General features: G+C 43.4%; 1 protein-coding gene across 1 annotated transcript; it reads right to left on the bottom strand.

The window, feature by feature from the left end:
* Positions 1 to 12,074: 12,074 nt before the first annotated feature.
* Positions 12,075 to 42,242, bottom strand: LOC3291935 (zwei Ig domain protein zig-8). The gene is made up of 8 exons (XM_061657551.1): positions 41,521 to 42,242; positions 33,418 to 33,498; positions 29,947 to 30,182; positions 29,720 to 29,836; positions 23,321 to 23,414; positions 19,365 to 19,492; positions 15,102 to 15,270; positions 12,075 to 14,117 (listed from the first exon to the last, which is right to left on the bottom strand). Exons 2-8 carry the CDS (start codon positions 33,461 to 33,463, stop codon positions 13,987 to 13,989), a joined length of 921 nt encoding a protein of 306 aa, XP_061513535.1. The 5' UTR covers positions 33,464 to 33,498; positions 41,521 to 42,242; the 3' UTR covers positions 12,075 to 13,986.
* Positions 42,243 to 72,089: the final 29,847 nt, after the last annotated feature.

Below are 72,089 nucleotides of genomic sequence, written 5' to 3'. Positions count from 1 at the left end.
CAACTCAATCGAACATCGTATCTGCATCCGTTTTGGATCATCCGGCTCCTACACTTCGATATCATTTACATTTTTATGGATTTTATTCAAATCTTTCGCTGGTTCTCACGAAACCAAATCGAACCAAAATGAAACTTGAAACAGTCGAACGAAAAAAGAAGGAAATGGTTCTGTGGCAATGAAAATGCTGATTGTGATATTTTGCTTCCAGCGCGTCGATTGATGTTCCCGTGTCTCGGTCGTATGTGTTTTTGTGGAGGGGCAAGGGGAGGGTGTAATCTTTTGCCCCCCACCCATTGCCGATCGGCTGCCTCCCGGCACCCGTCCGTAACAAATCCGAAAAAAGCGCACCTTCATGCTGAATACTTAGAATACGAAATGCTTTTTGGATTGAATTTTCCGATCTGTGTGTTCGCTCTTGGGGTTTTTGCACCTTTCTAGAATACTCACACAGACACACAGATGTATACGCCCGATACGCTTAAAGGTGCATACCTTGAGCTGTTACAAAAATACATTTAAATAAATCGTTTAAAGTGCTTTATCCTTCTTCTCGAAGCAGCAAGCATCGTTTACGTGCAACTAAAGCTTTCCCCAAAAAAAACTTATCATTGTTTAAATTGAAGCAATTATTATTTATCTTTCAAATTGCATCACCGAACATCACCAAACCGCTACAGTGGTGGAAAATTCTTTATCACTCTTGCCCTAATTGACTTTCGTCCTTAGCATAGTTTGTGCTCGTCCACTTTTCTCGACTAACACAAAAAAGGATGGACATCCACACACACACATACACTCACATCTACCATTTCACTCACGATAGTTTTCCAGCTCGCTCGTACGGCTCGCTCCTGTTCCCAAACTATCCCGACCATTCCAACCGAGTTGCTGTAACTTAATTAAAACTAAAATGATAAGTTGAGATTTATTGACATTATGCGCAGTCACAGCCACAGCACCCAGGCACCCTCTTGACGCCAGCACGGTCCAGTTTATGGTAATTAAGAGCACCGCAGCACAGCGTGACACTGTTTCGTCCCTTCGTTTTAACTCCCTTTTTGTTCCGTTTTTAGCGTAAGTAGTCACTCACACAAACGATTAAATGCGAGTGAAAGCGAACGCTCGGTCGAGGCTATCTACTCAATTAACACAATCTTAAAATCACTTTCACCGTGCGGACGAAGGTGTGGATGCTTAATCCTCTTACGATTGCCTCTCAGAAAAAAAGGAAAACAAGAAGGACATGAAGAACAAAAATGTGCTAAGACAACTTCACTATCCGTGTTCGGTCACTGGCGATAAATCCAAACAGTGGAGGGAAAAGTTGCCAAGCTTGTCCTGCTCACTCCTCTATTCCGAATGAAAGATTATCGAGCAACGGCTGTTGGGTGAGGATAGCAAAAGTACAACGTACAACACTCTCATTCACACTGACATCTACGATACGATTTTATGTCCACAAAGAGAGAGAAAAAGAGAGACAGAGAGAGAGAGAGGGAGCAAAGGAACTTACAAGTGGGTAAAAGTAACAGGACAACTCTCAAATGTCGTGCCAGCAATGGGAAGGAAAGTTTGAAGCAAACCCAACATTTACCGGAAAACTTTTAACTCAATTATATCTTGCGTAGGAAGCGCCAAGCTCTCCTTCTCTTTCTGATGCCTCCAGTGAGCTTACAATTTCACCCAAGAAAAGCCGGGAAGATGATTCGGCAACTGTAGTTTCTCCAAATCCTGGTAGCGATACTTTCCAAAGGCTGCTTCTTATCCAGCGCTTTCCTGTTCGAACCATTGCTACACAGCCACAAATCTACTAGAGCACGACATCGTTTCCTCTATCTTATTGCTGGCTTTCTCTCTCTCTCTCTCTCTCTCTCTCTCTCTCTTTCTCTTTATCCCTGGATTTCCATACTTCAGAGCGTAGCATTAGCCTTGCCAACCGTTGCCAACGTGCGTGCGTCCCTATCCAGCAACCGGTTTACGCGCTGATGAGCGCACAATGGAGTTCTGCTTCGGATTTTTCCGCCAAATGGTAAAACGCTGCACGCGCTTGCCCCATGCCAGCAAAGGCGGGACCGGATGTGGACGGTGAGGTTTATGAATTTCCGCTGTTATTGTTATTTTTATGGTGGGTAATTTTATTAATGCATATAAATGTTAAGGAACGACAATTTACGACACGTTTTTATGGTTAAATATCATTTTGGACACATCTTCTCGGGGCGGAAATAAGGCACTGCACTGGTATTTTGAAGGGGGAAGGGGGTGGGGGAAAACAGCAACAACAGCAACGATCGCTGTCTGTTTGTTGACGTTCTGGACACAGTGTAGCTGCTTGGCTGTTGTGTTTGGAGGCAAAAGATTTGAGCGAGCCGCCTCTTCTTCGCCAAAAAGAGCCGAAGAAACGGTAAATGGCAGCAAAACAAAGCCGGACTAGAAAGAGTTTTCCCCCATCCCCTCTCCCCTTGCGCACCGGTAATGGTGCCATTCAAAGTAAATAAAGAATGGTCAGTGAATGTAAAACATGCGCAGCGGGAACCGAACTGGGCTGGAGGTAAATATTAAAAAGAGAAAGCTCAGTTAGGCGGCCGTCGGTGAGGCATAAAAATGGTGCATCAATGTTACAGAGACCACTCCCGGGCGGCTCGAACGTTAAGATTGATGTCGATAAAACATTCGCTTCGGCCTGGGTACGGTTGTTTTACCCACCAAGAGATAAGCCGAGCGCCATGTCGGAGACCACGAATGGAAGCAAATAACCTTGAGCGAAGGGGCAGAGGAAACTGCGATACGCAGGGAAATAAAACACAAAACCAAGATTACATGTTAATAAATGTTCATTTGATATTACAATAAAAGCTGGACCACTCGCCCTTTGCGCTCGTACGCGCTTCAATGGTGTCCGTGCTCGCTTTGCTAAGGAAAAACGGCTTCCTCCTCCACTGCCGGCGTATGTTTGATGGATTAAAGCTGTTATTTTTTGCTCCACCCTAATTAATTTCAAACTTTGCTCCTGCTTGCGCGGGCAGAGGCCAAACATGCTCAAGCACCCCCGGTAAAGTGACCTCCAAATGTCGTTTGAAAGCACTCAAAACGAAAGCCAATTATCAACATGGATTGCACTCGGGGCTGGAGAAAAGTTCACCCGATTGTGGCCTGCCCTGTCCTGGCGGACAATGTAAGCGCCCGCCTCGATCAACTGAACTCCCCTCTCTCTCTCTCTCTGTCTCTCTCTCTCTATCTCTCTCTCTCTCTCTCTCTCGTGTTCTCACTCACACTCCTCCGTGTTTAAATCCCGGTCCACTCCGGTTAGTTTCGCTGCGATTAAGCCCGCTCGAGTCTGATGGTAATCTGGTGCCGCGCCGCTCATGTTTATTCTAAAGCGATAATAACACATAAACGATGGCACCAACGGCTCCAGATCGTAGGCCCCAAGGACACTCCACGAGGCAGGCCGGAAGTGAGCGCCTGACCGTCATCCTCACCATCGCTCGCCTCGTTACAAATAATGCCTTTCATCTGTGCTTTTGCTTTTTCAGCACAATTTCAATTGAAGTTTTACTTCACTTGCCGGCTCGCAAGCTCGCGCAGTTGCCGAAAGCACTCGAAAAGTGCTTCAGACTGTGTGCGCTGTGAACTTTTTTTTTTTTTGTTCTCTCACTTTTACATGTTTTCTTTTTTGTTCACTTTCGCGCCTATTTCCCATTAACCGAAAGCCTTCTGTATGTTTAGTATCTTTCAACAAAAAAAGTAAAGAAGTATCTTTGGACAAAAAAGCCTTTGTTCATCATGCTCGATGAGGCCAGTTTGTAGACTGAGTATGGAAAAAAGGAACAAACACACACACGCACAGTTTGCGTTGCCTTATCCTGTGTTGCTACAAGGGAGCGCCAGCTGCTGCCACCGCTGCTGCTGCTGCTACTGATGGCCATACTTCAAAGTCAATGGGCTAGGCTTTTCCATTTTTGGGCGCCACCGCTTTAATATCATTTAGCTGGAAGGCTGTCAACAAACAGCCTGCTCGAGGGGCAGCGCCGGACAGAGGAATGGGACCTGGCCCGTAGGGGCACTCCAGGGGCCCGTTGTTTGTTTGCCAAGCGTCGTGCGTGTTGCAACTCTATTAGCTTTTGCTTCCTGGAAGGGTTTTGGCCCACGTGTGTAGCTTTCAGGGGACCGATTTGTTCGTGCTGCCCTTCGTCTTAGTCTGTTGGGATGAAAAATCTTGTCATCAATCCGCAACTGATACGTTCGTTTGATATTTGGATTTTTAGACCAAGCTAGAGGTAAAAGAAAGCAATTGAAATAAGAATATTGTCAACCTAGCTAAGGGCAAACATTAAAAAGCAGGAGGAGTTTTTGGAAGTCAAAGCTGCCTTTTTAGAGTTTTTTTTAGATTTTATTACTAAGCAGCTGCAAGTGTTTATCCAAAAATATATCCTTACCTATGGAATCACAAACAAAACACCCTAAAACCTTGAGCCACCAATAAAACCCCTTTCTTTCCACTCGAAAGACACACTCGACTTGTTTATGACTCGCAATCAAGTCAAACGAACTGATAAGCAAAGCAAAACGCTAAATCCTCCTTATACAGCAAACAAATGTAAACGATCTTCCACCTCCATCTCAACTGTGGGGGAAGTTGTACTACCCCCTTTTTTATACTTTAGCAGGCCAACTCTTGCCTTTAATTGACGCGCGGTAAAATTTACTTCTCAGGTAAATCTTGTTGCTAATTAGCGCCCGCGATGCTTTTGCTTCCCCTGGTCGACAAGGCAGGAATCGGCGAGAATAAAACACGGGCACCATCATTTCAATCCCCGTGCAGCACGTGGCCAAACGCACACACACACACACACATACACAAACACAGAACAGGCGAAAGGGTGTAACTTTTATGCCCCGGGGCATTTGCATCGGTTTACCATATTTAACTTTTAACTAATACCAACCGGAGGGGCTTTAAGGATTCGAAGTGTACCGGCTTACCATGGCTGCGAGTGCCGTTTCGTTTTGGCGTAAGGAGCGTGTGCGTGCGGGAAGGCTTTGTGCTCGTTCGAAGCTTAAGAGGCAGCTCCAAGCGAGCGTGGGCGGGATGAAGGTGAGCATTCAGCGTAAGGTGCAAATGGTTTCCTGTCTTAAGCACTTTACAGCACGTTTACGAGCTGGACAAGGGGCGTTGGAACGGGGGAAGTGAGAGGGCGAGGCGTGGTGTTAAATCATGCCCGTTGCTGTTGGTTTGCATAAACGACGATACTCAGCGCATACCAGGACTTCCACGTTGGTGTTTCATGTAAGTACGGAAGCGGTGGAAGCTACTAAGAGGATCTAAAATGTATTTTTAGACTTGGTAGTGATGGTAGAATTCAAACATTGGTCCAGTTTGTTAAACTTTGTTACAAACAGTTCTTGAATATAGAAAATAGAAAATTTGAAAATTTGAAAATTTGAAATTAGAAAATACAACACACTAATAAATAATTGAATAAACGATGGATAAAAATAGAAATTGAAAATAAAATACAAACAATATTCTTAGTTACTATCTATTGGAATTTGGGCTTACCATTAATTTTTCAAATATGAATTCAAAAAAGAATACACACATGAGTTAGAAGGAATTAAACTACAGCATATAGATTTAACTACTTGACTAATTTGGACTGCATGAAATGAACTTCTCGAACTACACGAATGAACTTTGTAATGAATTATGTAATGAACTATGGAACAAACGAATAAACAGTAGCAAACAGAATGGCGGTTAAGGTACACGATTTTCATCAAATTTATACTAAACTAATATCACAATCCAGCACTTTAGTCAATATATTTCACGCTATTATTTAGAATCAAAGTATTATACACATGATTAAATTTTTAACAAAACAAAGAGACAAGTGCAATGACAAACTGCTATCTATGAAACATTAAACGCACAAAGAAATATAAAAATGATAAATCAGATACATTATGCATCAAAGGATAAGAAAACGCTAGAAGAGATACATACATTTTGGTAAGAAAAGAACATAAATAATAAATACCTAATCAATTTAAAGCTCTTGTTAGAATTGCCATTTATCATATTATTTCTTACTGATACATTAAGTAATTTACGTATTTTTAATAAAGTTTTCTATGAGTTTTCCTTTCGTTTGGGTTGATCACTCTTTACTGAATAATTTTTACCTTACATTTGCATTTTGAAGACACGATAGCTTAAATTTACCTGTTGTCTTTAAGGTAAACTGTTAATAAACCATCCGATTAAATTTTCTCAATAATCGATTTAAAACAAAACTTGCCCAACTGTCTGAAGCAATTCGATGGAAATTTAATCAAACTTTTGCATCCATAAACCTGCAACTCGAGCCGCACGAACCATTGTTGTTGACACGTGACCCGTCTACTGTTGATGTATTAAATTTTGCGGTCTGCCAAACATCGCTTACCTTGCTACACAAAACCCAACCCAAAAAAACCATCCTCCAAAATGTCATCACCGGCCCCTACTCCCTGTCATTCCGTACAGACGGAACAGCTGGAACTGGATAAGATTAAACTTGCTGCCCAACGATCAGCCACCGCGGGAGGGCGCTCATCTGCCCATTTTCTTTTGCGTTGTTTAGCTGGCATTTTTCATCTTTTTATGCGTTTTTATTTGCCGCTCTACCGTTTTGTTACTTTTTCTCACGAGCCGCCAGCAAGCAGGCAGCCCTAGCATATATCTCCATGACCTTCCCACGTCCTTCCCCGGCGTCACTTCGGAAGCAATCAGCGAGTCTAAGCCGTGGGAAAAGTTTAATCCCGAGTGACAAACGTGCAATGGCCACGTGCAGTAGCAGCAGCAATTAGTCTCAAAAGCAACGGGAAGGAAGACAAAATTGACAAAAAATGACGTGTCAAAATGGTGCCACTCGAAAGCAAACTGGTATGTCTTTGCTGGCGCGGTTGATGCGGGAAGCTTAAGCATGAGGTGAAAATGTTGTGCGGCGTATTTTTGTTTTCTCTCTCCCCTCCCCCTAAAGCACACAGAGCGTTTTGTGCGGGCAGAAGGTAACCAATGGAGGATAATGAAGCTAGAGACAAACCTAAACAACAAAATAAAAACGAGAGAAAAATAAACAGCGCAAGCTTCTTATGTATAAATCAGAACATCAAACGCCCTTTTGTTGCTTTTCGTTCGCACGTCGTGAAAGATACTTTTCTTTTTGGAAAGTAACGTTGCAGATATGTTTATAAATAATAACAAAGAGAGAAAAGATGATCCACATAATAGTACGTCGTATTAGTCCAAAGTCTGTACGTCTTTTTACAAACCAAAATTTAAGACATACATCATTTGCGAAAAAAAACATCAAAAAGGACAAAAAATGTAAATGGTAAAATGTCGAAAAATCTCTTCTCATTGAAAGGAGCCATACGAAAGTATGTTTATTTTTTATTCCCCCTCCACGGATCCACTCATGAAGTCAGCGTCACGGACAGATTGGCGATTGAAGTCAATTGTGCCGCGCTATTTTGCATTTTATGGAAATCCCCTTCGATGAGCAATCAATTTGCAATCATGCTCTCCCCCATCCCGTTATTTAACAATTTTAATTTTGTGCATACATTTATTCATTTCTTCGACAGTAGGACCCCACCACGAGGGTTCCCTGTGTGTGTGGCGTACCGTGTGTGACAGGCCGGTTTGGAAGAGTTGTGCGTATCCATATGGTCGTTATGCGCTTGTTATTCTCCGTGCCATTTCGTGCCTTTTCCCTTCCTTTGCGTACGACGGCTGAATGGAGAGCTGTCGTCGTATGTCGAGGAAATGCCCTCGATTTCGATGACATTTAACATGTTGTGCCGTGGGGAAATCAATCGCTGCCCAAAAATGCCCGGTACGTGCGTGGAGTGCTTTTCATCATTTGCCTGACAGATTAATCCATCAGCGATCAATCAAGCGCATTTGTGTGTTGGCAAATAAAATTTATCCTTAAACCGTCATCTTGACGATTGTATGGGGGTGGGATATATATTTCTGGTGCGTCCTTACCGTGATGAGTGTCACGTAGCTGGCTGTAAGTTAATATATGTATGATCTGTGTTTCGGTTTGTGCTGTCAGTGTCATGACACATTCCATTTCGAATGCGCAGGGAACACAGATCGTTTCAACTTTAAACGGACTGAAACTTTGACGGATGAAATGAGAAATCGGCTGCTCGTCACGGAGTGGATGCAATTCCCTCTGGAGCGAATCAATATCCAACGTCGGATTGGGATGCATCCCACCATTGCTCGGAACTTCTTTAAAGCTCATCCACGGGCATGGAGCACGTTCCGTTCAGGTTCATTTTCCTAAACATGTGCCCTGATTGATTGATAGCTTAATCATGCATTCAACGTACACAGGTGGATCGGTCTGTTCTTTCCCCATCTCCCAGGTTAATAATCATTCGGTTCGATAAAGTTCTGAGCTTGAAGTTGGCTTCTTCCGAGCTGTTCCGATGTCTGTGAAGCTGGAACGGAATAACTGGAATTTTGTTAAGAGGAAATCGCAAGGATCAGACAAGCGTTAGACATCTCACAAGAATATTCATTACAGTTATGATGTGCTTCACCGAAAATTAACTCGTTGTTTCTACAAAATTCTGAACAAACTCTCTTTTAGAGATGCAAAATGTTTGAGAAAACATTGGTAAAGTGTGTTGGTGCTGTTTTGGTGCTAAGAAACAGTAGAGTGTCATCCAAATGGTTTGGCTTTTCTTTGACTAATTCGATAACAATCTGAGCGTCGAGGGCATCGGATCGGCATTTTCGCAGCATTGACAGCTCCAGTATAATTTAGTCATAAACTCTTTTACATTTCAACCCATCAAAGCATTGCTTATGGCTAGTGTTTTGATTATTTTAATTCAGTTTTGCTGTGGAAAATTTACAAGAATTTCATCGGCTAATTTGCTACGGAAAAAACTCCATTCGGAAATACCTTCACCTTTCGTTGGCGCAGGGTGCAAAAAGAAAGCAGCGCCATTCTTTTAAACAGACAAGCTCGTTAAAGAACGTACCAGCGGGTACAAAACCGACAGCGGTTGCTGTTCAACCAGTACAATTACATGGTCCCAATCCTATGACCGGGGCCCCGACTACTGACAGCTGAAATAAATGAGTTGAAGCGCACGGGCACATGTTTCGCATATTTTTTACTCCAACCGAGTCATTAGCACAGGTACGAGTCGTGGCCTCTATTAGAAGCGCAGCACGGTGAACCTTTTGCAGTACATCAGAAAGGGGATCGAAGGGAAACAAAAGGGGAAAATTCCAAGAGTAATCCAAAAAAAAGGTAAAGAAGATTACGAAAATGCGAGCTCATTTAGCGCGTAGAGCGTAGAGAGCGTATTCTTCCACTGGTAGGTGCAAGGAACAAGGCCAAAGATGAAGCAATCGCCCCTTGCACCAATCTTTAGCAATTGGATTGACGTGCTGCTTGGTGGGGGAAAGTGTCTGAGCTAAGCGGAAAGTGGTGGAATTTAATTAAAGTCTAGCTGCTCGATTAATGAGAAATTCTGCCGGTTTGCAAATTTTCGGTCCTCAGCGTCAAGCCATTGGCGAGGAAAAAGAAATGGCAGCAATGCACCTGTACTACAACAAAACGGACTAAATTGTCAACGTGTGGTTTAATTGAACAATTCAATATGTGGGCACTGTACAAGCGGGTAGGGGGGCTTGCAAGAACCACCACAGTGCACAATATGCTAAGCAGGTTTTACTAAATATTGAGTGCCCCAGTGCCCTTTTTCTTTCCTGGGAATGAATTTGTTTGCACGAAGTAACAGCACAATCTACAGAAGAGCTTAAATTTATGCTTTCGAATTTAATGCCATTATCCTTTTCTGCCTTTCCAGAAAAACTCCTTCTCCTGCAGCGGTAAATCCAAACCAAACTGCTGCTAATGAGAATTCTCCGTATTCTTAATTCCCATCGTGGCAAACAAACTTTAACCTAAAAAGAACGGATTCGGATTATTGGCGAACGGTTTGACGGAAGGACGAGCAGCTTCAACTGGGCGTCAAGTGTTGGTCTGGGATGTTTGGGTAGAAGCTCAATCACCTCACCGACTGAACCGAAAAGCGGGTCTGTCATACAAAAAAAAGCGTTGTCCACTGGCTTTAAACCGAAAGCTCGTTGGCCTTGCCTAGTCCACGCCGTGTTTAGTTTGCAATTCTTTATAGTCGTGTACCATCACCACGGCTTCCTTCCTGTTCCCCGTGCGGGGTCGCATTGGTCGGATAGGATAAGCGGATTAGGAATGGAAATGTAAATTTATTAGCTATTCAGGGGTAAGTTTGACGCATTAGGAACTTTTCGAAGGACGAAATTCGGTTGAGTTCATTTAACATTAAAATTAACTCCTTCTCGATAGGCAACGTGAAAGAATATTAGTAAATTTATCCTCTTAAGATTATGGGAAATTGAATTTTGGATTTATTACCGTTTCCCTATTTAAGGTGTGTTGTGATGTTCCATGAAAAAAGACACCCTTTTATGTCAATCATTTAATTTAGTATGTCCAATAAATTTACCAAACAAGGTTGTTTCTTTAACAAAAATCACATCCAAAAACCATAAAATATAATCTTCATTTGGCCTAGAATTCAACTAACACTGTTTAATGCTATTCCCTGGAATGCACGTATTTGTTAGCAACTGCAGCAGCCATCTTCTGCCATCTTCCGCTACTACTATTAATTAATCCTCGTTGCAGTTTATTAACAACGCCACGGACGGCGAACAGCCCAGAGCAAATGAAAAACAACCCCCCAAAAGCTTCCTCCCTCCATCGTGCGAAGGTAGCAGCTTTACCGCCAAAGGCTTCGGTGGCTGCTGTGGCTTCGTACCATCCCAACGGGGCGGCCTGTAGCGGTGGTTCCGTTGGCCAGATGACAAACTGAATTAAATTACCGGCCCCAGCTGAACCGGTCCTCTTTCACTCGCTAACAGGATTCTGCGTGTTTTTCTTATTGCAACTCAACGCACTCTCACATACATACACGTTAAAACCGATGAAGCTTTTCCCACCTCGCTTGTTTTAACCTTGTCATGGTTTGAAACACCCATACACACACACTCATTTAAACACAACGGCTCTTCGGTTCGGTAGGTGAGTAAAGTGGAGTGGAAAAATAATGGCAGAGGAAAAAAACCCACCCCGTACCTTCCTTTTGCTTCCCATCCGCTCCAACCGGACACTGCACGTGGATGTGACTGACTTTAATTATGCATTCAACAAGACAACTTGCCAACACACACACACACATACTCACTCGTAGAACTCGCGTACTCTCCCAGAACATTCCTGCCCACAATGCTGCACAGTAAATTGCTTCACAAAGAGCCTTTCAGGTTGTGCGAGTGGAGTTGCGAGCTGAGAAGCAACAAAAGGACGCATAATGGAAATAAAAAAAACAAGAAAAGGAAAACTTTTTCGTCTCGTAGTGGTGGTTTTTTGTTTTGTTGTTTGAAAACAAAAAGGCTGCAACACAACACTGATGAGAAAGGTTGGTCCGCTTTTGGTTGGGAAAGTTTGGCGGGAATTGGGGCATTTTTCCCGGCGCATCGTTGGCACCTTCGTTAAAGTTCGCTGCCGTCGGTATCGGGCGGTGCTTACACCAAGGGCCCCCGTTGACTGGTTGGTTCATCCTTTCTTTTCGGTGTTTGTATGTGTGTGTGTTTGTGTGATGAACCGAAGACCGAGCACGGACGGGTTGATGATTTATAGCGCCGAAGAAAACTGGCTGGCGTGTGTCCATATCGATAAGCGGATGGAAGTGAAATGAGCTGCTGTTGTTTTACGCGGAGTGAAAAAAAGGGAAAACTCCAGGAAAACGTTTTTCTTTTTTTTTGTGTGAAAAGTTAGGTTCAATGTATAAGATATAAAAAAAAATGTTTTAAAAAATTAGTGAAAAAACGCCTCAATTCATTCACATTGGGACAATTTATCTAAAGTAATGGGTTTAGTACTTACTTTTTTGAACTTAGTTTTCATTCGGATAGAAATACTCACAAATAGAGCAGTCAGCAAAGATTATTTTCAAGATGACTTTTAATAAGTAAATCATACAAATGCATTAATATGTTTGTTGTTGAACTTTGTACAAGTTTCCTTTCGTGTTTGACTTCGAGATGTTAAAACATGTAATTTCTTCTGTATTCAAACGCTTTACAATCCTTAGTTTTGTTTCCATCTTTCGCGACTTATTTTATACTTTATTAAAAAAAAAGAAAAAGAAAATTATATCAAAAATTTGCCTTTGTACTAAATGTATCACATATTCAACTGAACAACATAAAAAAGCAATTAAATTAAAAATAGTAGTGAGTAAATTTAACAAAAGCACGAAAAAAAACAAAGATGAAAACGAAAGAAAAGTTTTAAAATGTAATTACGGAAACAATAGCACTTGTTAAAATACACAATCTCCTTAAAAAAGCCTTCACACAACCTACTTGAAAACAAAACAAAACACAAAGTGCAGCCACATAATAGCAACTAACAAAAACGTGAGTGTTTATTGGTGGTGGTGGTCCTTTACTTAAAATGGTTGGAACTTTTGTTTTCCTTCTGCCTTCTTTTTCTTCTCTTTTCTTCATTTCTTTCACTTTTTCTCCCCTTTCGCTTTCCATCTTGCGCTCTGGGCCGACCAAACTTTTTGTGCACTTTGCCAAACCCAACACTCTGCGCACACGTCAATCACGAGCCCCCGAGGCTTTACCCCATTCGCCGCGTGACGCTTGCACAAAAATATGAAAAATGAAAACCCCCGGTTAAAAAATTAAACACTCATTCGCGAATAATTTATCATCGAGCCGGGGGATTTCTGGAGCGGGAGGTGATGAGTTTCGTTCCCCCTTTTTTTTTGGTTTGTGTTCGTTCACTCTTTCAGCTTTACCATTCTTTGCGGTTTTGTTTATTTTCTTCTATATTTTGCATGCCCTCAAGTGCCCAAACGACTTCACTCAAACGGGATAGAGTGAAGTAGGGGGGAAAGAGTCTTTAAAAAAACACCCCAGGAAACTTTCTTCAAGTGAGCAACGCCGTTCTGGGCCGCCACCGTTACCGTGCGTTTAGTTTCCTTGTTTGTATTATACTCAATGTGTGTGTGAGATTGAAAATTCCGTTTCACTGCCGCACGCTATTTACCATTTTCCGTTTGCAAGTGGTTTGGTTGTTCGCTTCTGCGTTCGCTCCCTCCACCAACAGGCTGAAACAATCGCAAAATCAAACAGGCGTTATTTCTCTTGCAAGATTTATTTACTCTTCGCTTCACCTGCTCGTCTACGGCTTTCGTTTCGCTGGTTTTTTTTTTTGTTTTTTGTACAATAATAGATCGTTTCTTTTCACGTTCGCTCTTCATCTATATTTGCTTCTACTATTCACACAACGAGCAGGGGCGACAGCAGCGCCGGCTTTTGTTCACAAAACCGTGTTTATTCTTCGGCTTTGTTTTAGCGGCGCGAGTTTGTCAAATGAGCCGATTGTTCCACTTTTTGTTGCAAACGGGAAGAAAGTTTTGCCTTCTGGGTGCTTGTTTTGCGTTGCATTTTTTTCTCTCGCTTCTACTACACGTTTTCTCCATTTTGTTTCTCACACTTACGCGCTAGTGATTTAATGTTTCCTTAAAGGTTGAAGAATGGTTCTCGCTTGGTTGCGGTGCTGGCCAAAACCAACCCAAAACAAACAAAGTTTTACATTTTGTACAAGAGTGTTTCTATGTTAAATCTAAGCACCAGAAAAAAACACATTTTCTATCTCTTTAAACACTAATCTTTTGGCCATTTTTCCGCTCCAATATTGTTTAACTAATGCTGCTAATGCTTCACGGAACTGCTTTCACTGCTCGAACCCTCCGCTATGCGCTATGTACATGTTTCCTTACGCTTTCGATCAATCGCGACTGACTCGCGACTACGGGATGCTTGTAGCCTAGCTGCACCACTTATCGATTGCCGGTCCCGTACCACCCCGGATGGCCGGGTGATATCGCCATCAGCAGCAAGAAGAGTAGCGTCAGCAGCAGACAGTTGCTGCGGATCTGCCGTCCGTGCTGTATCGCTGCCGGATGTTCGCCTGCGGACGAGGCGCGCGACGAGGACGACAGCGACGAGTGGAGCGTGATGCAGGAGGTGCAACCGTTGCCAGCGGTGGGGGAGGGAGGGAACGAATTGAAAGAGGAAAAGTGTAAATAAAGTAAACATTATTTTCGATGTTTTTTGTTGCTATTATTTTGTTGGAAAATCGAAAAAAAAATGTAAAAGAACATTGCATTGATGCGCTGTTTGCTTGATTTTCCGGCTACACGTCCGTCTGGTAGTTACACACTTATTGTACCGCTATAAGTGAAATTAATAATATTTTCCCACCACCGCAGAAAGAGCACAAAAGAAGAAAATTAAAACCTGTTACAAGAAGTATAAAAAGGAAATTAAAACACGCTTCCTGGGATGGTGCGCAGCCAACGCGAAAAGGCAAAACGCACAGCTTTGCGCTGTGTCATGTCTTTTAGGCGTTTGTCGCGTTCTACTTCACGCGCAAACAACCGGCCTACTGTGCAAAATTGTGCTAGTTCATCCTGCGAGGCGGCGGGACAAAACAGGCAAAAGTGTTGCCGTGTGTTTGCATTCTCCCTCCCCCCCCGCCCCCTCACCACTCGCATCCTTCAGCCGGAAGCGAAATCAAACTCCAAACTCCACTCGGGGAAAAAGTCACTCGGGCAGCCGTACCGGCATTGCCACCGTTTTCGCTTCATCGTTATTCAAACATGGTAAAAATAATCAACCCAACAAGTCGAAAACACGACGATGGCTTTCGTGTTTGTGTTGTGGCACAGTTTGGGCTTCAGTGTTTGAAGTGTGGAGGAAAACGAATAACAACAAAAAAACAGTCCCACCGTGAATCAGCAACTCGCTTTTCATTTTCGTGCGCGCGGCTTGAATAATCAGGGCAAGAATCGGACGAGCGAGATGAAATAACCGCGCGATATGCTGCAATTATGAGTGGGTGGGCTCGCCTTCCGCCCATTTTGCTCGCGCTAGAGCTCGCTTAGACACTTACCATTCAGCACGTGCACGTGCACGGTGGTAGGATTGGCCATCGATGGCAGGCACGTGTACTTGCCCGAGTCGGTGCTGCGCGCCCGCTGGATCAGCAGATAGGAGGTCGTTATGTCGCCCTTCTCCGTTATCACCGACACGCCGCCCCGTGGCGAATCGTAATTAATTTCCTGCAAGCAAAGCGAAAAACACACACACACATACACCGAAGCCGAATGCGACAACGGTTTGCTATTAGTGATGGTAGAACGGACAGAACAGCGAATGCAGAACGGTGTGAAGTGTTTAATTAAATTATCGATACCATCTAACGGGTGCAGCAATTGGAAATGTCAGCCCGGGCTGACATTTTTGCTGCCCGCTCTTTTTATTCGTTAATGGGTTTTTTTTATTCTTTATTTGGTATCAAAAGGAAAGGAGTAGGAATGGGATGACACGCGCGCTGTGTGTAGTGCGCTGAAAAAGGCACATACTAAATGGTAATCAGTTTTGCAATTGCAAAGATGTTGTCAAGGAAACCACATAACCTAGTGCGGTTCCAGGCGGGCGGGTTTTATCGCTGACATTGATTGGTTTAAAGCAGCGACACGCTTAATCGGATGGGTGAGAAAGTGGCAGAGATCTGCGGAAGATTATTTCGTTTAAACATTCTTCAAATGTTAGGTCATAAATTACGGTAAATGTGCTCCTTTTTTATAGAGACTTTGAACCGATTGGTCTCGTACGCCTCCTACAATTTTTAAATGATTTATATGTTAGCTTTGTTGTTTGAAGTTATACTATGCGCCTGAAGTTATACTAATTCGTTCCGTACTAAATAAGGTTTTACGTTGCAGATCAGTGCTGCTAGATATCACTGTCAAAAAAAATTGACTGGTACTCAATTGTGATAATTAGAGGTGATACTCAAAACGATTGGTGTGACCAATGAATGCTTCGTGACATTCTTGCGACCAACGTTTGGTCAGTCACTATGTCAAGACTGTTTTTTTCTGTGATCAGTTCTGAAAAATGTCACTGACTTAGTCATGACAAATTCCATCTGAAACAAAATAATGTCAGCGTCACGAGCTCTACTGTGATGATCACAGGTGTGACTCAAACAGTTGGTGCGACCATCACATGCTTTGTGACATTTTGAGCGACCAACTCTTGGTCAGTCACTTGCTCGCGACATTTTCAGTCGGTGATCATCCCGCTAGTTATGGGAGATATGCGGTGCGTGCGAGTGGTTCAAAGAAACAAAATGAGCATGGTTTATCGCTCTGTTGGACCCGTCAGACCATCAAACCAAACAGAACGAGATAGCATTTTGCTGCTTGGGACCTCACGACAAATACATTCCAAGAATGTCGTGATTATCACTGACCGAAAATGTCACTCACGTGACCAAGTGAGTGACCTAGAGTGGGGTGCTAAACAAAATGTCATCAAGCATGTGATTAATCCTCCAACTGTTTGAGTCTTACCTCCGATCGTCTCAGTTGTGTACGTGAGCTAATTTGAGCTACGTTTCAGTCATGAGTGTTGGTGACTGAAACAGTGGCATTTGGCAGCACTGTTCACAGCCAGAAAAAAAATCATGATTATGTTTACGCCAGTATTAAGCTCAGCTTGACAGTCACAGTTTCGCGTTTGACTCAAGCACTCACATGTCGTGTTTAGCATGTCATAACGCACTTTCTTTGAGTATCAGCAATCAGCATCAAGCTACTACGGATATATTCATTGTATTCGTTGTTAAACATCTCAAGATGCTTGTGACATTTTGCAGCACTGTTGCAAGATTTAAAAATCCTAGTTAATTGTCGGCAAATCATGTCCACACATTTTGACTTTGAAACGTTGATTGTTTTCTTTATCACATGGCAGCCATTTTCACAGATTTTTTGTTTGAACTAGTACCCTTGGTATTGCGCACTGAATGATAAAACATTAAAATTCACTACACAATTACTATCAATCAAGCGATTTGTAAATTCGTCTTTGAATGTGTAAAAGACAATGCACACAAGAAAAACTATCTTGAACGTTAAATAAATCATTCAGAGCCTGTAAACATACTGTTTGTTATAAAAATACGTTTAAAATTTTAAGCGAATCTTGAGCAAGTGAAAATAGTTTGTTGACATTTAATTCGAACTTGTATAACACCATGTATTCCCAGCTATTTTGCCTGTTAACATCATGATACACTACGCGATAATTAATTAAGGGAGCACCTCAGGGGTTTCACGGCATGTCTCTGCTTTACAGAGATAATAAAAAGAAAAATATGTCATCTGGATTTTTCTACAAAATCTCCTACGGTTTTGTAGTTGGTGTTCTCTGAAAATTTATAAATGCTTGTTATATATATTTCTATTATTCTCACGATATTTTGAGCATTAAAAAGAATTCCAAGAATCTTTTGTATTGATTTTCAAAGGAAAGATGCCAATAAACCGTGAGAACGATTCCAAAATATATGAAAAAAGTGAATAAATTATAGGAAACCCTCAGGAAAATGCATTTCATTTCATCATAAAGCATATTGAACACACCAGAAGTTCAAAAGCGCTCAAAGCTAAAACAAAATGAACATTCTTTTGAGTTTTACATGTTTAATAAATTTACACAATATTTTAATTTTATAATTATCATCCCTTTTGATTTTATTATAATTATCTCCTGAACAGCAGTAAAGTGAGCAATCTGTTTATCATTTTAAGTTGGAAATCAACTAAATTTTCCACGTATCTTAAAATGAGGCAAAAAAAACAAAATCAAAATGAAACCCGTCCAAAGTGAAACATTAAGGGGCTTCCACACACATAAACACACACAGCCGAGACCGGCTGTTGATTGCAATTTAAAAATTCATTACCTTCAACAACGTAAAAAATTGACAACTTTTCCGGTGCCGAAGCCGTTTTTTCGCAAGCACCGAAACCTTTCACCGCTCGAGCATAAACGTCAAATCAATGTCATGTTGGGTAAGGAGAAAAAAGGGTAACTTATAAGCAGCTCGTTACAGTATGCTGTGTTTGTTGTTCGTTATCTTTTTTTTTGTAAATAAATTAATCTCACCTTCACAAAAATGAAGGTTCGAAGGTCGTTCGCTAGGGTTAATAAATGCATTCTCATTTCATGCCCGGCTGCCAAGTACCCGGCCAGGCTGTCTGGTAAAATTTTACACTCCATCAGTTTTGACCGATTTGACGGATGGGAGTACACGGTGTATCTGTTAGGTAAAAGATTATTATTAGCTCTGCTGATGATGATAAGTGAAATCCCCTCCCGGTAGCACTGCTCATGCTCAGCAGCATTAAAGCAGGGTTACAGCAGGGGAAAATATTGCTAGCCCCTTTTTGCTAAGGTTGCCTTATCACCAGGGATAAAACGAGCATTATCTCAAATCTCATTTCACATTCACCATCAGGTTGCAGGTTAGCTGGCCTGTTCCCCTTTCCCTCATCGATAAAACCCTTTCACGATTGATCGCATCGTATCGTATCGTGTTTGTTTTGTAGCCAGCAGCACATCGTTTACCTTTTTTTTTGGAAAGGCAAGGAAAGGGCAACCAGAAGACATTTTCGGCAAAGTATCTACGCGAAAGCGCTTGAGGCGATTCCGTGTCCCTGCCGGTGCCGGGGACGCTCTGAAACAATATTTACCTTTACCCCGGGTCGAGAAGCCATCCCGAAAGGTAAAGAATGGAAACAGGGAGAGAGGGGTGGGAGAAATGTTTCGATAAACAATTCCCACACACCGCCCCCCCCCTTATTGCCGTGTGATGGTTTGGTTGGAAGTTAGTTTGTGGTGGATTTTCGGCATTGGCGACCTATTTCGGCATCGCAGGCGAGCCATTTATGCCCCAGAAACCTTTCGTACAACAATTCCCTGCCACGCTGGCAAAACACTTTCCGCCCATTCCGCCTATTGGCAAACCTTCCGAAGGCAGATTTAATAAGGCAGCTTGCGACGAGGCCCCGGTCCACCCGATTGAAAAGGTCGGAGTTTTCGGTTCAGTCCTTCTGTCCTAACAGTCACAGCACACTAATCAAAGATAAACATGACCGGTGCACGGAAATGCGGGCATCTTTACACACACACATTGAGAGCCTTTCCCATGACCATTCCACTGACCACCGCTTGTTGTAAGGGAAGGTGTGACGAGTAGCTTTAACTTCCGAGTTCGGGGCTCAAGGATTAGTGGGCGGGAAGCAATGGAGTAGGGTGAGCGTTTTTTTTGTGTATGTTTCCTTGCTGTATCGGGTCTTACCATGCCGTTGTGCGTCCACTGGATCAGCGGTGGCGGCTCGGGCAGATACTGTACGATGCAGGTCAGATTAACGGTCGAACCGGTGTCGATGTATAGGTCCGGTCCTCCAACTATCGATGTGACGGGCTCTGTGCGGGAAGAGAGAAAAGAAATAAGAAACATGAACGGTTAGAGTGAGAAAATGATGAAGGTTTACGGGCGTGATGTACGGTGTTACTTTCCACCTTCCGGGCAGTGGAAAAGTTGGCCCTGATAGCCGTAATGCTTCCGGACCGCTAAGATGTATGCGAAGGACCGCATGCTTTTGAGAGGAGAAAATAAACGACTGGGTTGCAATGGGCCGGCCCCGGATAAGGACTAGTGCCCCTGGACAATGGGCCGGTATGGTCGTGTATGGCCGGTGCAAACGAAGCAATTTCTGTGTGCTTGTTTACCGAGGGCTCGAACGGCGTCGATCGTTTTATGGTTTGAATTTATAGATTTTATCTAATCTCGATACTTTGGGGTGAGCTATGGGAAGATTTTTTCAATAAACATTACAGGGCTTACTGCAGTGGGTCCTTTTGGCTCAACAATACATTACTGATTATATGTAACGTGTACATACATTGGGAGAAAGCTATGTAAAGAATACAATTTAAAAAAGTAGCTTCAAAAGGTATTTCAAATGTGTTATGAGCATGTAAAACCAATGCATAGCGTGCCCGCTTTGCTGGTAAGAACATTCAAAAATAAAAATAATATTTTTCTCAATTCAATTTTTGGTTCGATACCTAACGTGTAAACTAAGGTACATTTTTTTCTACAAATTTTATAACAAATAGTTTATCAGTAAAAAATCATCAAAGTCTAAAATTTTTAAAAATATGCATAATTTACTCTCAATTTTACAAAATATTGCGTATGCTTTCCTTAACAATCTAAAGTGTTCTTTCACAAACCAATTTTTTTAACCAATATCTTAAGCTTTTTAAACGATTGAAACTTTTTTTAGACTTTTTTCGTTACTTTTAATGTCTTAAATTCCCCAACAAACAGTTATAAACTTAGAAATAGCCCATATCATAGGTTTTTTCTCTATGCTTAACCACATCCGTTGTCAAAAATGGCCCAATAGCTTCAAAGGTTTTGTATTCTTTACATTACTCTAAATGCCAATGCCAGTCATTTGGCCAAAAAGTAAGTGTGACCGAGCGTGACCACGAACATTATGAAGTAATGCTTGTTTATAAGGATAAATAAAAAAACATAATTTTTGATAATAGTAATAATAATAATAATATTTTTTGATAATAAATCCATGAAATATTATACAATTTAAAAAAAGTTCTATCTTTAAAACGAACAATACTAGTAAAATATACTAGTAAAAATACTAGTAAAATACTACAAAAATACAAAAATACTACAAATACTACAAAAATACAAAAATACTACAAATAATACTAGTAAAATATATCGAATTGTAGCAATAACCAAGAGTTCACGCTTTTACAATTTTCATGCAATAAGTGCCCGTGTTTATCACGGCAATTGTTCCAAACTACCCACTGTGCAATTTTGACAAGGTGCGTCAATTTGGCCGGTGATGTGCAGAATATCATGTATAAAACAGATAAATATTAAGCTTTAACACTTTAACCGCCGTGTCATATAAAGTCGCATGACGGTTTTGCTCACCGTTCAGCTGTGCTTCTGACGCTCAATGATTCTCTCAATGATTCTCAATGAAAGAGAGAACGAGAACGACATGTGCTACGCCGCTTATCGCCATGAAACAAAAGAGTGATAACAATGGCACGAGAAACTGTCGCTCTCATCGCTCTCTTGCCATGCGCTACGTGCTCATTCAAAAACTGTGACGTCAGGCCGGTGGTCAAAGTGTTAACATAAAACAACAGAACGTGTCCTTGTGGAAAATTCTCCTGACATCCTTCTCGCAGTAACGAAATCACGAAATGACATATATACCCAAAGGACGGCTGACGCCACATTAACCTTTGGCCGATGCCAAGTGTCAAATATTCATTTAGTCCTCTATCATCAACCTATCATATCATCGCCCTACTCGGGCGCGTAATCGTATCACGACCACAGTTACCGCTGCCTCCCTTGGCCCACCCCTTCCCAGACGCTCCTAATGGAGACGCCCAGTTACTATGGGACCTCCTCGGAATTAAGATCTTTCCATTCCCTCGCCAGGTTACGATTCTTTAAGCAGCCCTGAGTGAGCTTTGACCCACATTTCATCTTTGCACCATCTCCCTCCCATCCTCTCATCAGGTCAGGTTTAATTAAAACGAGTGGAATATTTATCGTTGACGTAAAACGAAGGTCAGCACAACTGTCATCCGATAACGAGGATACGTGTTCTGTTTTTTTTCCCTCGCTCAGTCACCTTTGGTTTCCTTTCCATTTCGTGTTTGTGCCTGCTGTTGTGTATCGTACATAACAGCAAGACAAAAAAAACTAACCAACCCCACAGCACAGGAAACCGGAAACCGGCCCTAGCGAGCCGCAACCGGGGACACATAAAATGGAAGCGCGCTGGAGCGCATGAAACATCCCACGGCATAGGACGCTGTTCGGCCGCGTGAGGTTACGTGATTCCATCCACGACCGAAGACATTAAGATTTATTACGGTAAGACGGCCAATCAGGTGCCACGGGCTCGGGATGGTGCATTATTTATTTAGAGCCGTTCCCGTGCACCTTCCGCCGCCACCGGAAGGGCCTTTCCGCTGCCGGGTGGGCACGGTGTCGCCGGCAACGGCAGTGGGGAAGCGAAAAAACGTGTATTACTCAAAGCTCAACAAGCTCGTAAGCAAAAAAAGGTGAGAAGGTAAAGGTATAAAAAACCCTCCGACGGTAAGATCCGTAACCGGAAAATGAACTACCATCTCAACCGATCCTTCTCTCCCATCCGAAAAGCTTCCCCTGTAGTCGTTGCTTCAGCTCACCAGCAGTAAAAAAAAACCCGGAGCTAGCAAACGATTAACTAGCGAAGCGAAGATTGAAATTTTTGGAGCCCATGTTTTATGTAAACCCTCCATCCTGGTGCCATTTGCAGCTGGAGGATTATTACAAAACTTATCCCCGGCTGATAGCGCAGGCTATGCTGTTGTTGATGGTGATGGTGATGATGATGATGATGATCGTAGCGGCCATTAATTGTAGTGAAAATGCGATATCATCTGGCCAGCAGGCACAGTGAGTGGATGCGCAAGTGTTAGGAATGCTATTTCAATGTTTTCCGAGTGTTGTTTAATAATTTTGCAAAATTTTACTAATAATTGAAGCTGAAATCTTTCAAAATTGTCAACTATTGGTAATATTTTGCCATGGAAAAAGCATATCTTGAGGCGTAATAACTAACTCAACGGTAGATAGGATATTTGAACTTGAATCTCCTATGACTATAATAACTTACATCGGCCTATTTTAATCAAGTAATAGTATTATTTTGTCAAGCAAATTGCCTAGCTTTAGGCGTGCTAATGAAACAGTTAACTATAAACGGAACTCCTAAATTAGGACTACGTAACATCCTACATAATTTATTAAAAACAATCATCTACCATACCGAAGGCATAACTTCAGGCGCACTAATTAAGCAGTTAATTATAAACGCCTAAAGCTAGGCAATATTGCCGGCAAATTCAATCTACTTAATAGAAAAACCTGTTGAGACAAAAAAATTATGAAACAGGTCAAGTTCTTGTATGATAAATAACTATCAACATTCATGCCTTCAGCCATTCTTTCAGTCTCATGTCCTATGAAGAGCATCTTTCACAGCGATAAGATATCTACAAACCCTTCGCATACTATTTTTCTCTCCTCTGCTCTAACCAGCTCGGACAAGGTTCACTAGCCGGTACACCTTTGTTTGTACGGTCACACCTACTCAACCCCTGCCGAACCCTAATGACTTTTGCATTACGCACAGTACTTACCAACGACGGACAGTGTCATCGAGTAGCCGACGGGCGGTGTCGTGGAGATTTGACACTCGTACACACCGGAATCACGCTGCTGAGGGTAGAGCACCTGTCGGGGAGGGAAAAGAAATAGAGTGAGAAAATGTGTAACAGAGAGCGCACGTAGGGTCAGGATTAGTGGTCCAGCAGTGGACAACGCTCAAGCTAGACGATGGTTCAATAGCACCGAACGGTACCACAGCCGATAAGAGAAGACATCCGGCAAGGTGATAATAGAGTTGTCGAGATCAGCATCAGCTCTTCGTTTTTTTTGCTGCTGCTGCTTCTTTCATTTAAGACACACACACACACACACACTTTCTCACGTACATTCCGGAAGACATTCCAGCGTGTCCTTCTTTGGTCTAATTCCTCGAACCAAGGACGACATTGTGAGATTATTGGGTGTGTGGTCGGCTACTATCGAGATCGAACTCGAACGAGATACTATCGGATGCTTTCACCTTTCTCCCTCCCTGGGGGCCCGTTTCTGAACAAATCGAATCGAACGGTGTAGAAAGTAAGATGTTTCTGTGTGTGTGTGTGTGTGCGTTTGGATTAAAATGGCGGTATCAGGTGCGGAATGCTAGCAAAGGAACGGCATCCGGTGCTATCGATGTTCGGGCTACCGGATAAGCTTTTGCGACCTCTCAACCGCTGACAAGATTGTATCGGTCGTGTGCTGACTTGATTGAAGTCATCATAACAGCAATTGCCCAGCATCAAACTGTACAATTTGGGACCGGGGTTCGTGTTTGCGGGAAGATGCCCCGTGGGCATACGGTGATATCGATTGGCTGTATCGGTTTGCTGGGGCTCGTTGCCCCACAATCGAAAGCTTTCCAAAGCAACTCTTACGTAAACCCTTTCGCTTCTTCAAAAAAAAACTGCAAAGCAGCGCAAAGACTGTGTCCATCTTGTAACTTGCTTGGAAAAAGGGATGACCCGACAAGTCAAGCGACAATATTGTCGTCTGGCAAACGTTCGTGGAAATTTCTGTCTTCATCTTCAGCTTAGTTTTGTATCTGCTGCTGTGCAAAACTAAAGAAGCGTCCGGTTTGCACCGAAAGGAAAGGGAGCGCACATCGCTACAGTGCTAATTACTTGACCTCCGGAAGCGGTTTCGGTATGCGCCATGTCGATTGGCCGGTCTGCATTCGTGCTCTGTAGCGGGTAGCGTGTAGGGAAGGCGACGATAACAGAAAAGCGGGCACGGGCTAAGGACAATTAGTCTGATCTGTATCCCTCGATAAGATGCCGGCTCCTTTTCTGCTCCATTTAAAGCGTACTGGTGGAGCGCAGGGGCCAAGAAAGAGAGGATGAAAACGGTTCCGGACCGTTGCTTATCACCATCGGCCAAAAGACGTGAAGCTGGGCCCGGATGTGCTGATGCAGTGCAGTAAACGAAGAAATCTACAACTTGTACACCGTTTTGTGCGTGCGCCCCAATCTCTCGCTTTTATGCATTCCTTTCTCTGTCTCTCTTTCTTGGAGCGTGTTGGTATGTGTGTGTGTGTGTGTGTGTTTGAATGGGGTGGTGCGTTTTTGTTTGACATTCAATTCCACTCTGTTTGCGGATACGCTTTTACGATTTAGTAGCATGCGACATTTAGAGGGAGCGACGCAAAACCGGAACGTGTCCGATGAGGGCGGAAATAATTCAACAAAAACTGTCAACTCTACAAATATCAGTTGGAGGAAAACACACACACACACACACACACAAAGAGACCTTTGCAGGAAACAGTCGGCAAATGGTGATAAAGTAAGAAAATCATCACATTCAGCTCACACAAAACCGGTGGCAACAGGGATAAAAATGAGCGTGTTTTAAAAACTGACACTCGGAACAGCAAACCAGCGGCTTGCAAGGTACAAGGCATAAGCGGGAATATAGGGAAGCAAATAATTAAGCGTAGATTAGCAAAAATAACCATGGTACGGTTTTGTGTGACGATTTAGAGGAACTGTTGGTCATTTTAAAACGAAAGAAAATATATGACCAACTGAAATGCATCAACTGGGGAGTGCGACAGAAATGCCAGCGTTTGTCTGAGTGGCTGTCAGTTTGGATAAATGGAAAGCGGATATTTTGCGGACTGATAATAGCATTTTCAGCAGAGGAGGGAACTCGGTACGATTCTTTCATTCCTTGCAATGACTCTAATGCAAATCAATGGAATAAAATTGCATGGAAATCTGAACGATTCATGGAATCAAGACTTCATGGGTCTTTTTGATAGTCACTATATGGAAGATGTAATTAACTTCTTTCTCGGAAATTGACAAAGGGTATCAACATTTGAAAACAATCGTATGCATTGCAATCATTTCCAGGATTTTCAATGTTGTAGTGGAACAATTGCGATCGAATAATTTAAAATGATAGAGAGAAATTGCAAACTGTTTACGAAAAGATCACAGCGAACAGAAAATTTTGCAACTTTTTACTATACAGTTTAATAAAAGTTTGTAACATTTTTTTTTCAAGTTTACAGCAATTGTTTTTACAATTTTGCTTTTTGTATTTTTGTATTTCTTATGTATTTATTGAAGTTGGCTTTACATGCCGCAAAGTCAAGCAGAAACAGGAAAGTCTACAAATATAGACTAATAAAAGGGGTTTGTCGAATATTATATATTAAATTCAAAATTCTAACAGTGGATTGATTCAATTTTAACGTTTTAAACAATCATTTAATAATCTTTAAATACATTTTCAGAACTAAGTTTCGATTGAATTTAGGTTTCACCGTTGTTAGCCCAATATATTTTATCATTTGCTAAATTTTGAACTTTGTTTAGTCAAGCTGTTGTTAAAAAGTCAAAAGATAACATGTTATAGCAACACAAACTCCTAAATTAGTCCTAATTTGACCGTAATCTCAACAGTAACTGGATATAATAAACAAAGGAAGACACACACATAAAGAAAACAAGACGATAAGAAAAAAATAACTGAGTTAACAGAGCAAAAAATTATAAATATTAAACATCAATCGATTTAACAAAAACAAGAGTAAGAGACCGATACAAAAAACGAAGAGGATACATAAAGCAAGACAGATTAGCTTATAGAAAACAGTTATACGTAAATACGTAAGCAAAAATTGTTGAATAAAAACACACATTTACAGCATGTTGAGCATTTTATTTGCACAGAAAGTTATGAAACAAAATCAAATTAAAGTTTCTGATATTGAAAACCATCCCAATTGACACTTTCGAGCATGAATAATCGGGAATTCGTGCAAATTCTCTTAAACTGGAGCCTTACTCAATTGACATTTTCGAGCACGAATAATCGGGCATTCGAGAAAATTCCCTTAAACTGGAGCCTTAAACTTCAGAATTCTGAAAAAGTCTTTTAAAATCAACTGTGATGCTTCTTTTTCGTTACTTTCTTCTAGATTCACTCGGAAATGATGTTTCCTATCGTTATAGTTGGCCATGTTCCCATTGTATTCTTTAAAAAAATTTTTTTTTATAAAATAACGTCACACAAAAGAATATTTTGTTTTTCATCAGAAATACATAGCTATGAATGAAAAATGAGCTCGACAGCATCGTCTATCGATAGAGGAACGTCTAATTTACGAACACACCAAATCTTGGCGCTTTCAACACACTTGATCACACACAAAATCACAATTTCAAGCGTATCGAGTACTAATCGAACAGAAATGGGAAAACAATTTCGAGCAAATATCATTTGGGACATATAAAGACAATTTAAATCATTGTGAACGTGTAAACAGTATGCTTATAATATCCCATTATACAGTTGAAACAGTTCATCACAAACCATTGAGATATTCCAATACATGATTAAAAGTTTCATACTCAAAATTTGGTCTTTCGAACCGGAGTATCCCTTGTCTATCGCATTTGGGGAGTTAAATAATCGATTAATTTTCGTTGATTCACCATGGAATTATAGAGCATTTATTATTTCCTGTTTCACACTTAAGTGTTGCATTTAAAATAAATCTATTCGTATGTTCATTAATTATAGTTGTGCTCCTAACCCATCCATGTTTATTGGTCAGCTCGTTGTTGCTGGCAGTGACGCCGAAATCCTTTTTAGTCGTTCTAAGTAGCACAATCCATCCACTATCCCTAAACGGTTTGTTTTAAAATCCCATACACTCACTCCATCGCCCATCCCCCTCACTCCCATTAGCCAACAAGATGGATTGATTGGATGAACTGGTGGGCATCCAGCGTGTTCGAGGGCAACATTTATCATCGACCAAACCCGACCGGAGGTCGCCAGTGTAATGCTTTCCTGTTTATAATAGTTTTATTGTACCACCGGGCGACCACTTCGCATTCCGAAGTGTGTTGCTGGGTTGTCTTTGCGTTTCCTACTTCGTTTTATCCGCATTGCTTTCCGAAACGAATCCTTCCGCAGAAGCAGCTGTGTGGTGAAAGTGTAGGGACGTCCCGTTTCTTTGCTGCCACTCCGCACCGCAAGCGAATAGCAAACGGATGATAGTAATTAAACTCTGGATAAACGCAACCCATTAGTCACACGAGCTAGTGATTAATATTATTGCCCCTGCCCCGAAATGCTCTGCAATGCATTCGTTCTATCTTCTTCTTTTTTCTCTCCATTCGAGACATTGCTTCAGTCGGACTGTGTGACTGGCGGGTTTGTGATTCTTTTCTTTTCGCCCTACTTAACCCTTTAACCCCTTCCGTATCGCATCAGGCACGTTCGGGCTTCCATCTCTTTTCGGACGGTCGGAATGAATTTTGAACGAATTGCAAAGCAGTACGATCTGGCAAAACAAAAGCCCTTCGCTTCCGGAGGCCAATCGGGAGGGGGCACGTTCTATCATTTCCAGTCCATTTCCGCTAATCATCAAGCGCGGGCAGATTGGTTTGTTCGAGTGGAGCGAAGGCGAAGCAGCAAAAAGCTTTTACTGAAGCATTACCACAAAGCAGGGGGGGGGGAGTAAGTAAAGTAAAGAGGGAGAATGTGGGAACCAAGAACAGAGAGAAAGTTCAATTTAGACACGGCCTTTTTCTACAAATTATGCCTTGTGCCCGAAACTCAGACGCCTTGCCGGCTCGGTTCATGCCGGTCGTGGTCGATGGTGACACAATGTTTTTTCGCCTTGGCTCCATTTTCTGTGCCAGCGTCTGACTTAAGCGCGTGACTCAATATATTTATCACATTCCTTTCCTCCGCATTGCCATGTTGGGGGAAAGAGGAATAATACCACTCAAAATTGATCAGCAACCCGCCTTCAGCTGGGCGGGGAGCAAGAGCCGGAGGAAGCTTTTCCAAATATAAGGTCGATAAATTAACCGATAAACATCTTAAACGGATCCGAATGAAGTACGCGCTGTTTTGGTGCCGCTAGAAGCAAGCAGTAAGTCCTGCCCGTACTCCCAATTCAAACTGTGACTGAAGCTGCTGTACTACTCGAGTTTTCCGAGAATTGTGGCTTGTGGCGCTGTGTGAGAGCGATTGTTTAATTCCACAGTGCCGCTTCCGAAGATTAGCAAAATTGGCCAACTGGCAGAGAAATCACGTTCACCGCCACCGTGCCACCGCCACGAACGCCTTGGCCGTGCCCTTGGCCATATTTATGTGGCCTAGAGACCGTAGCCACTTGGTTGGGACTTTGCGACACTTTAAGCGGATCTAGATTTAAGGCGCATTTACGGCGATCATCCACGGCAGCAGCTAGATCAACCCGTCACGATACGGTGTGTCATAATTAATGTTCCAAAACAATCGCAATTAAGGCGCGCGCCCGATAAGAAACTAATCTCGCCCGGAAAGTGCCATCTGTGGCAGGTGGATCATACTGCGGCACGGGGTGGGAAGGGACTGGAATTTATTTAACCACTTACAAACGAGCGAAATCGTTACCCCTTTCCAACCTTGAGAACCTTTGGTTTGAACAAACCTCCTGGTTTGAAGGGCAGAAGGTTTGAATGACGCTTATTTGGGGCTGGATTATTTAGCGCAGCCTAGCCAAGTTTGGTCTGCGTGTGTGGTTGTGCGTGCGTGTCAGCATCGTTCTGAGTGGGTGGGCAATGTTATGCCAGCTTAAATTCAATTTATTTTTATCACTTTCATTACACCGTCGCATATTTGGGTCCCAACATTTTGGGATCTTACCGGCATAATTACCGGTCAGGTTCATGACCGACAAGATGGCGAAGGTTGTGTTTTTTTTGTGTTTGCATCCCAAAAAGCAGACAGCTGTAAAAGCTGGTTACGTGACAGAAAAATGACCTCTTCATCCCCACACCGCACAACCGGGTTGGATTCGCCACCGACAGTGAATGGGGCTCGAAGTGTCGCTGGAATTAAAATTCTAGCTTTCCGAAGGAGGCGACCGCACGCCCACTTACCTTCAGCGACCAGTCGTCCAGCTGGGGATTGTGCACGCTCTGGTAGCGCTGGTCCGAGGTGTACGTCGCCTTGCCGACCGTCAGCAGATGCAAATCCCGATGCCGGATCCACGAAACCTATAGTGCGGGAGGTAGGGGGGGGGGGAGATTTGGAGACAGATGAAAACGGATATTTTTAATTAAATCATCCCAATCCCCTCGTGACCTCGGCCGGGGGAGCTGCTTACCGTCCGATTGCCCAGGTTCCGGACGCGACAGTTGAGATAGGCCGTGTTGCCCACCAGCGCGGTTACGTTCCGGGAGGCCGAAATGTCAAAGTAAGGGCCGCGATCGAGCGGACTCTTCGCCGTACCGTCGTCGTTGATTTCGTTGTCGTCGAAGGAGGACGTCTGGTAGTAGTGCTTCGGTGGGGTGTACGTGTGCGGCTCGTCGATGTCCATGGTGTAAGAGCAGTGAAGGCGACCTGGAAAAGATGGGGTAGCGGTAGTGCGAAGTGAATAATGATTAATGAGAAGTAAATTCAGTCATTGAAATAATGGACACGAATTGGTGTTAAAGCTTCAGTGAATGCATCTAGTGATAATTGGAACCATTTTCTATTATTTAGAAGCTTTTCATTAGTTTTGAAGCATAAAACCTTGTCCTTAGTTTTATGTCACAATAATAGTTTATTCTTTTATTACAAATTATGTGTACATTGCAGATTGAACGCAATGCTGTCGTGTAATTTACTCTATCGTTATCAAAACGAAATGATTTGTTTTTCAAAATACTTTCTAAAGCCGTGCCAGGCATCATAAAGTGTGCAAAATGGTTCTCGTGTATTTATTTGACTCTACAATCATTTCATTATTACACACGCGTGATTAAATGGGATATTTTTTTGATAGAGTCGGTGTTACTATATCTATCTAAATACTGACATGATACGATGAAATTGCGTTGGGAAATTGTTTGGTATTATTTTTTAAAATTGCTTTTTTTTGTTATTAAATTATTTTGATTTTGGAAAAAAAGTCTTTTTTTAGCATGGAGTACAACAAATGAATGATATTCAAGTAAACCTGAAATAAATTGAAATGGTATTGGCACATGAAGCTTTCATTCTACAGTATATCTCCAGCTGTCAAAATATCTTATTTCTGCGTGATTGATTCGTCAGAAATTGATAAAAATGTTCTATATTGCATTGCTTGCAGATTGAAGTCAAAACTTGAATTTACGTTTGTGGTTTGTCATTCAGCAATTTATGATTATTTATTCCCTTTCCTTGGTAAAACTTGGTTTTTATTTTTATTCTTTTGCTAGAAATTGAAGCCAAAATGCGTGAAATTTCAAGAAATTTATTAAATATTACATAAGTGTCCAAATAATCGTTGGTATAGTAGTTTGTAACTAAATAATTTCCATCGTCAATAAGCTGTACTTCAAAAAATGCACTGCAAACGTACAGTCAAATTAAAACATTTCACAAAATTTGGAATATTTTTACCAATGCGTTGCGTCAGTGTGCCAGTTTTCTTTTACCGAATCAAGTTTGTTATGGATGTCACTACCAAAAATGTATAGCTTGAGCATGTTGGTTTTCATTTCTCTAATTTTTGTGGAATGGTTGGTCCTGACTTTTGAGAAGGCAACGAAGTAGCTAAAACGATTCCGAACATACTATACAATAATATATTCGATCGAGCTAACCGGTATCGTAGCTACGAAGGTTCGATACGTTTCCATGGTAATCTATTTCATTTGTTCGGTAAAAACGGACAATTCTTGTGATTCGTAATCCATTCTCATGAGATGAAACGATGTAGTTTGCATTCGAAGCAGTAGCATCAAACAAATAAAGCTAAACCCTTTGCATTCTGAGTAAATTCCTGGGAAGTGTAGATTGGTTTCAGTAGGTAGCTCCTATGTTGAATTGGCACTGGAAATAGGCTGTCTGATACTTACAGTGGTGGCTACTAAATATAGAACATGTCATATTTTCTCCTGTTCCCTGACTATGGGACTTCCTTGATAGTTGGACAACTTATAGCAAAACGTTCTTGATATATTGGTGAGAACACGCTTTAATTATGCTTCTGCAAATGCAAATATCTTAAAGTTTCTTGTAAAGCCATACATAAACGAAAAAAAGGCGTGATGTTCATGAGACTCACTGAAAGCCGAACAGTCTCCATTGCTAAGCGATTTAATGACTTCGATTTAGTGCACCAGTTAAAAAAAATCAAAATAACATATCATAGCACAATATTCATCGATCTGTGAAGACAATATTCCGATAGCTGCAAATTAAAATAACAGACTTTCACAAAAATGTACTTTACTGTAAGCTAGACACTTTTTGAACAAGATCAAATTGCCTGTTAATTTCCTAGTAGCTAAAAGCTCAAAACAATGGGGCACTGGTTGTAGCTGATAGTTTTGTGCAGTACCAATACCAAGAAAGATTTGACTTTTTTCATGCATTTTCTCATATCGAATCATTACTCCGAATTTAGAGCTCATAGAAATCAAAATCCCTTCCAAAAACATTCCCCTTTTCATCTTCTAATTACAATTACAACATGCAACACACAAAACGCATCCTCAGCCGTTCACGTTCGCTCACAATTCTCAAGCACGCATCCTAAATACGCCACCCTCAACACGGATGCTTGAATGACTTGGAAGCAGTGTTTTCACACACTCCCCTACAATGGCATAACAGTTTACCTTGTTAAAATCGAAACTCTCGCTATTATGAGCTTTTACTATAACAGCGCTTCGAACGCATATGCATAGTAAAAAGATAGCAGGTAGCGCACGCTACGCTACATCGAGTGCTTCCCCCCCAGTGTCTCTCCGGCTCCATCACGAGAACTGAAGTATTTAATTTATGGGAATTAAATACTACACGAACAAGCGCCCAGCCTTCAACCGGGAAACCGGGTTCGAGGCCCGTCATGGCAACGAACAGCAACGCTCCGCAAACCATACACACCGGAAGGTTTATTTTCACGGTGCGCAACGTATGCATACAGACCGGGGCGGGCTGACGGCTTGTTGCTGGTGCTGTTTCCACTAGCAGCCTTCGGTGCTTTTCCCCTCACTGCTGCTCACTCTTGTGCTTGCCGCTTGTACCAAATTAATTTGATTTCCCAGGAAAAACGGTCCTACCATGCCGAAAGCCGTTTGCCAACTATAAAGTATCGTGAATCCGAAGAGGCGTGGAGTGGACGCGGGAATGCGGCAAGGAAAAAGAGGGAGGCACAAAATGGAGGGTTTAGGAAAAACATGGCGACATAGTGTAGCTGCTGCACAAAGGTACGAAGGTAGTGTCTACTGCTGCCGGTGTTATTAGTGAAAATTGCAAAACCACAAGCAAGCATTGCCGCTGGTGGTGTGCTTTCCGCGGAAACGGTCTGCTGCAGCTAGCTAGGCAGAGAAAAGGCCCCACGGAAGGCCGACCGGGAACTTATCTAGTGTAGTCGTGGTGATGGAGAATTATTCCCCCAAACGAGATGAGTTCGAGAGGTAAAAGTGAAGATGCAAAAAGAAACCAAAAAAAAAAAAGGAAAAAAATAAAGTCCTACCGCAACAACGGCAAACCATGCGCCTCTCCGTTTTGTTGAGCCTAAAATGGGGAGGGGAGGAAGAAAAAACCCCGCCCCGGATGCTACCAGCAATAACAAGCTGCTGTGGATAGCGGTACTTACCGTAATTTATATTTAAAATTATCATCACTACCGCTAGCTGTCTCATAGTTGCTGCTAGTTGCGGTCCGTTGGCTTCATATTCTGTGGAAGAGAGGAAAATGGAGGGTTGAAAAAACGGAATGAAAATGATTGCCGAGTACAAACCGAGTACAACCTGCAGAAAACGTTGCTCAGGTGTAGAGCGTTGTTTTTTTTAGCTGCCACCAGTGACAAATTTGGAGGTCTTCATTTGAGAAGCTTTCGTTAATGCACATACTCCGGTTTGTACCGAAGCCTACGCAACGCACTGAGTATTGCGCTTCGCACCCATAACAATCTAATTTACATTTGCCGGCATTTGCCAAACTTGTTCCATTCCGGGTGATGAGCAGACGGCTTCTTATGCACATGAGGAAGAAATTCAATCTCGGTTTTGACTTCACGCCGAGGCACCGAAATTCGCCACGTGCTGTGCTTCTGTAGGTGTGTGCGTAAGTGTGTTTTGCTTTTCCTTTACCTTCTCGGTCGAAAAAGTTTCACCTTAACGCTTTGCATAATGGAATTGTTTACTGCAACCTTTGGGCGTGGACAAGTGGTGGCTTGTTCGCTACACAGTGCACCGGGTAATCCGGCCGAATCCTGGCACTCAAGAGCGCCGCCGCCTCAAGTGTTGGCTGGAATGCGAATTACAAACACGGCGCAAGATTGTTGGCCGCACAAGACGTGCCTTGGTGGACGGTGGCGTGCACAAATAGCAAACACGCTTGTTCTGTCGTGTGTTTGTGTGGAACGAACTTTCACGTACGAACGTGAACTGCTCCAAAAAAGGGCAGTTCAGGTGACAACAGCCATGGTATTCTACTCAGAATAAGCTCACGGCCCCTCGGGGACACAGAATTGGTGAGATTATGCTCTTTCATCAGGACAGCACACGACGGTCACGGTCGGACGGTAACAACACGTGCGGACAGGGATGTCAAACATATGGTCGGTGTCGGTGTCGTAAATGTAAATTGGCAAGGGCCGAAAGTAAGTGATTTTTTTTAAAGAATATTTTTGAGATATTTTGGGAAATGGAACATTTTAGTTTGGGCAAAAAAATCTTGTTGTGGTATTGTGATTGTTATTTTAGATTATTTTCATTGGCTTTTTAATTTGAAAGACAAATCAAGGTTTGCTTAACCCGAAGAACCGACGATTAAAGTAAAATTGACTAATGTTGTGAAAACAAACGTAACTATTTAATAAAAAAAAAGATAACTTCAACTCAACTCAACCATTCAACTATTCAATTAGAATGTTTTTAGTTTTTAAGTGGTTTGAAGATATTAGCAAAAAAGCAATTTCTTTTGTATTTGACCGCTTATATCGGTATTCGCATAAATATTGCCACAGACTGTAGTCTCTCGTTGATTGTTTTTTTTTTGAAAATATGTTTTTTGTATGTGATTATCCAGTACGAAAAGCTGTATCTGTCCTAAGCGTACACCACTGGCAAAGCGTTTAACTGTTGAAGCGGTTATTTAAACTTCAAGCACCTGCCAAATGTTTCGTAAGTGAATTAGTACATTTGGTACAATATTTCGATCTGTGTGATGGTACGAATATATTTTAAAGAACTTCTTTTTATTACATCCCTCTCAGGATCAAACTTTACAATACTTTTACATAGTGAAACTGATCTTGAAATAGTTCACTACTGAACATAAATTATGTGTTAACTTTTTCACTGCTCTTGCTGAAACCTTTACTGATACTGGAGGTATTCGATCATGTTATCTTCTTCTTCTTCTTTGGCTCAACAACCGTTGTCGGTCAAGGCCTGCCTGTACCACTTGTGGGCTTGGCTTTCAGTGACTTATCGAATACCCCCCATAGCAGGATAGTCAAATCCTACGTATGGCGGCACGGTCTATTTGGGGTTTGAACCCATGACGGGCATGTTGGTAAGTCGTACGAATTGACGACTGTACTACGAGACCGGCGATTATGTTATAATTACTTTTAAAAAATCAATACGTTCACTTTGAAATACGGTCATTTCCATAACTACTTTATCTATTTTCAATAAAAAAACCACTATACACAACGTCCCATTATATGAGTTGGACCCTCCTGATGCAAACTTACATACAAGATGAACGTTCTTTTTTATGCGATTTTGCTCTTGTAGAAGCTAATTTTTCACTAAGTCAACACGGAAACCCGAACAAGATAAACGGAAATAGTTACACACTGAGAGCCAGAAGAAAAAACACCCTCTAGAGCTCTCTCCGTCCCTAAACATCGTTTCCAGCCTCGTGGTGGTGTGAGAAAGCTGTACAACTTTTTCAAAAGCTTAAGAGTCTTCATCATCTGTGTCGAGTTGAGTTTTACACATTCTGTTTCCGTCGCTTTTCTGCCGTTCTATCTTCCATTTGCTTTTCTGCGTCGAAAAACATCTCACCCTGTAAAACTCTTGCCAAAGTCCTCGTTCTGCCCAGCGCCGTAAGATCTCAGCCAGCACACCACATGACACGACACATCTCAAGCCAGAGCGAAAGCAGTCCACGAGCACAGCTTTGCTAATTAGTGTCATCTCGACGCTCCACGGCAGGGGAGAACCTGAACGAGCAAAAGGCCCCACACGGTGACGGGTATATTTCGCAACCCAACCCAACGGTTGGGCAAGCGCTTCCGGTTTGAAGCACCCTCAACCCCTACAGCGAAAAAGATCCCACAGGGACATGGGGCTAGGCGCTTCCAACAACGGCAGAATCTTGCAATCGACGCGGCACAACTAATTTGTTTTGTACCGGCCTGACAGTTTTGGGAAAGATCGGCACCGCTGTCAATTTTGTCGCAGCTCATTTCGCGCCTGGCAACGACTGCAGGTGTAGTTTGCTGCTTCCAAGTTTGGCATTGCCCATCATCAGCCACGGGAGGGGGGAATTGCATTTGCAAGATAGTTGTCAAAGCGGACAAGCAAGTTTTGTGCGTTGCGTCATTGAAAAGAGGCGAAGAGAGCCCACTATCAGTGATACAGCTTGATATTTCTTTGGTGGAACGGTCCAAACGCACACGGAGGACGAAAAGAGAGAGGGAGAAAGAGCGAATGATGCCACGAGAGCAGGTCTGGGGGGGATTATCACCCCAATCCGCTCAGGAATTACTGCCGAAGAACACGGAACCTACACCAAAGAAACTTGCACCTAACTTTGTATCGTTCTCGGTCGGCAAACAGCCCATCTACCGGCGCCTGTGTCGTCCTTTGCACCGTACAAGTTTATACTCTGACCATTAATTCAATGTTGGCAAGTGGTTTTGGGGTTTCAGTGGGTGCAGGAGCTTCGGGGCGCAGTAATACGTCCTGCCCTGCGTTGGTAACACGGCACACCTCCACTTCAACTTCTTGGTGGTTTATAATTCCAGCATCTTGGCGCACTCTTGCTTACTCAACCGATTGCGGACTCTGGTTGCTGGTGAGGAAACATTACAAAATAATTAGATTGTCATGCATGTTTCGGCCTGAGAGCAGTGGGTCTGGAAAGCTGATTAAGTACGGACGATGTACGCTTGGGCCTCGCTCTTCCCAGTGTCTTGAAGAAAGCGGAGCCTGCAACGGTGGCTGGTGATTAGAAGATGGAAAATCGATCGACCGCACGGGCAAGGGAGCTTAATTAAGACGACAGCTGACAATTCCACCCTTCCAGCAACTTCCCAACGACAGTAGAGCGGCTCAGTGTGGTACCTCAGAAGACCAGAAGCATTACTTTCCATCGTCATGGAAAGCGTTTTTGCAGTAGAAGCAAACTATCTAGCCCAAGTCTTTCGGCGCTCAAGTCATTAGGTTGTTTTCGTCCGTCCATCTCGGGCGACTACGTGTCAATCAGTATGTGTGTGTGGTGCCCGTTTTGGGACAAACTTTCCACAACTGCTGCTTGGTGTGGCACATGCTGGTTTTACTGCTAATCGCTACTCGTCCTCAGGTGTTTCTGTAGTGCGGTATGATAGTGCATTTACGTGGCGTGGAGGTTAATGAAGATAAACGAACGTCATGCGATCTGCATGGTAAATGTGACTGAGTGTAGTGAGTGTTTTTCTTTCTAGATCCCTTCTCGAAAGCACTTTTTGCAAACAAGCTTCATTAGCAGATACAGCAAAAGTGGTTAACTAAGCTAAACCCCAGCTAAACGCTTAATTAGGTGCAGCTAATGGTGATAAATAAGTGCACCGAGAATGGTCCCAAAACAGGTGAGCACTTAATTGGATGCAAAACTTGTGTTCGATGGTGTAGTGTAGTTCGATTTGAGATTGAAAATAGTAAGCTAAAACATTTCTATTCAACAACATGAACTTTTATTTAACACTGTTCTCTTCCCATGTGGGCTAACCCCAGGAGGTATGCCAAATGTTTTCATACCAATCATTACATTCATTTTAGAGCAAAACACACTGTTCGAATAATGCACAATAAAATGGAATGCCAAGGATTTTGAAATATGTTGCAGCATGCTCATTGTTTCATAGCATGAAATTATCACAAATTATCCTGTTGGAATTCAACCAATGCTCACAATATGTATTAAATTCAATACATCAAAAGATACCGCCTAAAAGTATGCAATATGAGCAACAAAAATGCTCTTTTTAATCATACATAATTCTGTAGCGCTTCCTGACAAAGGATTTCCTACTGTACACATCGTTTTACAAATGCACTGGCGAAGCTCCATTGAGCTCCAAAACATTTAAACATAATTTTCCCACATTTAACGTCTGCCAACACACCAAACAAGGAGCGCATTCTGCAAACTCATGTAAATCCCATCACATTCATCACGAAACTAACAAAAGCCCTCCACGCACCGCCTAAACATAGAAAGTGGCATGTAATAGTGGACTCATTATTTGCTCGGCAAACATGGAAAAAACATTTCCCCTCCCTTCTCCCGCACCACTGTTTGGAGCTGTCGATGGCAAAATAATTGAATTAATTGTTCACAACATGGCGATAATGAGTTTTATAATTTATGATACCAATGTACGTGATGCAAGAGTTTTGCATTTGCGAGGAGCACGTGCCCACCCACCGCCGAGCTGAGACCCTTAATCGGGCTTTTCCACCCGCAGTCCCACCCATGCACTGGGTTGGTGAGAAAGGGAACATAAAGCAGTAGCAGGAGCAGCGGCGGTGTGCTGCAAAAGTGGTCGTATAAATAATAGCCAGTACCCTCATCAAAGCTGTGCAACTTTGCAGCGGGCACAAGCACAAGTGTTGTGCGAGTGTATGTGTGTGTGTTTGCCGGCGTTTGTTTGTGTGCGCCAGTATGACGCAGGGCAGCAGTTCTCTCCCCGAACGAGGTCCGGACAGGTAAATCGTTTATATTGTTTACGTGAAACGTGTTTATTGTTCGTGGCACGCTGCGAAGTGTTTTAAATGGCGCACAAATAAGTGTCGCCTGAAAAAGGGGAATAACCAGCAACAAAAGCAACAATAATATTAATCATTTGCCCCGTGATCCAGGAATCACTCCACCGTGTGTGATAATCGTTATGGGACAGAGAGGGGACCAGGGGCTTCGAGTGGAGCGGTTCTGTGCTAAACATGTTAATACCCTTTCAAAGCTCCATGACAGGGGGGGGGGGGCGCGATTTTTTAATGGGGTTTTACCAACAAAAAAAAACAGCACCACTGTTGATGTGTTTATCACACAATTATCGTGTAGTGCGCCAATGAGTGGCGTTGCAGTGGCAGCGTGTTCGCGATAGTGTCCACAAACAATTTTTTTTTTTTTTTGCTCGACTCTATCGGAACATGAACAATCGTTATGGTTGTATAGCTACATTCGGTACAACGAGTGACTTAACCTTTTCATCTATTTGATGTGGGCTTTGATAAGTTGTTACTGAGAATATTACTTATTTTAATTGCCTGTAACTGAATTACCACTTCACAGTTCACAGCAATAGAGTTGGTGCCAACATTGTGCTACTAATTTTGAAATTTGATAATTTGATGGTGTATCGAAAAGATTTAGTGTGGCAGTTTTCTAACTAATTAACACTCACAGACTGACCCTGAGTTCTCATTTCTTTTTAAGACCACGAAGCTTGTTGCAAACACAGTAAATTCAATTACTTGGTGCAATACCTTTTACCTTTGCGGTATTTTTAGTAAAACTTTTTTGCGTTCGTTTTGAATAACGTTATCACATATTTAACTTGAAATCAACTCAGAATTTAATTTATATTCGACCGCTTTCATTTAACACCAGCTCAAAAAACTGTACTCTGATCAAATTCAATCATCGATACTCAAGAAATAAAACAAAAGTTGGTGGTTTCATCCCCTTTGTCAAGAGCTCATTTTAAAAGCCAACATGAGTTATAAAAAAAATCATTTATTGATTTTAACAGGTTTCATTCTGCATGCAGCTTTATCCTTTCGGTTTGCAAATACTGCAAAACCCATTTGCCAGGTGTGTTGATCCTTTCCAAGAAATGGTATAATTTTTATCTTTCGTGCTTTTTGCTTCGCTCTCTGTTTAAGCGTTTGTTCCACTCTTTTATCGTTGTAAATGTTGCAGTGCAAAGAGCCAATATATTGTATTTTTTACCTATGAGGTGGATTTTATCGCGCTCTGTGCAACGGCTGTGATTTCATTCAGGATCGATAAACTCAATTCTGCGAAACTTACGTTGCAAGCACGTTATGTTGAGTATTTCAATAAAGTGAATTCAATAATAACATTGCTTTTCCCGACCTTTGAGCTGCACGTTCTTAAAATTTTATAATCATTTTGCATACATTCAGGCGTTTTGGCCGGATCCCATGAGGATAGCATTGCAATTGTGGCAATGAATGTAAAAAAAATGTTTCATTTCTTCTTCCCACAGTAAATCATATTCAATATTACTGCCTTTTGATACACATCACTTTTAGAGTTGTGAACAGATTCTCATAAAACAAGCATGGTACAGCAAGGAACGGACCAAAGCTAAAATTAAGCATTTGGTACAATTCAATCTGTTTCATTCCATCGTTAAAAAAAACTGTTCAGAAGGGAAAAGCCCACGAGAAGCACATCAAAGGCTTTCCATCCTCGCATGTAGGCAAGAGTGAATGATTGCGTGATAAGTGAAATAACAAGCGAGCCTCGTTTCACACCAAACAAAACAATTCCGAAAACAAGATTGATCAAACGAATGCTTCAGGATTGTAAATACAAATTGTTTCGTTCTTTCTCTCTCTCTCTCTCTCTCTCTCTCTCTCTCTCTCTCTCTCTTTCTCTCTCCTTATCTTTATCCATTCGCAAAGGCAACAAATGAATAAAAGCCTCCATTTCACGGTACACAAGAGACGCACCGGTGCAAACATTTGATATCAAACCGAAACCTTGCTTGCAGTCCGTTACGGGTAATATAAATGCCCATTCATCTCGGCTCTATCTTGATCTCCACCCCACCCGTGACCACAAGCGGGGTGCCGCTTGTGTTTGATTTCGATGCCGTTGGATTTGTTCGCCCGCTTGGCTTTACAATTTTCCCAAAAGCTCAGTTTGCACAGCACAATGCGAACGCGTTTTATATCTCAACTCGCCAACAAAAAAGTGTTGCCTTTATTTTGCATTTGTTCGCGCGTGTCCGCACTCATTCTGTTTGCAAACAAAACAATCCCTCCCTCCATCGGCTACGCTCTCTAGCCACCCAACAACCAGAACGGTGTGATTTTTGACGTTCGTCACGGCACAGGCAACCGCTTTGGTCGGTCTGTGATTGTGGAGCTGATTTCCATTCCGTTCTCCTTGCTGTGTGAGCGGTGCAAACAATGCGTTGCCGAAATGAATCAAAGTGCGTTTGCTACAAAATCAAAGGAATGGAGAAATTTGCTTTTCATTGGAAGCTTTGCTGTGGTAAGCGCGCTTGGATGTGTGCCTTCCTATGTTGGCGTTTCATTTGCAAGTGAAGGTGTGATAAAGGGGTTTTTTTATTAAAATTGCAAAACCGTCAGCAACCAGGAAAGCGGAAAGTTTGCGTGTACTTGTACCAATATTGTTTGGCACCTTTTTTGTTTTTTTTTCCTATGGCACGTGAAATAAATGTTGATTAAATAAGTGTTTTTGAAATAAAACGCGCCCGTACCTGTGGCTGTCAAGGGAAGCCGGATCGCATTACATCCAGGCGAAGCGTTTCACTGTGAACAGCATTTGTGTACGTTTTATCACTGATGGAAATCACCCGCAGCCGAACCGGTAACCTTTGATGGGATGTGGGTTTTCGTGGGAATCACACACGCACACACACACACTTCTTACGTTTCACGGAACGGGGAAGAAACACAGACTTGAAACGTTATATCTTTGTTTGATGGAATAATATTAAGCCAACCATTAATTCGCAAGAATTTATCCAATTGAACACACACACGCACAGAAACCTTCACATCTTGATGACTTTACAGGGCAAAATGGCACTGTGTTTCGTCTGCTTTGATTATCATTTCCATGGCGAAAGCACACCAAGCAGTGCTTGCTAACCACTTTCTCAAAGCACTCACTGTTGACACTGCCGCAAAGGCCCAGCTGTCAGTGTGCACTGTCTCACTGACGCGACAGCTTTTTGTGGGATAAAAAATAAAACTCCAAAACACCGCTGCAAGTGGCTCGTTAAAACTGTGATCGAATCTTGACACACTGTTTCACACGCAAAACACAGGCTTGCACGCGTTACAAACGACCAGGCGGCTCCATCGCTCCGACGCTAACCTTCACGGGTGCGTACGCACAAAACATACACACACTCACGAACATACCCACGCGCAGCGTAACACAGCGTACGAATCGTTCCCGTTCGCGGCCCACGATGAACTGAAACCGGTGCAGCCGCTGGTCGCTGGTCGGGCCCGTTACTCAACCTTGTCCTTGTGCAGGGTTTGTTTTCTTTTCTCACTCGCTAGTGAGTGGATCTCAGCGCAGCCCGCTCTCATCGTGAGAGTGGCTGAGAAGTTCATCTGGCGAGTGGCGCCTGCTGGTGCGCATGTGCGCGCACTCCCTCTCGAGCGCGACCGGATGTGAGGTCATTGTTGAAGTTTATGTTTTGCGTTCGCCCTCGCGCCGTCTACGGTGCCCTTTTCTGACGCGGAGTTATTTTTCGCCAGCGCAGGAGCGGTCAAGCTCAATAAAGTACTGATTGCTCCCAGCATCGAATCACACAGGGCGGGGGAGAATGAAGCGGATTGGAGTTGTTAGCAGTTGGCAGAAGAGCTGGAAACAGAATCTGGCACGGCTACGGAACCGGCCAAGCGGAATGAAGGTCAGTTGATCAATAAAGCAAAACGAAACGTAACAGCGGACATAAACAAACAGACAAAAAGAAGCAGTGGAAGAGTATGACAGGGTGACGAGAGAGGAGGCCTTCTAGTCCAATTTAATATACCACAGTTGGATGCTTTCACTGGAAACTGGTGGAAAAGAGGCAGAATTTCAACTTCTCTACCTAACAATCACACTATCATCATCATCATCATCATCATCACAGTCATCATCGAATCGCATATACGAATAAATGTGAATCGCAAATTGCGTACAACGCTTCGCTAATCAGTGCTAACACGATCGATCTGCTGGCCGTGCAGTAGGAGCCCCTTCCGTTCCCTCTCGCCAACAGTGCGTTGCAGATGGCTTAAGCTTTCAACCACTGCCCATAAATAATGCTGCTGCTGCCCCCCCATTTTTTCCCCTGCCCTGCGACAGTGCGACTCATCTAGATGCACGTTAGATATCGATGAATCAAATCGAAACCCATCCGCATGCCGGCTGCAAGCTGCAGCTGGAACGGACGGCTGCCTGTGCCGTTTCCTAGCGATGCGGTTGTGTAAATAAATTTAACTCCTGCCCGGATCGATCGAGCAATGAGTGCCAGGGGCAGGGAGCGCATTTGCGCTCGGTCGCAATTGATTGTTGCTGGTGCAAATGCTGTTCCCCCGATGCGGGGGAGCTAGGGGGAAAAGCACGCGCGACCGATTTCATATCGCATCGAAATGTAAGCAAATCAGCACTGGGCCCGGCACTGGGACTGTTAGTAATAAGGTACTATGCACTGTTTCCGGGCGGATGTTTATCGAGAGTTTTGCAAACCTGCTTGCACTGTGAAGATGTCCGTTGAGCTCCTAATGCTCATTGAATGAAATGACGGCATTTGCGAAAGAACATTTGCAAAATGGATTAGAAGCAATGTTTTTTGTACAATCCTTTACCAATGACTTTCCAGAATTACAAATATGGGTCAATGGAAGTAATAAAAAAATAATCTTTTATATTCTAGCATGCCAGCATTGTTGCATTTCATCACAAAACCACTACCATTGGCCCCTTTTCGATACATCTTTGCCATCTTTGCTGACACGTGTCGCTCGAGAAAGGTACACATGCTTCGGCAGTGGATAACAATACCGCAAATTCGAGCTCGTTGGTGTCGTACTCTGCCAGCAGCATCGCAGAGGTGATCGATAGCCGGCTTGCTCCCATTCGCCACACCAGTACGTGCCCACGCCAGTGACGTTCGCCTGTCAATGAAAATGTAATTTTAGTACTCTCCGATCCGATACAGCTGGTGCTTCGGGGTGGGCGCTCTCTGTGAATCGAGAAAACATTGCAATAAACGGCGTTATTTGCACCTGTGCGTAACGATTGTGAGGTGGTTCCCTTCCACCTTTGCCATGTTTGGATTGCTGTCAGCGTGCAGCGCTACTCTGGTACAGGTACAGTTGTAACGGTTGGAAGGCAATCATTCATCTCCTTTCGGTGAAGATGGATAGATTTTATCAATGAATGTTTGTTTGGTTTGGCATAGTTGTGAATATGTGTTGCAGCTTCGAATAGTGAAACTTTTTGATAAATTATGGAAGCTCTTAGCAGCTTAACTATTATAAGCGCACACAAAAACATAAAATTTCGAATAAAAATAGTAGTTACGCTGAAAGCAGCTAAATATAAAATATATAAATTTTTAGTTTAATTGGCTTAAAAAGCAAGATTTTATTATCAAATAAACATTGTTTAATTGATAATCATTTCATTTTACATCATATTGAGAATGTAACATAAAACGTAACTGTTTAATAGGAATTTTGTTATGTTACATACTTTTAGGCGCTTTGTTAACTAGGAACAAATTTTCCGAGCCAAACTTTTTTTTTGTAAAAAAGGCATCATCAAGCGTACTTCATACACATCAAATCCACAACTGCACTTGCAATGAATGCTTTTCATTTCGCATTGCACACACGCGCACACCATAAACTATAGAAATAAAACTAAAAAGCTTCCCGTTTGACAAAAGCCTTCCCAGCCACGGTTGTTATCCACGCTAACCGCATGACCTGAAAAGGCAAAAGCCTTCTTCTCTGTGTGACCGAGATCGTACCGGTCACAGGCGGGGAGGGGGGGGGTCGTTCCGAATAAAATATGGTCCAGCCCCTGGTGCAGCGAGTGGAAAAGCGTCCCCGAAAAAGCCAGATACTTTTGATGCGATTCTGCGAGCGAAAAACGAGCACCAAAGAGCGAAATGCAATGAAAAACACACACACGCACATAGTGCCAACCCAAAACTACTGATAGTGCAATCCAGCCAGTACCAGTGTGTGTGTGTGTGTGTGTGTGTTGGTTGAAAGTGACTGAGTTATATTGTGACATTTTTATGGCTTTTTCCGGTACCGATGCATCAATGCGCTCCTCTCCACCTGATAGAGACATTGGACGATGGCCGGCACGAGCGTGAATGCACATGCCACCCTCGCCGTGACCGGGATAAGCCGCATTCTAGAGTGACCATTTTTAAAACGCTAAGAGGATATCTTTGATTGCACCGTTTCATTGGTGAGATGAAAGGACAGGGAAGTGAAAAAATACATGAATTGGATCGAATTTGATACGGCCCACGCAAGCACTTTCTAAACCCGGGGCAGTCAGCTGTGAAGTGGAATTGGATTTAACGGTGATTCGCTGCATGCATTGTGCAGCGAGCAGTTTTGTTGCAATTAGGGCTTCTTTTTTTTTCAAAGCAAAAAACTAAGGCATAGTAAATTATTTAAATTTATCTGAAACTGATACCTCGGACGTCGTGCACTGTTTCCCACCGTAACAATGCAACAATTGGACTGAAGCTGAAGCCACCGGGACGATAAATTTATCATTGGTCATCGGTGCATGCATTATGCAGCGCTGCTCGCCTGCTCAAGACTTTATTGTTACGCCGACAGTTTTAAGTCGACGGCCGGAGTTTCGTGCCTTTGAATATATCATGAATCATCGCGGGCAGCTAGCAGCACCCGCCTTCAAATGCGTTTCTCACGCTGGCAAGCGGGTGGGTTTTTTGTGCAGCTCTGCGAGACACAAACCCGAACCGACCGACTGACTGTTCACTGCTGCTGGGTGTTTCACTTTCCGGCTTAAGCGTTGTCGACGGTCGTGATTTTATTTTTCATGACCAACGAAGCGCACGGTGCGCTCCTTCCGTGTTCCGGTATTGGCATTCGCGCGCGCGCGCGCGCCCCTCCCCTGTCCCGGGTGTGCCAACGTTAGCATTAGGCCAAAGTTTTTGAAACAAAGAATCCTTTACTACTACTAAGCTTACCAAGCAAGCTGCAACAGCGTAGTGCAGAGCCAGCCACTCTCGGTCCGGAGTGGGAACCAAAAGTTTTGGCCAAGCGGTAGCAGTGCGCTCGACAACAGATGCACAGCCGAAAAATGCATACGCTGGCGCGGTGTGTCCTGGAAGGCTCATTTCACCAGACCGACCGCGACACCGTCACCATCGTTCGAATGGCAAAGTTCACTGGATGGGAAAAAATGAGAAGAACAAGGAGGTAACGAGCAGCGAACGACAGAGCAGAGCAACAAGAGGGAAGCAATAGGAGCAAAAGTTTTAAATTGAACTTATAAGTTTTAAGTCGTGGCACACTTTCCACAAACGGTGCAAACGAGGGGCGGCACAACCGTATGGTGGCGTATGCTTCCCGACAAGTGAATTTCGGCTCCGGATCCATCCCATGGGATGCGCTCGCATAAGATCTCGCCTGTGAAGCACAGGGCGAACGCACTTATTCGGGGCCAGTTGTGCCATTGCAAACGTGGCCCATAAAGTGGCCGATTGTTTTCGACTCTGCCGGGTACAGCGCGTCCGGCAGAGGGGTGTGAGTGTGGTCGGGGTAGCTTTTTGGCCTTGCCCAAGGCAAGTGTGAATCGTGCGGAGTTGTGAAAGTTTCCCACACGGCTGGGAGCGGGTGTGGGAGACACTAAAACACAAACGAGGTATCAATTGATGCTCTGGGCCGTATTCTCGCAGGGGCGGAATACTTGCCGCTTGTGTTCGTACACTGCGTGGAAGCGTGGAACTGGGTGGCTCGTAGGCTGTGGGCTGTGATTTTTTGAACGAGTTTCAAGATGTTTTTAAGTGGGTAACAACTCTTTTCCTATCGCTGGCGCAAGTCAATATCGATAAAGCAGTTTCAGGTAATCGGTGAATAGTGGAGAGAAACCAAAAAGAAGCGGGAAGCAAAATGTTTTTAAAATTGTTACCAATTGTGTGCGAAGAAACAAATCAAATCGCGGTACTTCATAATAGCATTAAAAGTTTAAGTGTCGTTTAATTGTCTAACATTGCTGTTACTAAAATAGAAAGAAAAAACACAAAGAACTGTAAAATAAATGCATACCTACACTGTCAAGGACAAAATGTCATGCAAGGTGCATACTTGTAGGCGCTATTTGATTTTTTTTTTGTGTTTGATGTAAGATGTTAAGATACGACTTAGAATATTTTAATTTGTTTTTAATTTCGACTGTCGTACAATACAGGGTTCCGCACGATTTATTGCTTGGTTAAAATTTTTTAGCGCTCGTCTCACGATAGATGTAACTTTGTTCCCACGATTTATTGATATCGTCCCATTGGATATCCATACGAACCAACAATTCTGAGACATGCTCTAAAAATCGCAAGAACCCACCAAAAACGATGGGACCAAACTAAAAATCTTAATGAAACATAAAAAAAAACTTTGAGAAACGCTGTAAATTATAATTGTCAGCACAAAAAAACTTGTAAAACGTCAAAAATGAACCAAAAAGATGTACTACAGTAAACATATACAAACATTGCTTTAGATATACGCAAAAACATTCATGGTTAACCGATACAAGATAGCAAAACAGAAACAGAAATCCTCTTTGCAAATTGTCTTAATTAAGAAGACAACAGCAAAGCAGTACCTTCGCTTCGTTTTGCCCCTTAAAGCATCTTCCACGAACGTTAAACTATCGAACATCTCCATTACACTGAAGATGTAATGATCTTGTGCGGCCTGTGTTAGCTTAGCCCTTGCCCAACGCTCGGAACCAGACCCAGGAGGGCAAACATTTACCGATGGTGCATAATACTTTGTGAAAACTTCCCAGAAGCAGCCAGTCTTTTGCATTGCTGCTTCCGTTGCACTACACGAGCGAAGTTTAACCACTTCACCCAAGCGATACGAGCGCAAGTAAGGACAGCAACGATTTCTTTGCTCGTTGGTGAAGCAATTTCGGAATGGAAGGGAATCCCCACCATCCGTTCGTCCGCCGCACAATAAAGCATTGAAAATGATATCAAATTTAGAGTGTTCTTTTTTTTTGCTTTGCTTTTTTTGAAGCTGTTGAAGCTCCACATTAATGGTGAAAGCAACGCTTGCAATAGGAATTGAAAAAGAAGATACGTACAAAAATCAAAAAGACAAGCTGTTGACAGCCATTGAAATATTTGAAGCACCACGCGGTGCTCATTTCCGGCGTGCTAATATCCTTGACATTTGCCTGACCAGCTTCGACATCACAGGGAAGAGCTGAATAAAAAAAATATATACATGAACAAAAATATTCGTCTGACACCGTGCGGAAGTATTTCCCATCGGGAGAAGAAGCTTCATTTTATTTCGTCCTGGTTTTTGTGTGTCCTTTTTCGCTCTGTCCGTTCGAAATTATCCCTTCCAATGATTGGCGGCATGTTGGAGATGTTTTTTTCTTCTCCATATATGTATGTGTTTTTGTGTGTGTACGTTTATTTATTATGCCTTTCCTACCTTTTTTATCGGTGTTTTTTTGTGAGTCTTCTTTTACGTGCCTTTCCGTTCACTTCATTCAATCGGAAAGGCCACACGGCACACGGCATGATATCGAGGAAGCGACAGCATCAGCAGCAGGTTCAATCACACCCACCCACAACCGACCGGGCAGTGAAACAAATCACAGGATAAAAGCAAACCAAACATTCATCAAATGAGCCTATTAAGAGGCCATTTGTTTGCTTCCGACCTTTTTCGTCATTTTCTACTCGGAGGGGATGGGGAGCCTTCCTTTCTTTCGCCATTTTATTGGACGACCTGCTGCTGCTGCTGCTACTTTTACCTGATTTTGTCTCCCTGGCCCTGGCTCAGAGTGCTTTTAGACGATACACACATACCCATTCACACACTCAAACCCACTGAGCATACAACTGGGCAACTGGCATTCAAATTCATTCAAAGCGTCTACTTACCGCTTCGTTCAACTTTTTTTTTTATTCTGTGTATTGCTGTTGTTGTGACTCCTTCTTTCCTCTCACGAAATGGCCGGGCCCAGCACAACAAAAGGCGACAAACCCAAATCGATCAGCTGAAGCGGCAGTGATGAGATTTCGGTCCAGGACCTTTCGGCTGTTTGGGAAAGGGATAAGAGGGATCGTGCGTTTTTTTTTTTCTTTCAGGTTTTCTTTCGCTTCTGGAAAAGTGCAAATACCTCCCGTACTAAAGTGGGCGTTTCTGCCCGTTCTTTCGTTCCCTGCTTTCGGCACAAATACAACGTCAATCCAACCAAGCTCACAGAAAGGTCAGTAGCACCACCAGCACAGCACAGGAAGCGGCACTTTTCCGTAGGCAGTTTCGTAACAAAAACGCGCCATACGGCGAAACGGCAAATGGAGCAGACCCCAGCAACAATAGCATCCGCTGTGGGTTGAGGAATGATGTTGGCACTTTTGGCATCCACCGGAAGTCGTCTCTTCATCGTGGAGCGTTGGTGCTCCTAAAAAAAAAAGTTTGCAATGGTAAGTGGTAATTTTGAAATTTAATGAAAGGTTAATTTATGGCTAAAAATTGTAACACAAACATCAATTTGAAATTGTAAATAAGTTATAAAATGGCTACACATTGAAAAATACTAAATTTAAGTAAGAAATATAATAAAATAATATGCACTATCAAAAAACATTCGATTTCGTTGGCTCGAGCAAATAAAAATGTAAGAAGCGTCTTAAAATGCATTCTATGTCATGTTGATTGCATACGTTACAGGCGTTTTACTTTCAGAAAATAAAAAAATATTAACAAAGAAGGTAGCCTGTTGTATCTTAAGATAACTTTGCCACAGTTACGTTCTAAATAAACCCTAATTTTAATCTTCTTTGCTTTTCCCGAAAAGAAATTGATTTTCAATCGCTTTTACGACCTTGGCGTACGTTTCCATCACAACAGCCTTCTCCCGCTCGGACCCTCCACATCCCGGGCATCGTTTACAATCTCATCAATGCCGCATTCGTGACACTCTTCCGGTAAAGTCACCACATCCGGATCGCACCACGGGTACCATTGAGTGGTGACCCACTGTACGCTTAGACTTCGCTTCCGGTCGAGCTTCCCGCTACCCGAATTGTTTGATGCTTGCTTTTATTCTACTCCATCTTCATCAGGGGATTAAATTTCCTTCCCCTGCTCCCTCCCCCACGGTGCGTGTGCTTGAGTAGTGGGAAAGGCGGGCACAACATTAGAACCCAATAACGTGCCCTACGCCTACGCATATGTAATCAATCTTCGCTCAATCATAAGCAGAAGCGGCGTGCTGCATAAAAAACTAACGCACACGCACACCTTCTCCGAAATTGGGCAGGCACACACTGCGCACACCATTGTGGCAAACGGTGGATGATGATGATGATGATGACGTTTGTAGGCTGGTAGAAAATTTCAATAACCCAGCGGTTGGTCGATTGGGTCGAGTGTGTTGCGACGCGAAAGCTGAATAAGAAACAATATTCTACGACTTTGGGTAAGCAACTGGGCGCCCGTACACATCAAGACGGATCAGCTGCGCTACCATAGCGTTTCTTCTGCTGCGGGCGTCAACATAATTTTATTTTCCTCGTCAACGCTTTTCTCCACCCTCCTCTCATGTGGACGGAAAAATCAAACACACATATACACATACAACTGTGAGAGCTTCACCGATACGCACCCAAACAGTATTGATGGGTGGAAAAATAAGCAACGATTGTGAGGCTTTTTACTGTGCCGTTTTGATTCTGGACCAGTCGCCTCGCTGGTTGATATTTTGATTTTCTGTATTTTCTCTTCCCCTTTTCTCTCTTACCCTTACCCTTCTGTTGCCTCTCCCAGAGGGGCACACTCACAGTGCAAAGCGACATACTTTTTTGTCCGATTTTTGGGTAAGTACATCACTTCATACCGGGCGAGGGAACGGGAAACAACGAGGAATGCCGTGCGTCGCTCCCACACCCACCCGACACGCGCTGCTAGATGGGATCGGTATATTTTGAGAATTTCCAATTATTATTCGTTTTCATCCACTGCTGCCGCTCCCATGCGGGCACCGTCCGAATTCCCTGCGCGGTTTTGTTGGCTTCTTCATAACGGATCCGGACCAAATTTCGGAGCGTGGGAGCACACACTGTTTCCCTGTGTCTGTGTGTGTGTGTGAGTTTTGTAGCCGAACGAAGAGGAATAAGAAAAAGAAGATCTACATTATATTCTGTTTTGACTATTGAATTTTTGCTTCCGCTGTTGTACCGCCACCGGTGCAGCAGCTGCTGGATGAGCGTGGTGGAACGGGTGTTTTTCCTTCCCAAATCTGTGTATGTACTTGTGTGTGTGTGAGTGCCTTTTTCTCCATCAGTCCTTCGGGGGAGGCAGCTGAAGAAGCCGGCTAACGGTGCCTAAAGAAAATATTCAAATCATAAGCTCTCGCCTAGCTGCGGCAGCTTTCAAAGCGCTTCATCTAAACGACGCCATCGACGGGGGCGACGGGAATTGATTTTCACCTTCAATTATGCTGATATAGGGCGAGTTTTGCGCGAGCTTTCGAGCCGAAGGCGTATGGAAAGGAGAGGAAAGGATATAGCCATCGCTTTGTTAATGTATGTGTGTATGTGTTTATGCTAGCACCCGTCATCGTTATTTGCTGGCTTGTTTTTGTCACTGTTACGAAGGCTGTTGTTGATTTAAATCCTTTTTTATGGCTTTTGCTTGTTGTCACCGGAGTATGAAATATGCAGCATTGTGACGCCTTGCCGGATTGTCACGTTGGATAATGCCGTGGATATTAATTTTTACGCGATAAAAAAAACTACAGCATATATTCTGGATTTAACATTGCTTTTTTAATGGCTTGGCGCTTTTTTATCAATATTTTTTGCTATCTTTTGGCCCATAAAACATAAAAAATCGTTCAAAGTCTTCAAATTCAAAATTTTCAACGCCTAAAAGTATGCAATCTACGAAACAGTTGAATAAGGGACTTGAATTTGATTATAGATTTGCTCGATCTTGTTTAAATCGATTAAAGTTTACATTAAAAGCACAATTTATGATTTATTTTGCTGTTAAAATACTTTAAATCTCAAAAAAAAAATTGGTTTAACTCATCGGTCTGTTGCCAAATGGACATTAACAAGATAGAACTACGTGAGTTATGCAATGTAGCTTGCATACATTTAGGCTTTTAACTAGTGTTACACACTGTATCGTTCTTGAAGAAAGCTACTCTGCGATTCTGCAAGCTCTCTTCTGGTACAAAGAAAAGCGTTTTCACGACAGTCTAATACTTATTTTGTTGCTACTTTTATTCTTTAACACTAAGAGCTCTTTATTTTGTCTAAAGTGCATCGTGCCCTTGGAAACAGAGCTCATATACTGTTTCAATTTATGTGTTCCATCACTTCATAGCCACGTTTAGCAATTCCCTACCTTCACTCTGATGGGCCACGTTACTTAAGATGTGATTTTACGACAACACAGTGCCAGCCACGGAAGCTTCCTTCAAACTGCCACAGGCAGTCATGATTATCACTTATCCACCAGGGCCGTCTCGACAATAATTATCTCGCTCCTTAAGACGTTATCAGCAACAGCAGCAGCAGCAGTACCCTTCCCAGCACAACCGTACACCTGACCCATCCGTAGGCCTTGTTTACCTTGTCCTGCCACCGTGTCATTGCGAAAGTTTTCTCATTTAAATTTTCAATTTAGCAACAAAACTCTCGCCGTAGCAACGATGGAAATGTACCTTTCCGGAGCAACCTACCAGAGAAACTGAAACTTCCCGCACTATGTTGAAGGATAACGATATAAAAAGGTAAACTCTTACAAACCAGATACCGATCGGAGATACCGGTGGAGGCGGACGCGCTACCTGATATAAGCTGAGATATCACCGTCAGCGGGAGCAAATTCATACACGCGCACGATGTGAAAACTTGTTCGTTGTGTGAAGTTTCCCAAGAGCCTGCGTTACTTTCTCAGCCTCTACTTGAGTTTGCAACTCTCGATAAAACTAAAGTAGCATCTAGCACGTGCGTATTGCTCGTGGAATGGTTGGCCTAAGCTAGAGGCTACTGCTGCCGATGTTCCATTCAAGGGGGAAAGATTAAAAGTTTTACGATAAAATGCAAGAATATCGGTTCGGCACTATTATGCGACAAGACGTTATCGTGAGCGATGGATCAAAAGCCTCATCAATTCCTCAGAATCCGTCCCTCCTCCCGTACAGTATTAAACACTCAGACAAATAAATAGACACAGTAATGGCAACCCAAGGAAGCGATCCAGGACACTACTTAATCTACTGTGGCGTGCTCATTGAGCCGTTAACTTGCTTCACTTGCTTAACGGTCTGCAATGCATTTCCTTCCGGCCGCGAACGGAGCGGCCTTTAACTATACCAACAAACGTCCCCTCGAAAACCATTTGCCGCTAAATAATCATTTTCACCCTGCAGCTATTTCGGGAGGGTTAGTGAGCACGCGCGCGCGCGCCTGCCATTTCCTTTGAATCGTTTACAAATTTGAAACGCGGAGAGGTTGGGACATAATATTTCCCCTAAAAACCCACTTTTCCACCCCGATGCACCTCAATGCAGTGCAGTGAGCGCATTCGGATGAAGCGTTTCAAGAGGGAGGAAACGCGCCTGTTCGCGAACTGGGTTGTCGCGGAAGCGGACTGTGCCGGAAAGATGCGATAAGAACAGTGCCGCTCGTGAATGTGAGAGCCTGGAGCAGGGGAGGCTGTTGGTGGTTGGTTGACGCGCCCTTCCGAGTAATGAGCAAACTTGTAAAAGTTCACCAAACCCCAATTTTACGCTCCCGTAGGCAGGCGGAACCCCGAACGTAAGGCTAAATCCCGGGGACCTTTTCTAACGTTCCTGGTGTTTGGTTGATGGAGCCGCATGAAGGGAAGCGGGGCAGGGTTGGTGATAAGATTCTGCACTAATTGAAGTTGCCGATGCTTAACGCGACGGTGGTCGTGATGATGCATCCGTCACGCTGATTTCGGTCCTGGCCGGGTGTGAGGGCGAACCCCGGGAAGGAATATGCCAAGTGCAACACGCTTTCGCTCCTGCACAACGGCAGTCGGGTCTGACTTTCGGGTGATGCTGCGAGGAAATGATCCGTGTCGCGGGGGTTTGCTGGAAGTTTGAAAAATGCGCCCTCGCTGAAATGGGAGCAAAATAAATGGTCTTGATTGTGATGAAGAGCTCATGTTTGAATTTTAAAGAGTGTTGGTGCTTGTACTTTGAGCTCAATCCGTTTGGAAAAAAAAAATCAAAATGGTAAAGAGCATCAACAGAGTTTATCATTGGTTTTACTTGAAATGATGCATACGTGAAATGATGCTAAAGAGTTAATTTTAAAGTTTAAGTTTTGTTTCAAATTACACCAAGTGAATTTAATGTTTGGTTGGAATTTTTTTCATCAGAAATATGTCTATTTTTTCATCAGAAATGTGTCTATTTTGTCTTTAAAATATGTTTTTACAGGAATCTTAGTGGACCTTTTGATTGCATTCGCTTAAGCGTTTACTCAGATAAAACCATATTTTTTGCTAATTTTGTTTTTGTAAAGAAAACAATATCACCTAATAAAATCTTTTATTTTGTTACGCCATTTTCTACCCTATTCCAAAGCTGCACTTGTAGTAACAGGTATGGTTTTTACACTGAAACTGACTGGGTTAAAATTTCATTCCGTTTCCGGCACATCTTCATGTTCCCGGAACAGAATAAAATCGAGAGCTTTTTTCAAACCGGTATGAGTACAGCATCAGTCACAAGACCAATATAGGTTAATGATTGGTGCAGGGACCAGTATGGGTCGGTTCCAGAATTCGGATTCGGATTCTTGAACATTTCCAAGCCCTGGTATGGAATCATGATCAATTTCGGGACCGGTATGGGTTCAGTATTAGTTAAATGACTGATATGGGTGCAGCATCTGGGCCAGAACCACTCTCTCTTGTTGGTCTGCTCACGATGAAGCTGGCCCGGTCAACAATAATTCTTCAGCATGCTCGATCCTTGGATGCAGCCTTCCATCCATGTAGACACCCGATCTCCGTCAGGTCTCGCTTTACCTGAACCAGCCATAGAGTTCGCTGTGCTCTCCTGCGCTTTATGCCGAACTGGAGATCGCTGTCGAACACCTTCTTGGTGGGGCATGAGCCAGTATGGTCTCATTATTGATTCCAGGAGCGGTATAGGTTCAGTATCCATTCCAGGACCAGTATTGGCTCGTAATCGGTTCCAGAACCGGTTTGGTTTCAGTATCGGTGCCTGTACCTGTGGAGCTTAAGTATCAGGTCCTGGAACAGAATGGGAAATGTTCAGTTTCAGGATCGGTATGGGTTTGATTTGATGTTGGTGTCTTAAAGGGTCCACATCGGCTCCTCATTGGAATTGGGTTTGGTAGCCAAACATTTTTGCGTATACTTCAGAGTAAAAGAGATCTTTAAAATTGCGTCGCGAAGTACTGTACCCTGGCCAAATTAACTAGTATAGTCAAACGCTGTAAAGGTTAAAGAAACCGCCTAAATATCTGCAATTCACACATCATGATCCTCTCATTTAGGCTTTTTCACGTGTTTAGCTACAGTCTTTTAAGCGATATAGCAACCAAAGCCCAAAAAAGGCACACACAAATTACTATTTATTTATTATCAAGCCCCAGCAAAACTTGTTTCCAAATCGATTTATCGTGTGATTTATACATTTGTGCCATCTTTCAAAGCTATGCTGCCCAGTTGTGAATAATCGCATCCCCGACTCTGTTAATCTACCTTTTGTGCGTGCACACCAAAAGGCTGGCGAGAGCTGGCGCCCATTCTGCACGTTGACCACGAACACGAATCATTCATTCGCAATCCGCTTTGTAAGGTTAGAGCGCGTTAGCAGCGAGGCATCGGGTCAGCGGATGTAATCTGCACCATCCATTATCTCTCTCACTCACTCTACACTTGTCGTCCTCTGACCCACCGGACGTAATTTGGCTTGGTCGGCTTTGTCGGTGGTCCGATTGAGGTAACAACGAAACAGAAAAGAAAGGATACACACTCGTGTCCACAGCGGTGGACGGAAACCGTTTGTCCCAAAACCCGCCACTGTCATGGTGTATCGTTATCATTATCAATAATTTATGCTTCCACTGGCCAAAAGCCGGCTCACGGCTTATACCGCATGGGTTTCAGAGTTTAAAATGGTCTTCCACGCGAAAAAGTAAAATAAAGCAATGAAACACACTTGTTCGACATAATCACACCCGCAAGCATGGGACGTTAGCATGTATGTTAGCGGAATGGTTTCGACAAAACGAAACGAACGCTATCGAGTGGGGTGGATTTTCGTTTCGCTTAGGAAAAATAATTGCATCGTTAAAGCCGTTCACCCAGCACGGAACACCAAAAACCCCCGAAATCATCGGGACCCCGCCAGTCCCAGTCCAGACGGCACGAACCACACGCGGGTAAGCCGCTTAATTATCCCAAACTGTCAGCCATTGTGGACGATTGGTTGCCCGAGTTCCCCAACCTTCCGGACCCAAAATGAGGGGAACGTACACAATTTATGATCCCGGACCCTCTGTCATCGATAAAGTGTACGCGACCTCTCCCCCGCGTGACCGACACGATGTAATACGATGTAAAGCGGTGGGTAATTTGTGGCCATCAAGTGGGACAAGATGCTTGCCTTGCGATACCATGCCGTAGTTTTCCCCCTGGGGGGAAAAAAGGGCTGCCCCCTAGTCAGGTGTGATCGTTTTCGGGATCCGCTTATTTGGTCGCTGGAAACATTTAGGGCCCCACTATGGGCCCGTTCAAAAGCGTCTACAAACCGATGCAAATAAAATGGGTAGATAAATCAAAAGCTCGTAAGCACTCGAATGGCTGGCGGGCGGAGAGCAAAAGTTCACTTTAGATGAAGACACTCCGGGCACCGCGTACCTTTTACCGGTGTGGTACGGTGGGCCTGCCACTTAAGCTGTGTACGCTTTCCGCTCGGATGAATGATGAGTGGTGCATGAGAGGCGAGCGTGGCAACAAAAAAACCGACCGGAGCACTAATAGACACCACCGTTCACCATTCCGTGCCGGGTGAGATCATTAAGCGGGTGTCGTGTGTTGAAATTGATAAAAAGACATAAAATATAAAATATATCCAGAGCCCCCGGGGTTGGCTCGGGATGGAAGGCGGGTGACTGATCTACGCCTGGTTTATATCTGCCGTTTAAATCAAATTTATGTGATTGATGACGATGCCATCATTTGTGCGTTGCCCGGGCAAATCGTACGCCGTTGGGCCCTGTGGGGCTTTGGCTTGCCTCGTTTTTGAATGGGCAAATGCTGCTTATGTAAAGTTAAAAGTCAAGTTATGGTGTAAACAAAAAAGGGAAGGTTGCAACAAACGCACGCATGATGGTTCTTCAGCAAAAGAAACAAGTGTGCCTTACGAGCGCGTGATTGCAAAACAATTGAATTGACGTAAGATATTAGTCGAGAGCTGGGGGACGATTGATGCGTTGTTCTATTTTCAAGCATGATGGAAAAACAAACTCTTCTTCCCGTTAGGTGCAGATTTATTAAAAAGATGCAAATAAAATATTTGTTGTGCCTTAGAAGATGGTTTTGCAATTAGAATTGCCTAACTTTGGGCGCTTTATGTCAGAAAAGCTCTAGAATATCGCGCTTTAATTATCTCGTCAATGTTTAACTATTCGCTTGCATAAATTTAGGCGTTTAAATAATGGTAACAAAATTGGATGTTATCAATTGTAAACAAAAGTTGCTGCTAAGTAAATTTGAGAAAATGCCTTGAAGTATCCAATCAACCTAACAAATCTGAGATAAATGCTACAAAAGCTTAAGTTGTCACCCACAAACAAACGCTAACTTTCCATTCGATTCGCATTAATCGTTCGCATTGCATCGAGCTAAACGACAAAAACGATTTGCGTTAAATAAATATCCCCAACCAAAACTCCCCCCCCCCCCCCCCCCCCAACACTCACAAGCAAAACATAACATTCAAACCAAAATGCAATGAATGTAGCTAAAATCTTTCTATCCCGCCTTTACCCTTTCACCTCCGCATATCAACTCCCCAAGATCGGCCGTGTTAAGCTGCCGGAAAACCTGTGTACACAAGATAAAGCCAATAATGGGGCAGCCACCAATGCCACACGCACTAACCTCTACGTGCTTGTTTCTTGATGGTTGAAGTAAACTGAACTTTGGCGAAGATGCTCCTGCAACTCGTGGACTAGCAGAGAGGAAGTTGGGTCGATAGACATACCACGTGTACGTGTCGTGCTCGATTTCAACTTCATTCATTCCCTTTTTCCGAAAAACAACCGACTACTGCTAGCAACATCACTACTTCTAATACTACTACTACTAGTACTTCCACGACCACTACTGCTGCTTCATTCTAATGGGCTCGATGGAAGGCAGCAAATAATCATGCTCAACTTCCTTAACAGCCCAACTGTAACGGCATGACACCGTCTCCGATTGCTGCCGGAACTTTCCCGTGTCTTCCCACTTCCGCACTTCCCAATCCCATCGTTCCAGATTTTGTTGTTCACTTCACGAATGTTCTACCCTCCAGCTACCAGCGTCGCTTCAAAAGAGTCCTTACTTCCTGCTAGTGGATTATTATTAAAACTGATCGTGCTGCTGCTGCTGCAAGACGTTGGTTCTCATGAACGGTTCCACAGCGTAGAGAAGACACACGGTAAATGGACCCACCCTTCTTCCCGGCCCGGCAAGGCTTACTGCTTTTCCGGTGGATAAATCCGACGTGCCTTTTCGTGCGCCATCCATCCCCAGGTGCAGAGGGTGGCAGATGATCACGATGGCATCAGACACCCCCATTCCGCATTGGTATTCGACGGAGGGATTCTGCCCTCCACCAAGCAAGGCAGGCAGGTCATCAGTGCGCGCAGGGAATATTCAGGCAGCATTTCCGAAAATGAAACAGAACGACCGGGAAGGGTGACAGTTTGGGTGTGTATATGTGTGTGTATGTCTGTACGATTACTTTTAATATTTTATTGGTTAACAAAGCGTACAAAAGGGGCAGGGTTTTGAGATCTTCCCGGAAAAAGCGAGGAGCTAGAAGCGTCCCCAAAGAGAAAGGCGTTAACAGTTTCTGCTTTGCGCACTGTCTTTTTCGTACAGTCACTCAAAGAAAACGCAAAACGGAAAGGGTTTCAAACCCAACGGAACGGGGAACAGGGGAATCGTGCGGAGCAGCATAATCTTCCGACAGGGTTGTTGATGAAGAAAAACCCGTACACATACTTATCCCACTACGCATGATACGTTCGGCGTCTTGCCGTGCTTGCTGCTGCTGCTGCTGCTGCTGCTGTCGCCCTACCACCAGTTTGAAGGTGCTGCAGGTCCTTGGTATGAAAATTTCCTAAAGAGGATATTCAGAAATTCAGAAAAGCTCTCCCTTCCCGGCGCGCTGTATGAATGCCCGCAAGCATCCAGCGAACAAAGCAGTCGACCGATTTGTACCCATGGAAATACACACAAAACCCGTCCGTCCCTGCGCTAAAAGAACAAAAAAATATTGTGCAAAAAGAGCGAGATACTAACGGGAAGATGAACAAGAGAAGGATGAATGTGCATAGAGAGGAGAGCGTAACAAAAAATCACATCGGAAGGAAAGGGCATCGAAATCGAAACATCACAATGGAAACGAAAAGTAGGAATGGATAAAAGCATGTACCCTGCCTTACACATACACTCTTGCTCGCTCTCTTTCTCTCTCTCTTCTAACTTTGATGTACCCACATCTCTCCGAGGGGGTTCGAGAAAACACGTGAAAAGCCTTTCTTGTGTGTGGGTGCGAGTATCCTCAGCGTTCGTGTGGCCGTTATCTTCTTATCCTGCTGCCGGATTTGCTCGATTTGCTTGCGGGCTGAAGCATATCGTCGAAAGGGAAGGTTTGATTTTTCCCACTGCCTCCCATTGCCCTCCCACTGCCTGGTACACTAATGCGTATTTTGGTGCGGTGAAAAGCTGTTGAGCCTTTTGAGCGCAAAAAAAGAAAGAAGAAAAGCCCGCTCTACCGTCATCTACCGTCGAGCCCGTAATGGCATTTCGCACCGTTACCTGAGCCCTACGACTCGGCGGTGGAGACGGCAAACTGGACGCTGAAAGGGGACGTGTATAATAGTATGATAAAATATTCACATATTTTGCTACCATCCGTTCCGATCCCATTCCCCCATTCCCCGGATGGGAAGCGGCCCACTTATCACGCACACATACACACAAAACCCGACAGCAATTCCTTCACTTACACCGTGTCTCCGGCAAACCTTGTCCTTTCATTAGGTATCATTATATGAATGTGTGTGTGTGTGTTTTTTTTTCATTTTTTCAGCTACTCTCTTGTGTGCTTCTCACACACCCATGAGCACACGGTTCGATGGTGTTGGGCTCAAGTAAAGCATTGCCCCGTTGCGCTGAAACACAGACAACGTAGAAAGCGCTGTGGGAAAATCATCTCCGTTACCTCGAAAATTACCTATTCATCATCGAAGAGGCTGCTTCACAGGCTCAAGTCAAACTCCTTCATCCGAACGATCGTGAAGATGGAAACTCCCTTGCAAACCACCACCGAACGAGCCCATTTGGCGAGGAAGTAAGGCGAGCGGCGTACCTCAGCGACGAATATTGAGATGTTTGCGTGGGTACCGCATCCTCGCCATTACTAATCCGTACCATTGCTTACCATCTTTCTTCTAGCAAATATGAAGCTACTGTTGAGCTGGATGGCAGGCAGTCAGTCAGTCTGCCCAGAAGTGAGCATAGAACAGCTCGACAGCAGCTACCAACTAGCGTAACACTACACTGATGCTGAAGTTTGTGTACGTCCTTCGCGCACGGCTCTCACACACGTTGGACCGTGGGTTGACATCAATAATTTCATGCCCAACGTACTCACGTACGACAAGACCGTTGCGCTGGGAAGATTTTGACGCAAAGGACGGACCGAAACTCCCGGGTTTTCGGGACGGACGAACTAGTTTCTAATTTGAATAACAATCGCGCGGCACGCTTTGGCCATTCTGAACATCCGGTTGGGCGTGGTGATGGGACAACTGTAGCTCTGACGGAGGGTTTTGCACACAACTTGTGTGTTTTTGTGTTACTTTTGGGCAATAATTATTATAGTAAAAGTGAAAAATTATTAGCTTCCACATCAGTAGCAACAGTATTTTTAAATTAACCCAAACAAACTTGCATTTTGCTATTAATTTATTGCAGCGCGCACTGCAAGCACCACTGTTAACTGGATCGATTTATTTCCGCATCCAAGCCATCGTCACTACCATCCGGCTCTTGCAATAATACACTTTTCACTCACACGCACTTACAGTGCTACCCACTGAGAGTGCTTTACGGGGCTTCCCAGCCCGTGATGCTTCTAGAGCTAATCTGGAAATTATGAAACCCCGCGGAAATGGATGCGAGTTTGTGTCTGCCGGTGCGCGATAGTGGTGTACATCACTCGCACAACCTTGTCCCTCTGCTTTATGAAGAGAAATGTGAAGCATTAGCAGACACTGATGCTAAGCGCACTTACCATCGTGCACACGTGGAGCAGCTTGCGACAAAAATGGTTGCTTGCGTGCTTTCAAGTAGTTGATTATAAATTATCGCCTCCACGATATTGACTTTCCATTTTCAACATCTGTCACTGCTCGGTGATGGGTTTTTGTAAGCGATCAAACATAAATTTGCATACATTTGAGGTTGTTTTTGGGGCGAAACACTCTGTAGCGGGCGGGATTGAAGGGTTTGAATAATATTTTCAGAGTAATTTTAGTAAGAAGAATTTACGTAGAAATATTAAGAGACGATTCAATATATTTTTGTCCAAATACAAAGTGAATAACGCGAGAAACCTAACCAATAAAAACGCCTGAATGTTCACTTGCGGAAAGAAAATAATCGCAAGCGCCTAAATGTATGCTTACGGCACGACAAAGTTATTTCTTTTAAGAAGCCAAAGGTTCTTTTCCAATATTTGTTTTTGATTGTTGGTTTGTTCCTTATAAAACCCGACCAACTAACCGATTAATCGCTGAGCTCACCCTTTATCAATAAACGATTAAATTGCTTACCATTAGAAACTTCCAAATGACTGTTTATGGACCATCACATCGTAAACCTAAGGTCCGTCGGAAAATAGCCTGAACTGAACTGCTGCCTGCCCGTTCAACTTTCTTATTCATATGCTAAACACTTGATCTCATTAGAATCCATTCGGTACCGATCTATCGACCTTTCGGATGCTATTTCTTCGCCCGGCAACCATCCCCAATTGGCTGGCCGTTCCGAAACGGCTACCCTTTCGTAATTTCTTAAATGACCTTCCAGCCAAATCGTATTCCGTCTACGTCTGCTGCTTCAACCGAACCGACACGCACCAATAGACACACATACACACCCACATTCACATACACACACACGCGTATGCCGCAACTGATCGGATCCGGAACAACCCCGATCAAACGGAGTCTTCCGTGTAACAAATGGTAAACAGATTACCAAATCACTTCCGTTCCGTTTCATTAGACAGTTCAATTTTACATGAGTTTGCAACAAAACTTCCCACCGACGGACGAGCCACCGATCCGACTCCGATCGGTGCTGCCCGCCTCGCAAGGGCGCAACAGAAAAAAAAGGTAGCAAAGGATACAACGCAGCTGGTGAATATTTTCCGACACACACGCAAGCACACACAAATCGCTCATCGGAACCGACCTGATACGGTCTGCCAGCAGCGCCATCGACTGGCTGCTCAAGAAGGTAAGCAAATGTTGGACTAGCAAGCAGGCAAGCAAGCAAGCAACAACAGAAAAAGCATTAAAAATATTCACATCCACACATACTCCAACTCGGCTGTGCTTCCTCCTCGTCAACGGTTGATCGAGCGCCAACAGGAAGCGAGCGAGTGTGTGCCTGTTTACGAATGTGAATTTTTACCCACCCGGACAGACAGTCAGCCAGTGTACGGTTCCGTCCGGGCGGGGGCACGGGAATAATATTCAACCCGGAGCACCGCACAGCACAGCACGCCTGGGACGGAGACGTTTGTCGTCGGGGTGACCTCGGGGATGAATTTTTTATGCCAGTTCATCCCATTTATGGGAAAAAGTTGTCCGTTCGATTTTTCAAACCTCGAACCATTTGAAACAACCCACTCCCCTTCTTGTGCTCGTGTGGGCCCACATCACCAGTTGCCAGTAGGGATCGGATCGCATCCTGAGACCGAGGCTCTGTAACGAAAACATTCCAGCGAATGGCGCTGGCGAAGGTGAAGATCGTTGGGAGGGAAAAGATGAATAATCGACCAGAAGAAAACTGATTGCGAACCTTTTTCTGTTGGAGGATGTGGGTGTGTGTGTTTTTTTTTAAAGCAAATATTGGTTGGACCGTTTCTGCTTCCTCGTGCGGGTGTGGAAGTTGTTGACTTGAGGGAGAGGTGAGCGTTTTCGATCGTCCGATGCCACCCGAAAGTCATTTCGATCAAAAGAGCAACGGGAAAAAGGAAAGTTACAGTAACTACAGTTCGCTAAGTGGTTGTGCTATTGCCTGTGCCGAGCTTGCCGGTGTGTGTGTGTGACAGTTGAATAGTATAGCTGGAGACACTTTGAAAAAGCGTAGTTTCCTGTTCATTGTCACATTGAATCCTAAGCACTTTTTTTTTAAATTATCACAAATATAATAAAAACTTCCAAGCAAAACGCAACGCTTTCCAAACCAATTAATCGTTGGAAATAAATTTCATGTTCGAATACGCCTTTCGTTATGCAATTTGTGCTACACATCCACCGTTTTAGTGCTTCTTTAGAGTGCAGCACGCAATTCACCATACACAATTGTGTTGAAAATTGCTAAGTAAATCCGGTATGTCCAAAAATCTACAGAAATGGTACTGTATTCAATTGAATTGTGAATTATTTTAATTTGCATAACTCCAAACGACTGCCAAAACTAGCATGAGCTCTGTCGAAAAATGATGGCTTTATTTACTTCAACTAAATCCCAACCCACCATACTGTTCCCGGTGGCCAAAGACACATATTTTCATTTCACAAACAAACTCGCCAGACCTCCCACCGGGTGGGGGTAGGGTGGTGGAATAATAATTATTTCCCAGCCATCGCTCCAAAGCTTCCAGTCGCAATGGTACATTGGCCAGTACACTGCCGCCGGCCCGGGAGACAGTTTCAATTATCTTCTTGTCTCGGCATGAATATTCATCACAATACGCAACCCCGCTACCCCAGCACCGCCCTACCCAATGACCATATTTGATTAAGTGTAAATACAGATAAAAATTCATAAAACTCAATTACCGAACAATGCCCCAAAACGCATTTCGGCAGGCCAACAAACGGGAACAGTGGCTGGCCCAAAAAGCATTACCTCCGCACCATTGAAAGGCACTTTTTGACGAGGTGGTTTGATGTCACTCCACCTGTGTATGTGTGTGTGTACGTGGAATTGTTTGTTGTGAAAGCTTGGCTACTGTCCGGCAGCCACCCGATAAGAGGATGTACACGTCTGCCCGTGTGTCCTCTTGTTGCTCAATTTCGCAAAGTGAACGCATAAAACTGGCACAATAAACAGTGAGGTGGATCCGTCCGGATGAACGAGAGACCTAGCTATGGTAAACCAGTGCTTGTAAGAAGTGGCAGGATGGAAAAGCTTCCCACTCAGAGGATGGAAATAATATCCTGGTTTAAGGTGATCTTGTACGGTTGTTTGCTATTCCGGCATCCGGTCTTGTTTGAGAAGGAATTTTTGAAGTCAGCATGTCAACAGTTAACGGATTATGTAAACCAATATATAGAGGCCTACATCTTGTCCTACCTCCGTGTGCGTGTGAGTGGTGAAAGCTTCTCCAATGTTCCGACAATAACGTTTCCCCGTTCCGTACAAAGATTGACTTTACCGGCGGTTGCAAAAAAGTGTTCCATTCCGCAGGCGTGTAATAATGCCACACTCAACAGCTTCTCAGAACTATTCTCGCAATCCGTAATAATGCGCTTCTCAACCCTCAGTTTGCCTCTACAAACCACCCATTCGTGTGACCTTCACCATAAAGCACAATAAATATTATTTTGCCATTTGCTTCGCCTCAAAAGCATCGCCATAGACACGCACGCGCGCGGTCTATTTCAGGAAGGTAACTAATTTGCATCAATTCCACGCCCTTTGCGCTAAAAACCCGGGTCGACCCTAGAGAAACTAACAAACAATCTTAGAAAAGGGCTTTATCGACGAACGCCCTGACTTAACGGGCAAACTATTTTGGGCCACAGCGAGCGGCCAAACTAAGATTCAATGAGGTACACATAAATCCATTCCCCTTTCTCGCCCCCCAAAAAAACGATCATGAAAGGATTCGCCAAAGTGATGACACAGACCGTTTTAATCCGAGCGCCGTTTTGGTCAGCGGTTTTGCTAATGTTTTCCACAGCCTCCCCCACCCACCCCGACCGTAAAGCACGGTCGGCTCGGTCGGCTCGGTCGGCTGTAAAATCGTTCCACTTGATGGCACTGATTAGGGGGTGGGGGCAAGCGACTTCGTTATACCGCAAGCACACAGAGCGAATGGTGAATATTTTACACACCACTGATCCAGAAGTCTTCGCCGTCGTATTCGACGTCGTAGCGGTAGGACAATCTAATCCCGGGTCGCCACACGGCTTCTTGCCGCTAAGCCTACATCGGGGGAAGCATCGGTTTACCCTCGAACGATTGACTCTGTCCGCTAGGGGCTAAAAGGGAGCGCCCTTTACGCTCGATTTCATCTTGCCTTTGCCAATCGGTAGAGAGAGAGAGAGAAGCATGGCGGTATTATCAACCCTCGGGTTTGGAGGGGCTTTTTTTTGGGAGAAAGCCAAAGGCACATATTTTGCAGCAGTTTATTGATAACGCAATATTGAATCACATTATTCTTCCTCATTTCATTGCCATGAAAAGCGGATTTCGGCTCGGGGTCGGCGGGAACCCTGGTACTCATCGCCTTCCTTTATTTTGCGAAACGGAGCAAAACTATCCCGCTACCAGCGTCCGAATTGGAAGGATTAAGTGGCGGACTGGGTGGAACGGACGTTAATGAAAATCGAAATAAAAAACGAATATTACTCTCGATTTAGAATCGAGCTGGAAGGCCGTAAAAGATAGGTCCCTCAGTCGCATATAAACTTTGCAATTCAGTATCATTGCTCTTCTCTTAGGCTCGCTCTCGAACGTTCCCGACGTCCGGGTTGAGCTGAAACCGCAATCAATTATTCGTGACCAACGCCGGCGTCGTGTGTGGGAAAACAAATTCCATCGATAATGATACAAAATCTCCCTTCTTTTTTTATTTGTGCAATGTGAGGATTTTCGTTCCCTCTATTTTCGAAACCTCTTCAAACGAAAGCGCTTCAGAAATTCGGCTTCCATGGGGAATCGCTTCACTGGCAACACCGAAGGCACTGATTGGTGTGCTGTACGAGGACACACACACATACACACCCTACACGGTCATAGCGAATGACGGAAATAGAAATTCCTGCAAGTGAATTGACCATTCAATAGCATAAGTGAACCCTTCGAGCAAGGCGGTTTTTGAAACAAACCATTTCACTCTTCGCCACCAGAGTGCAGCCGAGCAGCACTGGGTTCCTCGCTTTTGACCATCGTCGAACGCCACTCTTTGCCCTTGCAGCACTGGACTGGCAAAGTTGCGAAAAATGTATGAATTATGTAGAGCGAGTGGGAAGGAGTGGAAAAACGCTGTCGAACGGAGTAGCGTATGTTCGTTTTGTTGGTCGTTTTTGTTTTTTGGTGTGTGTGTGTGTGTGTGTTTCGCTACCATGAACAACCATTCGTGCAGTCGTGCCGGAAGCAGGGAAATGGGCGGCAGATCTACGTTTCCAAGTATGATACACTTTCCACAGCCCGCCGACTAGCTCTTTCTGTCTCCCGCTTTCATTCATGAAGTGGTAAGACGAAGCAAAACTAATAAAAAGCTGGCCACCATCGTGTGTGCATAAAGCATGAGCATGAGGAATGCAAAGCAGCTAGGACGGCTAGTAGCGAGCGAAGCAAGATGTGACCACCACCAACACCCCATGGGGTTTTGTGCCAAATGCGCTCGCATCCTCGCTTTAAGAGACCGTCCATTCCGTGCTCCATCGCAATGTGCATTCGTTTTCTGCACTGCCGGCCCGGGAATACGATACGCGGGAAACACCCCACCCAGAAACTATCCACCCGTTGGCCTCCATTAAGATCACGGTATCTTTTCGGTGCGAGTGGACTCGAAATTCCACCCCGGCCCGGACCGGGACGGTGCACACCGATGGCCGGCCTTTCAATTTATGATTCCTGCGCTATGAATTTTGAATTCCACCATTTTCTGGGCTGACCAGCACCCTGTAAGGAATGCATACACGGCATCATCAGCTGGCGCAAGTGGGAATGTAGCACTGGTTGTGTGTGTGTGTGTGTGTGTGTGTGTGTGTGTGTGTGTGTGTGTGTGTGTGTGTGTGTGTGTGTGTGTGTGTGTGTGTGTGTGTGTGTGTGTGTGTGTGAGTGTTTGTGCTTTCTAATGTACCCGGTCCACTCCCCCCCCCCTTCCCTTTCGTTTCCCAACTGGCCGATAGAAAGCACTCGAAGTGGGATAGCATAAATCTGGCAGCAATGTCCATCCACCAGGGAGATTGCAACGGAATTTGTTCGTTTTGCACGATTTTGCCCTCGTCTTGCGGGGAAAATTGAAAACCCCGTCGTCCATCCGCACTACGGTGCGGATTGACGGTGGCAAAAAAAAAATGCGCTTCCAAAGAAACAATCCACTCCCCCCACCATTCTGCTCCCTAGTGCTTGTCACTCGGAACAGGAACAATGCGCTCAGCGAAACGGAAGCATATTGAAAGGCACCGTTCAAGAGCGTGATGGCAGGCGGCAAATGCTGACTGTGGAGAACGAACGAAGTCGTTGATGCTCCGTACCATGTGTGTGTGTGTGTGTGTGTGTGTGTGTGTGTGTGTGTGTGTGTGTGTGTGTGTTGGTGTGAATGGGTGTGTTTGCACTGTGGCAATATTTAATCTGCTTCCCGATTATTGGAGCAGATTTAGACACAAATTATCCGCAAAAAGGGAGGACCAAATGCTAGCGAATGGTTCAATTTTCTTATCAAGCGAGCGCTTTGGTTAAAGTTTGCGTGCCGAGTCCTTGGGAAAGAAAAGTGTTTCAAATGTTGTGTCCGAAACTGCTTGCAGCTAGTTTGGAGCAGTTATGCATCATTCAAGTTTTACTAATTTTAAGTTTTATGCAGTTTACAGTACAAAAAATATCGATTTTACTTACTGATTCAATCATTTAAATTATTTAGAGTATACGTGCCTATAGTGATGCAAGTACCAATAATGGGGGCCTTCACGATTCTAGTTAGTTTTTTGTATGGAGTTTGACAGTTGGAGGCTGAAATCATGTAAACACTCCATACAAAACCACACATAAAACTAGCCTGCATTTTTCTGTCTAGATTATTCTAGCCACAAAGCTAGAAATAGATACGAGTACCTGCTCGAAAACACGGTTTTGTTTACATTTATCCCAAGGTGCATTAAAGAAATCAGGTGATCGAATCTGGAATCAAAGTGTATGTAGTCCAGGTGGTCTCATAGCATTTTTTTAACCAATTTTGAATATCACTTTTTGACAGGATGGGTGAAAACTTTTGCTTAAACAGGCTTTCTGGTAGCTTGAAGAATACTCAAAACATTCTTAAAATCTTCATTCAGAAGCAGAAGCGATAAAAATCAGCCTTCTAAATTCATACACCTTGGGATAAGCCCACCTGTATATTATACTCACTTAGATAGCTGCTCGAAAACTGCTATACAATGCTGAACAGCTGACATGCTGAAATTTCAGCCTACGAGCTTCAAACGGAAAGGGCCCCAATGGTAGTCTAGAACTAAAATATACTCCGTACGATAATTGATAAATAATTAAGTTATTAATTTGAAATGTTCTCTGGACTTTTAACAAGGGGTTTAAAATAAAGATATGCCATTGTATTAGATATGTGGCGACCACGGTGTGGCCCTACCACTGTTCGGAGCTGACCTCCGGTTGTACACACCGCACACGGTTAATCCAGGAAACGTCAGCCTGACATACACCGCGCACGGATTAACCGAAGACGTCAACGTGACATAAGCCACGAGGCCGCGCAATACACTTCCGCCTCATCTTTTAAAAAACCCAGCGAACACTATACGCAATCTCTTTTCCCTATATTCTCTTCTCAAAGACACATCCAATTTTGTAAACCACTCGACAAAGTTAAATCAATCTTGGCAATCTCAAAATATAAAAATAATCTACCGTTTATTCAGGTAGCCAAAGATAGTATTTCCATTACTTTTTTACTTTTTTTACTTTTTTATTACTTTTTTTCAATGTTTAACTTTTGTTGTGTCTCTAGCGGTGGACTGTAACTTGAGGGGGTGGGGTAGTAGTTTTCTTTCACCATAAATCGGGAGCCCTCACGGACAAGACGATCTTTCTTCGTTGATGTCGCATGCAAGACTAAAGTTCATTTATTATCACTTCAATGTGTGCGTGTCGCACTCCGAATTCTACTGTCACAAAAATATGCAAACCCAAGCAACAACCCAATCCCTGTGACATATGACAGTTTGCCCAAGCAGCAAACGCAATGCGCAACTCGCACAACAACTTTTTTCCAAAATTGGGGCCCTTTTCGTTTTAAGTTCGTGGGCTGAAATTTCAGCCTGTCAGCTGTTTGCATTGTATAGCAGTTTTCGAGCAGCAATCCAAATTGGTTTAATATACAGGTGGGCTTATCCCAAGGTGTATGAATTTAGAAGGCTGATTTTTATCACTCCTGCTTTTTAATGAAGATTTTAAGAGTATTTTGTGTATTCCTCAACCCTCCAGAAAGCTTGTTTGAACAAAAATTTTCACCCATCCTGTCAAAAATTGATATTCAAATTTGGTTATAAAAAAAACTAGGAGACCACCTGGACTTTATACACTTTGATTCTGGATTCCATCACCAGATCTCTTTAATCCACCTTGGGATAAATGTAAACAACACCTTTTTTGACATTTTTCGAGCAGGTACTCGAATCTATTTCTAGCTTTGTGGCTATAATAATCTAGACTGAAAATTGCAGGCTAGTTTTATGTGTGGTATTGTATGGAGTGTTTAAATGATTTAAGGCTTCAACTGTCAAACTCCATACAAAAAATGACTAGAATCGTGAAGGACGCCATTATTAGAATTTCATAAAGAAACTCATATTTAGATTGTAAATGACTGCGTAACAGTGGAACTTTTATTTTTTACACATAACTAATATGAAATGTTATTAATATACTTCAATTCTTTGACTTTTGGGCCTATTTTCTCATTTTTAGTGTTTTTCTTTTCACCACAGTGACATTATACGTACACAACACAGAAAACAGCCAGACTGCAACGAAGCAGTCACAAAAATACGTATTGTATTCTTAAAGATGTTGAGTTTGGTGGTACAACTCGTTGTGAGTGGGAAAATTAAACCCTTTGCGATAAATATGTGTTAAAAAAATCATATTTTTACCTTCCTGACATTTAAAATCCATTTTAATTTTTTTTTCACAGCTGTACGACTATAAATTGCACCACTATCTATACATTTACGCTATTCAATTGATTTTAATTTATACTATAAATTACAGAATGTCTGGAAATGTACAGATTGTACAGACATTAACATTGTTTGTGGGCTAAATCAATGCAGTTTGGTCCTAGAACTGTACAATCAAGCAAAGGGCGTTGCTTTGAATCTTCGTGAGGCTAAGAACAGGTCATTTGAGAGCAGACAGTAATTAAAATTAATTTTAATCCTAGCAACATAATTTTTCAAGCTGTTTGAATGAGGGTGTTTTTTGCATATAATTTTACATTCCCAAGAGTAAGAACAACTGTTCAAGGGAGAAAACGCCTAAAGGTATGCATTCGTTGTAGCAATATCCTACTATTAACAATTAACTACATCAACCCTGAGCTTGATCGCTATAATATCGCCTATTGCGCTCTTGTTATTGTCTTTTAATACCCTCTTACTAACAAAAAAAAGCCACCAAATTACTACTCTGCTGACTTCATTTGTATGATAATGGCAAGCAAACCGCGTGCAAACCGTTCACACCCACCACCACCACCACCGCCCGGGAGCGGTATGATTAAAAGTTTCGAAAAACTTTTTACCCGAATGAATTATTACCTGCTATCATTATCAATACGTGACTTCGACGCCTGTCCGACACCACGTCCGCGAACCGTTGGGGCCAGTAAGTGGGAATTTTGTGTTTTTTTTCTACATCCGCTTCTTTCTTGGCTCTCCCTGTTTGTGGTTTGCATTTTTCTTTCGCATTTTTCCTCTGCCGGGCACAAGCATTGATCCCTGTGCCCCCTGTTCCACGCTGCAGCGCAGACGGTGACCGGTAGGTTATTTCTTTCCCACGGTTCGCTTCTTCCCGCCGAACGCCAACTGCTGGAGGCCGCAAATTGGTGCCGTGAATATTAATGAGCGTTTGGGTCGGTTGGCACAAAAATGCTCCACTTATCAGCAGGGACAGTGAGTGAGTGAGAAAGGTAGAGCAAACAAAAAAAGGCACATCTCCAATCGACAACAGACTCCAATGGGGTGCTGGATCGATGGTTTCCGACCGTGAATGATGCTTTTTCCGCCCCACCCGTACACCCGAGGAATGGTCTAATCGACGAGTCACGGATCCGCAAGCGTACGCTTTGGAATGGACCACGCTGGGAGTGAACAGCAGCCAACAAATGACATAAACGATGCCAACGGTGGTGTGGGAGAACTTGTTTCGATCAATGAATCCATTCTCGTTTGGGGATGAAAAGGGGACTGGCAGCACCGGCGCTAGTGGCAGCATCGGTATCGACTTTCATCTGCAAACGCCCCAGAGACGAAGATGAAGAATTATGCAAATCATCCGTTCAGCTCGTCAG

This window comes from Anopheles gambiae, chromosome 3 (assembly GCF_943734735.2).
Source record: "Anopheles gambiae chromosome 3, idAnoGambNW_F1_1, whole genome shotgun sequence".
Classification (NCBI taxonomy): domain Eukaryota; kingdom Metazoa; phylum Arthropoda; class Insecta; order Diptera; family Culicidae; genus Anopheles; species Anopheles gambiae.
The sequence above is the reverse complement of the archived record's forward strand: the minus strand, read 5'-3'. Positions and strand labels throughout refer to the sequence as shown.

Bases quoted from the DNA above. Each gene is read 5' to 3' on its own strand.
- LOC3291935 (XM_061657551.1), bottom strand. From the start codon at position 33,463: ATGAGACAGCTAGCGGTAGTGATGATAATTTTAAATATAAATTACG. The intron at 19,493-23,320 runs GTAAGTACTGTG...CTTCCCGCACAG, and splicing joins GATGACACTGTCCGTCGTTG to AGCCCGTCACATCGATAGTT. The intron at 15,271-19,364 runs GTAAGACCCGAT...CTTTGCTTGCAG, and splicing joins AGTGGACGCACAACGGCATG to GAAATTAATTACGATTCGCC.